Source organism: Phyllostomus discolor, chromosome 12 (genome assembly GCF_004126475.2).
Source record: "Phyllostomus discolor isolate MPI-MPIP mPhyDis1 chromosome 12, mPhyDis1.pri.v3, whole genome shotgun sequence".
NCBI classification, from domain to species: Eukaryota; Metazoa; Chordata; class Mammalia; order Chiroptera; family Phyllostomidae; genus Phyllostomus; species Phyllostomus discolor.
The window spans coordinates 5,262,090-5,334,178 of record NC_040914.2 but is presented as its reverse complement, the minus strand read 5'-3'; the positions used below and the strand labels follow the sequence as shown (position 1 = coordinate 5,334,178).

At 42.5% G+C, this 72,089-nt stretch overlaps 2 protein-coding genes and 1 non-coding gene across 3 annotated transcripts; 1 reads left to right on the top strand and 2 right to left on the bottom strand.

Moving 5' to 3' along the window:
- Positions 1-19,000: 19,000 nt before the first annotated feature.
- On the bottom strand, positions 19,001-19,163 carry LOC114511770. Its single transcript, XR_003685738.1, has one exon. It is a non-coding gene; the product is annotated as a U1 spliceosomal RNA (small nuclear RNA).
- A 2,800-nt stretch (positions 19,164-21,963) lies between these two features.
- On the bottom strand, positions 21,964-22,807 carry LOC114511274 (protein FRG2-like). The gene has a single exon (XM_036012718.1). The coding sequence runs from the start codon at positions 22,775-22,777 to the stop codon at positions 22,331-22,333; it is 447 nt and encodes a 148-aa protein (XP_035868611.1). The 5' UTR covers positions 22,778-22,807; the 3' UTR covers positions 21,964-22,330.
- A 17,276-nt stretch (positions 22,808-40,083) lies between these two features.
- Positions 40,084-42,273, top strand: LOC114511273 (protein FRG2-like). The gene is made up of 3 exons (XM_036012764.1): positions 40,084-40,357; positions 40,980-41,057; positions 41,522-42,273. The coding sequence occupies exons 1-3, from the start codon at positions 40,159-40,161 to the stop codon at positions 42,049-42,051; spliced, it is 807 nt and encodes a 268-aa protein (XP_035868657.1). The 5' UTR covers positions 40,084-40,158; the 3' UTR covers positions 42,052-42,273.
- Positions 42,274-72,089: the final 29,816 nt, after the last annotated feature.

Genomic DNA, 72,089 nt, shown 5'->3' with positions numbered 1-72,089 from the left:
AACAACTCAGAAGGTGGTCACTGTCTAGGAGAACCAAAGGCACAAATCTTGGGGCTGGTACCTGCCTCACAGATATTTCAACTGGATTCTGATGCAGACTCTCAGACTGCACCGAGATACAGGACTAGGAAGTCCTACAGCGATGCCTGAAGAGGTGAATGGGAGGAACTCACAGTGCTGGTACTAGCTGATTCAGGGATGTCAGTTTACACGGTGAAGCCTCTCCAAACTTGGGTGTGGAAGATGGGGCACTGAGAAGAAGGAAGTGCAGGCTTTTCTCACCTGACCATGCCTATTTCTCTGCTCCACCTGCTTTGGCATCTACAGGCAACTGCGCTTGCATGGAACGGTGGGGCCTGTAAGAGGTGTGTCAAGGAGAGTGATGGATGCAGGCATGGTCGATGTGGGAGCCGGTCCTGGACTCCTGGACTCTGGTCCTTGGTCCACCCCGGTCTGTTTCCTTGTTTGTTTGACTGCAGGCCTAACAATCTCTGGTGTCTGCTTTTGGGTTCCTTTTAATCTGCTCATACAGAATTACAGATGCCTGGGCTACTGGTACTGCAAGCCAAGATGTTTCTTTCTAACAAGTTGAAACAGGTTTAGATGAAAATTTGGGGATGAGAGAATAAAGCGGTTCTGAGGCAGGAGATAGTCAGGAAGGAAACTGCAGAGGCCCCGCAGGGCTGAGGTAGAAAACATCTATACATGACAAAGACCCCCTAAGACAGGTTGTTCCTGTTTTCTGGGATAACTCTGAATCATGGAATGCGCCTGCGCACTACCCCTGATTCATTATAATATCATAATGAAATAACATTGTGGGACTCCCTTCTCCAGTAGCCAATCAAGAAAATCATGGGAAACCACACATGCACAGTAGCTTTGAAATCCAACTCCTTGTACCTGCGCAGGAAAAGCCCGCCAAAGACTAGCCAGGGGGCTTCTGCCCTATAAGAATAGAATCCCCCCAGCCCATGTGTTCCTTCTCTGCTCAGAGTTGGCCCACTCCCATGTCCTGTGGAAGGTACTATCACTTAATAAATCTTCCCTCTTTCTTTATGCTATAAACTTTGTGTGTTTGGTTCAATTCTTTTCCTCAATCACTAAGAACCTGGTTGCCTATGCACACCTGTGACAGTTCTTGTGCGTGAGGAAGGTGATGCACTGGCACCTGTGGTTGAGGGTGGTAGTCCTGGGTGACAATGGGTGGGTCCCCAATGTCTGAACCCAGAAAGTTACAGCTCTTCATTTAATAGAAAGGGCTGGAGTTGTCCGCTGTAGGTGATGGAAACTGCAATTTGAAAGGTAAACTGTGTTTGTGCGGAGTCTGAGAATTTATACTAACTTCTTACCAGAGCATTACTTTTGATGGTTGTTCCCCATTTACTTGTGAGTCTCAGAAGTCACCCTGGGCTGGGTGTCAGGCCTTCCTCGGGACATCCCTGTGCTATGAGGGCAGTGTTGAGACATTGCTTTTATAAAACAAAAATTTGTGCTCTATGGATATAAATTAATTTTTCTTCCTTTAAATTTAAGTTTGTGGTTGGTGTATCTCTATACACCATGCCCCTTTCCTTTCTTGAAGAGTGAATAAAAATTTTACTCTCTACACTTTCTTTGCTTTGTATATTCTTTCAAGCCCACATCACTGACCTCCCTAACATTTTGGTGGCTTGTATGAAGACATTTGCTATTTCTCCCTCTCCTCCAGCCTCCTGAGACTTAGGACTAGGGGAGCAGTGGGCAGCGGAAGCTCTACCCAGGCTAACTTCCTAAACCTGTCTCTTTGAGGTTTGGAGAGAGGCTGCTAATTCTTCTCTGTCCCTTTGAGGGGCTGGACTCTGAACAGCCTCCTCCTCACCCAGCTTCACAGCCAGCAACTGGTTAAGTCGCTCTGAATCTCTGCATGAAAACATCCTATTGAAAGTGACAGCTTACTCCCTGTCTCACTATTGTTGGTAAAAACAGGTACTGAGTCTATCACTTCTGCAAAGTTTCAGCTGGGAGGGATGTCTCCAGCCATCTCCCTGCTGGTTCAATCTGCTGTCAAGGCCCAGGAACGCCTGGCTGTGAGGCAGATTCTTTTTTTTTTTTTTAATTGTCATTCAAGTACAGTTTTCTGCCTTTCCCCCCCACTCTAGCCCACCATCCCCAGCTCTCCCCACCTCCCTCCTATTTCCACCCACCCCCCTTATTGTCCATGTGTCCTTTATACTTGTTTCTGCAAACCCTTCACCCTTTCCCCCTGACATTCCCTCCCCTCTCCCCTCTGGTCACTGTCAGCCTGTTCTCAATTTCAGTGTCTTTGGTTATGTTTTGCTTGTTTGTTTGTTTTGTTGATTAAGTTTCTATTAAAGGTGAGATCATATGGTATTTGTCTTTCTTGTGTTCCGTCTGCCCTCAGGCTCATGGAGGCTAAGTCATTTGGGTTGGGGATGCCCTTCTCACATCTCCCTCTCCCCATTGTTTGTTCTCATCCAAGATATCTTTCCCTTTTAAAATGGGCAGTACTCAATCAACCTTGGCCAAGGACTCCCCACTGGGATGTAACTTGAAGGTCCCTGGACTTACCGATCTCAAACCCCAAAGCTTGATTTTCTATTGCAACATGGCCTGGACTGAATATGATCTGGGTGACCAGGAAGTCTGGCCCATGAATGGATCTCTTAACTATAATACTATCCTCTAACTCAATCTTTATTATCGCCCTCTCGATCCCCTCCTTAGATTTTGTCCTTGAGGAGACAAGATTTTAACTTTCAGCTGGGATTCCAGGCCTCTTTCCCCTAACAATGCCTTTTCATTCAAATTTGCCTTGCTCTACCACCTCCATCCCTCCCCCTCCCATCCATCTTGCTACAGAATAATTGCCATATTTGTTTTCCAGCTGAGCAGGACTCTAATCCCTTAAGGCCATGCTCTTTTAATATTACCCAGCAGGGAGTGATGCTATTCCTCACTGCATAACCCAAGTTCTGCATTCAACTCCTGTTTGGAATTAGGTTTGATTCCACTGTGCCCACGTTAAACAAAAATGAGGGTACAAAGAGGGAAAAAACCTTACCCCACCTGCCAGACTGTAAAACACTCTATATTCTCTTCCTGGAGACCTGGGAGCTATTACATCCTAGGAAAAACTGGGCCTGCCTCTCAATGCAGAGAAAAAAAGTGTCATTTTTAACTCAAGCCGCTCTTCAACCCCTTCACTTGATGAAACCAAAATCCTCCTAGGAGAAGCTTGCTTTCCTTTCCCTACCTTTCTGGAGTGAAAACACCTGGTGTTCTTGAAGAACTCTTGTCCAAGCCTTCCTTTAAAATACAAATTTTGGGAAGATAATTCTTATCAAAGGTGGGTAATCTTAGCTATATCTGAGCAGGTATTCCTTTGTAAATTTGTAAATTCTGATAAAAGTTATAAATGTTAGGTACTTAGAAATAACATGAAATACCAAAACGTAGCTTGCTTAGACCTGCTTTTGGTTTTTTATTACGAAGAGGCTGTGGCATGAATGTGGAGCTGTAGGTAAATGTCTTGTGCTTTATTGGAGGTTTCTTGAAAGTGAGAGTGTGTTTGCCAGCAGAGGAGCCCATGTGTCTAACGGCCACGAGATGTGTTCCTAAGTCAATCTACAGAACGCCTGTCGGAACACCTGTGGCTTACTTTCTGGTCATTATGGGAAATTAAGGTTTCTAAATGTTAAGTTCAAATTAAGTTGGAAAGAAGTTGTATGATTTTAATAATAGAAGGCATAAGTTACAAAGAAGCAATTTTGAAGGACAGGGATTGAAAGTGAGTTATTCTAAAAATGATTTTTTTCTAAAGGGACAAGAAAGTTTGTGAAAGTTGCAGAAAGGTGTGTGAAGGTTGTGAAAGTTGTAAGTTTCCACTACAGTCCCCCTTCCTCCACCTAATTTCTCCCTGATTGATGGGGGACTCAAGAGTTGGACAATTTTAGTAAGTGTAGTAGTTAATGCATGTGAAAAACTATTGTTTCAGGAACTGTGGGTAACGCCCACCCTGACCCCAGGAGACCTTAAGCTGTTCCTTCCACCTTTGTGCCTCAGGAGGACTGCAAGCATATCAAAGTGGTATCCGACCCCTTGTGTTCCAGGGTGAGACAGACAGCTAGCTGCCCAGGGCAAGACCGCTGCATGTTTTTTTTTAAATCTAATTCTCCCTGAGTTTCAAACCCTTCACCACACTTTGTTCTCTGTTATAGATGGTGTTGTGACCCTTCAAGGCTGGGCAGGTTCATGGTATTCATGCAGATGGAAAAATATTCACGGAGCCGTTGGGATGCCTGGCATGTCTTTATTCATGGGTGGGAGAGCCACACACACTACAAGCTGTGTGTCTCCCTGCATGGCACCCATTGTGGCACCTGTTCCCTTGTGAGTCTCTCATCATCGCCCCCAGCAGGGGTCCCTACTTGTTTAAGTACTAGAGGGAAACAAAGCCAGAAAACTGTCAGAACTTTACATAACATAACATAATTCTGTGCCTGCGAGCCCACTTCTTGTTATGGGAACAGTTTGTCGGACCCGGTCTCAAGGCTGTGAGAACACTAGTTATCAGGCCTCTCCAAAACTATGGGAACACTGCTCCCCTTAGTTACCCAGACACCTGGGCAAGGAAGCCAGATTGCCTCCACTTACCCAACAAGATGTCTTCTGGCTTAATTAAGGTGCCTTCTGGTTTACAGACCTCTGTCTGGTAGAGTGGGGGTGAAGGCCTCCATTCCAGAAAACAGCCCTTTGGGGCAAGTTTTAGCTAATTAGTTGACCTGTGCTTATAAACATATGACTACAAAGAAAGAAAGTGGTTTTATTGTAATACTATTTGGCTTATGTATTACAGAATCTAAACGAAGGAGAGTGTTGGCCACTGAATGAGTCTTTAAATTATTGTATGATATTTAAGCAGAGTTGTTTTGTTAAAGATCAGGGAAGTGCAACAAAATGCCTACCTAGAAACTTTCATGAGTTTACATAATCAGGATACAGCGTTAAAAGGAAATACAGTAATGGTCCAGAGAAAAGGGAATTTGCCTGTGAAAGAGAGCAGAAGCTCAGAGGAGAGGGGCCAGGAAGACCTTGATATTATGGCTGCTGTGAGCACAGTCAGGGTTCCCATGGCGCCTCCAGCCTTGGAGGATCTTCCTCCTTACTTGGCTGAGGGAACCAGGAAAGTGAACCTGATCTTGTCTCATCATCTGGAGCCCATCAGGGAACCAAATTTTGTGGAGGAAAAACCCCCATGAGGCAGGACAATATACTTTGCAAAAATTTCCAGTGGAAGTAGGGCCAGACAGCTAGCCTGACGGATATTATGGACACATGCTCCATTTTCTACATCAGATCTGTTAAACTACAAAAATTCTGAAAAGACCAAAGTAAATCTGTTTAGAATGAATGAAGGCGTGCACCCAGGCTTTTGAGTCCCTGAAGGCATACCTGGCTTCTATACTAGCCTTGGGGCTTCCAAACCTTGGGGCTAAAGACCTATCAGTTATATGTTCATGAAAGACAGGGTGTTGCCCTAGGATTCCTCAGCCAAATTCTTAGTGACATTTCACACCCCATCACACACTTGTCAAAGAAAGTAGATCACACTGTCCGGGGGTTGCCAGCCTTCTTGACAGCTGTTACAAGAAGCTGAAAAGTTTTTCTTGGGACAGCCTATCACCATTTAAGCACCCCATCAACTGTTGAGCTTGCTGGAGCAAAAGGGAAATTTGTGGCTCACTGCTGGAAGGGCCAGTTACCAAGCCATTCTTCTCAACAATCCTAACGTCTCCCTCAAAACAGTAAGTAAGTTAAACCCTGCCTCTCTTTTCCTGGTGCCTGACTTGGCCGTGCTAATACGTGACTGTGCTGAGATAACTGGTGAAGTGTATTCTAGCAGAATTGATGTACAGGACCATCCTCCAGAAGAAGCAGACCAGACCGTCTATGCAGATGGAAGCAGTTACAGGGACAAAGGAAACAGAGAGGCTGGGCACTCATTTGTGACTCTTGAAGGAGTAGTAGAGGCCAAGGCCTTGCCACCAGGAACCTCTGCTAAGAAAGCCAGACTGATTGCATTGACCAGGGCACTGGAATTGTTGCACAAAAGGAGAGTGAATGTATATATCAACTCAAGGTAAGCTTTCCTAATTTTGCATGTATATGGTTCCCTCTGGAAGGAAAAAGAAGTGTTAGCCTCTGATAAAAAGGAGAACAAGCATGCAGCAGAAACTTTAAAATTATTAGAGGCTGTTCAGGTGCCTTTACAGGTGGCAGCTATGCACTGCCTGGGGCAGCAGAAAGAGGACAGTGAAGCAGCTAGAGGAAATCATCTGGCTGATCGAGCAGCAAAAGAGACTGCTGAAGGAACGTTTATAATGCCTTTGGTACCTGTTCTGGGCTTGTCACAATTTGACCCTGAATCTTCAACTGCAGACTTAGAGAAAGATGAGGGTTGGGCTTTTGATGAAGAAGGTCCTGATAGTGGGTGGAGAAAGAATAAGAAAGGAGTTACACACACTGCTTCCTGAACATTTAGTAGAGCCTGTCATGAAGCATTTACATGAGGCCACACACTATGGAAAGGACTCATTAACCGCTTATGTCAAACTGTGGCTCACAGGTTTGGAATTTCCAAAGCCTTATGAAAAGTAATTGCTACAAGTGTTGTGTGCCAGAAGAACAACCCCAGGACAGATACCAATCAAAAGAAAGAAGGGAAACAATACCAAGAATAGTGCCCACTTAAGGAATGGCAAATGGACCTTACTAAGATGTCAAGGGTCTGAGAGTGGAAATATTTGTAGTCTTTGTTCACACTTTTTTTTCAGGATGGGTCAAAGCCTAGCCTACTAGAACAGAGAAATGCTTGGAGGTGGTAAAAGCATTACTGGAGGCAATAATCCCTCACTTTGGCCTCCCTGGCAGCATCCAGAGTGATAACAGGACTGCTTTCATTTCAGGAATTACACAGAAAGTTAGTAAATTTTTAGGAATCAAGTGAAGACTCCACACAGCATGGAGACCTCAGGACTCTGGGAAGGTAGGGAAGATGAATCACACCTTGAAGAAAAATATAGCCAAACTGTGTCAAGAAACTCATCTCCCCTGGGATCAAGCTTTGCCTATTGCCCTGCTCAGCATAAGGGTGGCTCCTTGACGTGGCATTCAATTGAGTCCCCATGAACTCGTGTACAGGGACCACTTCAGGCTATGACTGGGGTGGGAGAAATGTATATAGATCAAGAAGTGAAGGTAAAGAAATACGTACAACATTTAAGTGAGACCTGAGCTATAATGAATGACCTTGCTTGTATTAGGGACCTGTCCCCTAGAGGCTTGCTGCATTCCTTTGAGCCTGCAGACAAGGTGCTACTCAAGATGTGAATGACTGCATCTCCAGAAAGCCAACTAGGAGAAAAGGGAACTGGACCTTGGAACGTACTCCTCAGCACCCCGCCCATGGTGAAGCTGGCAGGAAATAAATCCTTGGACTCATCACACCAGAATGAAGAAAGCACTGGAGGAACAATGGACCGCTGGACCTCAAGCAGATCTGAAAGTCATCTTTTGGAAACAATGACTTATATTCTTTTCATTTTTTTTGTTTAACCCTATGTTATAGAAAACTTGTTCCTTTCAAATGAGATAAAAATATTTTCCTACACTTAGCACAAATATTCTGAACTCTGAATTTTTTCTTGCAGGAGGAACTTAGTTTGAAGAAACTTTCACTACATGTCTTATAGGTGTTTGAAATCCCCTGGAGAAACTTTGAAATTATAGTTTGATTAAACGTCAATAAAGAAATGACCTACTTGAATATTTATAATTGGAGACCTCTGGTAACTCTATAGGACAGAGAAATGTTTCCCTTAAAAGTCATTAATGTAGCCCCACCTAGAGAGTGTGCAACTTTTGTCAATTGTGCTAAAATCTGTTTTCTGCTTTATCATACTTTGTTGGATCTGCAATTAGGCATAGTCCTAAGCACTCTCACCACACAGTCCAATTCTAAGTTACCTGCTTAACAGCAATGTGACTACTTTCGTATGAAACTTATAGAAATAAGGTAGCTTGAAAACTAACAAGGGGAATGACTGTGACAGACACTGGCCAGCAGTATCCATCACTGCAGATGCTCATTAAAACACTAGAAAAATATACACACGGACTACCGAGTCCTGTGGAGAAATAGGTACGAAACTGCCACTCTCTCTAGTGGAGAGCATCCTGTTTTCCCACCTGAGCAGGCTTTTATTAAGAATACAGATACAGTTTGTGGATTACAGTCTGTCAGGGAAGATAAAACAAGTAGGTAGTTTTCAAAGGTGCTGGTAGAATTCCCGCTGGGATTCTGGGCTGAGATTTTGGGGTTTATCACTTAAAAAGACTACAGGATCTAAAAGGCTAGTTTCGTTTCCTGCTCATGCCTTCATATTCTAATTCAAGAGCATCCTCCAGCAAGCAGATCTCACAAGATCTTGCATATTCTATGTCCTAGGCCTGATTATCCTGGAGGGCCTGCCAACTCTGCTCTGGACTACACCGTCCCTTTTATTTCTGCATACCTGAGTTGGGCAGAGGAGACAAAGGCAGCCAGGAGACTTGGATTTCTCACAACTAAGAACAAGGACTCAGGCTTTGACAAAGCTGGGCTGGGGGGGGCAGGGGTCAATCATCCCTTCATTTTCACAGCCCCCCAGATCCTTCCCTGAGGCCTCCAAGTGATCATGCCTGTCTTAGGCAATTCCCCCCTTGGGAAATCTTACTCGTCATTGGCTAACTGATCAAGCATTGGGGGCTGGCACAGAACAGGCAGCATTCATGCCAGGAAAATAAGTTTTGTCTCCTTAGTGTCTCCTGGTTCAGAGGTCTCTTACTCAGCCATAGCCACAAGGGGTTACAGCTTCCTGAGACCAGGCAGGGCCTATCTCAACAAATGATGGGGGACTCGTGAGTTGGAAAATTTTAGTAAGCTTAGAGTAGTCAATGCATGTGAAAAAGCTATGGTTTCAGGAACTACAGGCACCACCCACCCGACCCCAGGAGACCTTAAGCTGTTCTGCCTTTGTACCTCAGGGGGACTGCAAGCATATTGAGGTGGTATCCCAGCCATTATGTTCCAGGGAGAGACAGACAACCACAGGGGGCACAGCTAACCGCCCATGGCGAGAATGCTGCAGTTTTTTAAAATCTAATTTTCCCTGAATTTCAATCCCCTCACCACACTTTCTTCTCTGTTATGAAAAGGCTGGCTTCAAAGGAAATGTAAGATGGTCTGTTAGGGTACGAATCTACAGTCTTCTCAAATCACCAGCCATCTGAATAAAGCGTCCATAAAGATTCAATCCCTGTCTCTGCTTATTGGGACTGGTAGGTGATCAGGAGCACAAACGCCAGCTTTTCTGGTTTCGTGGTGACATACTTTGATGACTTTGGTGGTACCTGGAGTTGTTTCTGTTACACGTTCTCTTGCCCTCGTTGGTGTAGGGAGACCTACCTGTCAGCTGTGGAATAAATCCTTTTCAGGACGTGTTTTGTCAATGCTGAGATAAAAGGTAAGGCTGTCCTATGGACACAAGTCACCCTACATGACCATCCCCAGGTGACACCTGGGACACAGGGTCCAGTGAGTCAGGAACTGATCACCCCTGACGTCTGAAGGGACTCATTCCTTCCCCTTTGTTTGGTGCTCTGGTCATGGGTAAGTCCACTCTCAGCTCACAGGGTAAACACATCTATGGGCAGGCATGGAAATGAGTCTCCTGTGGAGTGGGGGAAATCCATTTTCATGGCATCCAAACATGCTTTCTTTCCCCTTGTTTGGTTGGCATGGAGTTGAGATCCCTGTCTGAGTGGAGTAAATCCATTCCCAGGACAACTGGCTGATGCTCTCATTGTTGGTAATGTCATCCCAGGCACAGGATAACCATATCCATCTCTTTCTATTTCTTTGCTGATATAGATTATGAATTTTAATCCCCAGTCTGGAGTGTATATCTTCTGTTAGCAGGTTTCTGACCTTTCAGGGACTGAAGCAGCCCCACCCAGGCTCTTCTTTGTTCTAGACTCCTTGGAGCTGATCCTATTGCCACCACTCATTGATAGTCCTTAGAGCTTTCATTAAGAGTCTCAACAGGTCATCGTGCTTGATATTTAGGACCTTCAATCCCTTTTCCAGTCTTCTTGAAAGCTGTCAAAAACAAATAAGAGAAATCTTATACTTTCTCTACAAAAATTAATAATTCAAGTTATGTGTATTATATTTATATGTTGAGCCATCATGTATGTGGTATTTTATGTGATATGTATTAGTCTGTGTGTTACATGTGGTGTGTTTTCTGTCTCCGGATGGCATAACTAGGGTGTAATATTATATTGGTCCAAAAATATTAAGCACTTATATAGAGTAACCAGGATCCTATGTTCTGGACAAAATATTTGATATTAAAACTGCTTTAAGTGTGATTAGAGTTATTACCAACAAAAGTTTTACAAAAACTTTCTTATAATCTTTTGAGTAAGTATATTTGACAACCCCCCGAAAGTTTAAATTTTAAAAACTGAGTAATGACTTTTAGTTATTCCAATGGGGCCCTGGTATATGTCAAGGATTTATTTTACTCCTCATAGAAGTTTTTGAAAAAAAATTTGTTGAAGTAATTAGACCATTTAATATACTCAAAATCACATGGGAAGCTTGGCCAAACAGAATAATCATAACTATTTTATTTGTATACAAATATTTGTATAAAAATAGATTTTCTGGAAATTTCAACCTGCCCCAGGAAAGAACTTGCAAAGATTCAAAATCCAGTTCACACAGGAAGCTCTCTGGGGTAACAGAAATTCTATCAATGACACTGGACAAGCCAAAACTGATGGTTCCCTGTGGGGATATCGAGCAGGACTTTGGGCATTTGTAACCCACACATTGGGAATTTATGAGTTGTTTCCAGTGCTCAGTGCACACTTCCAGTAAGTCCTACACAGTGTGTTAAAACCTTGCATACTGTTAGGTCTTTCCCTAGAACAATTAGTAAATTATACACTCATAAGCAATATTGAAATATTTATATTTTTCTCCATGTCTAATTCCTTAAAAACTTGGCAACTCTTAGTGAGCATTATTTTCAGGGCAACATGCTTATTTGCACAAATATAGTAAGAATGTGTTCTCTTTATAGCATCACCAGTTTCCAAATATGGCTTTATTAGCCAAGATTTTCTCTGGAATGTCATGATTGAAAGAATCATGTCTGGACTGTGGCTGTCACCAGGAAGCCTTAAGAGGATTGAAGGTTGACTTTTGAAGCCAATAAGAGTCCCTTGGAGAAATGACCTGGTGCCTTGCTTGGTCACGTGATTCATGGCAGTCTTTCTAGGTAAGGAATGAAGGATACTTTCCTGAAAAATGGCAAGGAAGAAACCTCAAGACATTTTGGGCAATGTCAAGAGCTTGAGGAACCCACTCAAACTGACAGGTATTTTAGGCAAACCCAAATGGCAGTTGTGTGGCTTGGCTTCTTTGCCCTGAGAGACTGACTAAAGTTCAGTTGGAAGTTCCTTGTAAATTCCAGCAAAGCAAATTTGAAAGAGCCCGCACAAGCAATTACTCTTCTTGTTATGATATGTGACTAGTCAGGACAAATTGAAACTGGATTTCATGCAGACTCTGTAATAAAGTGAGGATGATTTTAGGGAGAGAAATTGTGTTCTAATGAAAATTGCACTGTCCAGTTGTCACCCACAAACTGATTGAGTCCTATTTTTCTTCCAAGCTAATGTTTCATTTTTCTCTTTCATCCTTTGACTTGGAGTTATTGAGAACTACTGATGTAGTGTCAGCCACCTGCAGAAGTGGAATTCACCTACTTCTCTGTCTCTCCCTGTCAGGGATTTTAAGGCCAATATCTGGTCTTGTGTTCTAATTCCCTTCCTAGGACCTATAACAGCCTATTTCTTTATTCCTGTTTTTAGGCTATGTCTCCTCAAATATCTCATATCCTTCATTCAACAGAGTGTCAGGCTCTGAAAGATTCCCACCACTAGTGGCCTCCAGCTGTGGCTCTTGCTTTTTGGGCTGTCCATTTCCACCCTCTTCTCCTCAATGACCCATACCTGGAACCAGTCAGGGACAGCTCTATATTCCTAGCCTGCTTGAAGTAGTTACAGAATAAGAGACCTTTGACCCTACTCCCCAGCACCAGAGCCGGGCCAGGTCATTAAGAATAAATCCATTTTAGCCCTGGCTGGTGTAGCTTAGTGGATTGAGCATGGGCCAGTGAACCAAAGGGTTGCCAGTTTGATACCCAGTCAAGGCACATGCCTGGGTTGCAGCCCAGGTCCTCAGTAGGGGGTGGCAAGAGGCAAGCACCCATTGACCTTTTTCTCCCTTCCTTCTTGCCTTCCCCTCTCTCTAAACAATAAATAAAAGAAATCCTAAAAAAAGAGAATAAATCCATTTCAAAACCAGAGGGTTGAATGAAAGGATAAAGTCAGCATCCTTTGCTATTGGTGCAGCATTTACCTAGCAGACCTATGACCTTGTTAAACATGACTGCCATTTTACTCTTCTGAGTTCCTGTCGCCAGGACTTGAAAGTAAGAACAGAACTAACCTCTCCCTACAGCCACAGGTGGAAGATAGCATTGGAACAAACTGCAGCCTCAATGTTACAATGCCCCAACAGCCCAGGGGCCACACAACAGCAACCACCCACCCTTTCTTAATCTAATTATAACCCAGTGTGAGCTCAAAGCTCCCACCCTTCAATGCTGGTGTATAGCTCCACACCATGACCTCCTCCTTCCTTGGAGGGTGAATAAAAACTATTCACTACACTTTATTCCCTTTGAGAATTCTTTCACTGCCTGTGGCACTGACCACACTAACAGTACTTTAGGGTAAACAGAGTCAGTGTGGCTCCCTCATCCAGATGTCTGGGTAACTAAGATAAGCAGTGTTCCCACAGCCTTGAGACTGGGTCCAATAAACTATATTCCCATAACCTTGAATGGGCCTACATGCACAAAATCATGCTGTGTTATATAAGGTTTTGGCACCCTTCTGGCTTTGTATACATTTAGTATTTAAGGGACATGGGGCTTCTCACTGCATGACACATGGCTTGAGTTGTGTGTTGATCACCCCGCCAGTGAATAAAGGTGTGCATGGCGTTCCCACAGCTCCACACGTTTCCTTCCATCTGCTCAAGTCCCAGGTGAACCTCCCTGGCCTTGAAAGTCTGCAGGACAATTGGAGCTGTCAGTGGGTTAGCAGGACTTGTTGCTGCAGTATGGCATGAATATGAAGGGGCCAGTAGTGCCCCCCCTTGAGGGGGACCTGATGGGTGGTGGGCCACCAGGGTGTGGTATCTGGTGGTGAGTCTCCTGGCATCATGGGCCCCACCCAGGGGATAACCAGTTGTTAGTGGCACACCCCACACAATGGAGAAGGCCCTGTGGGTGATCCCAGAGGCCCTAGAAAAGCCCAGTGTCTGCGTGGCTATGGGGCCATGGGCTGGGTGTTTCTTTCAACTTTGCAAGCTGAGACTTGGACTGCACTTCACAATGCAGCAAAACTATATGAACTCAAGGGAGAGAAGAAGCCCTGGCAGCCAGCATCAGCACCCAAGAGGAAGAGCTCCCAGCCGCTGAGCAGCGACGATCCTCCTGCCCCACCATAGTGGAGGTGTGGGAAGCAGAAAAGGATAGCAATGAGGAACCACGTTCCCAGAAGGCCCACTCAGTGGCATTATAGATAATGAAGTCCCAGCAGCCCCTGGCACTCGGGGGAGATACCGCTGGTCCCTCTCAGATGGTGGAACATACCATCTATAATCCTTACACACAGGCAGAACAGGTCGATCTCATGCATCAGTTTCACCAGCGATCTGGGGAGCCCTTAGCACTGTGGCTTTTGTGCCTGTGAGATTTAGGGGTAGACACCATCAAGTGCACTGATAATGAGATGGAAAGGTTAGCTTCCGTCATGACTCGTCTTTGCGCCATGGGCTGCAGACTAGCGGGTGGTACATAGGGGTGCAGGGCTCTCATTTGCTATTGCAGTGGGTGACAGCAGCTGTTCATACAGTCTGGGTGGAGAACGCAGGAGATGTGCCAGACACTGTGAGCAAGTGGCTGTCCTTTGAGGACTTAGTGCAAATCCTGCAGGAGTTGGGCATGCGGCAGGCTATGTTCAATCCCAATACCCAGGGCCCTGATGACAAATGTTTACAGCAGGGATGCAGGATCTCCACAGCAGCACACCATTCCCACCTCTTTCAGATCGCTCCCAGGAATCTTAGCCCTGTCTGTCCACTGTCATATTAATGATATGACCACAATTGTGGCGAGTCTGCGAGAAGCAGTCTTGCAGCCAGCAAAAAGCAACTCAGCAGTATCTTAAAGTCCCTCTGTTTCTCGGTCAAACAGCACTCCCATGTGGGTGACCAGAACACAGATCTGGTCAGATCTTTTAGGGGCTGGAGTAGATCAAACTAAGATTGATAGGAATCCAAACTCTCACCTGTTAGAGCTCTGGAAGCAGCTGTGAGCTGACCAACACTTCCTGCAGCTCTAGAAGAAGAAGGTGGTGAGGAAGAAGACTGGGAACGTGAAGCGAGAGGCCCATCCAGCCTGGCCAGAAGACCCCCTTGCTATGTCAGCCTCCTGAGGAGAGACAGCAGATATCCTTTGGACATTTGAATGGGGGGCAGGCTGAGGAACCCATCTACAGGGAATGACCAGGGACTGGAGGCCACATGTCAAATTGGCTATCCATTGGTCCCCTACAAATGTCCAGCAGGTTTTGGCTCTAGTGGACACAGGAGCTGAATGTGCCCTCCTACATGGACTCCCTGAGTCCTTTCCAGGGCCCGAGATCTCTATTGAGAGTTCTGGAGGACATTGTGTGCGGGTGACGGCTGTACAGCTCTCTCTGGGTTTGGGCATTTGCCCCCCTATGAGTACACTGTTTATGTTTCTCCATTGCTGAGTATATCCTGGGTATTGATGTGCTCCAAGGACTGTGGTTATGTACAACCAAAGAGGAGTTTCACCTGAGGGTGTGAGTGGTAACAGTCATTCTGCGGAGACATGTTCAGCATCCTCCCATACAGATGCCACCCCCACGACAGGTAACAGTGGTGAAATAATATCAGTTGCCCAGAGGACATGAGGAAATTGTGGTAACTATAGGAGAGCTGGAAATGGTGGGGACAGTTAGGGCTGCTTACAGTCCCTTTAACTCCCCCATGTGGCCAGTGAGGAAGCCAGATGGCACGTGGAGAATGATGGTAGATTACCAGGAGCTCAGTGAGGTTGTTCCTCCAATACATGCAGCAGTCCCTTCTGTGGTAGACCTGATGAACCAGTTAACTAACGAGTTGGGAAATTACCACTTTGTAGCTGACCTAGCAAATGCCTTTTTCCCCATTGCCGTTCCTCTGGAGTGTCAAGATAGGTTTGCCTTCACCTGGGAGGGCTGACAATGGACCTTCACAGTGCTCCCTCAAGGGTACTTGCACAGCCCTACCATCCAGGCTTGCGGCAGAGTACCTGGCTAAGTGGCCACTGCCTGTGGAAGTGCACTTGTTCCATTACAGTGATGACATCTTGCTAACCAATGATTCTCTTACCGAGTTAGAGAAGGCAGGGCCACAAATGCTGTCACACCTGAAGTCATGTGGCTGGGCAGTCAATGAGGCCAAGCTGCAAGGGCCTGGATTGTTTGTCAGATTCTTGGGGGTTATCTGGTTGGGTAAGACAAATGTCATCCCTGATGTGGTTATAGATAAGATTCAGGCATGCCCGACCCCTACCATTGTGAAACAGCCCCAGACACTTTTGGTCCTGTTGGGGTACTGGAGAGCATTTGTGCTCACCTCCCACAGGTTGTTTGCCCCTTGTATGCTTTGGTGCAAAAGGGAACAAGCTGGGATTGGACCCTGACCTCGGAACAAGCATTCCAAGGAGCAAAGCATATTTTTAAATGCACTCAGGCCTTGCATATTCTGGGTCATGCTAGGCTTTGTGAGCTAGATGTGCATGCAACACATGGAAGTTTTGGAAGGGGTCTGTGGCAGTGATCAGAACAGCTACATCAACCCTTGTGTTTCTTGTTCCAACTCTGAAAGGGAGCATAGGCACAGTAACTGAAGGGTTCGTCTGTAACTGAAAAGCAGCTGGCTGCAGTGTATGCTGCCCTGTTAGCCACAGAGGCCATAACAGGAACTGCCCCTGTGACAGTAAGGGCCACATATCCTATTGCAGGGTGGGTCCACGACTGGATGGCCAAACCTCATAGTGGGATAGCTCAGACGCCCACATTAGCTGAGTGGGGGCTTGTCTGCAACAAAGGAGTACTCTGTCCACTAGCTCCTTATGGGTTGAGCTGCAGGAAGTGCTAGGTCTTGTTTGCTATGTAGATGGAAAATCTTCTGTTCTGTCCCTATGGAGGAACTGCAAGGTAACCCCTTCTGTAAAAGGCAGGCACCTATTCCCTTCGATGCCTGGTACACTGATGGGTCCAGCAGCTGTCAGCCTGCAGTGTGGACTGCTATGGCAAGTCAACCAGAAACAGACACAATATGGTGTCACACAGGTGTAGACCCAAGGAGCCAGTGACAGAACTGTGACCTGTGTGGCATGTGGCTGTCAATGAAGCCCCACCCTGACTATTTGCATAGGTAGTTGCGCGGTGTGCTGGGGCCTCACATTATGGACCTCTACATGACATGCAAATAAATGGATGGTTATGCATAGGCCCTTCAGGGGATAGGTCTTGTGGCAAGACCTCTTGGAATTAGACCACCAGAAACAAAGCACTGTATATCATGTGACTGGGCATGCACCCCTTGTCTCCCCTGGGAATGATGAGGCCAATGCTGCAGCCAAGTTGTGATGGCTAGAAATGGTGCCCACCAGCCCATCAGGAAGGGAAATAGTCTAGTGGCTACACCGTTGCCTCTTACATGCAGGACAGAAAACCATGTGGTCTACTATAAAAATTTAGGGGTTACCTGTCACCTTAGCAGAGGTGTAGGAAGCCTGTGAAACCTGTGTTATCTGCTGGTGAGAGCATTCCCAGAGGCCTGTGGGAACTACTGGGCAGGTGGTGCAGGGACAGTACCACTGACACGGTGGTAGGTTGATGTGATGGGGCCCCTACCTAGTTCAGAGGGGTATAGGTATGCAATCATATGTGAGGACATGGCTATTGGACTTTTAGTTGCTTACTCCACACCGCACCCACATCTGAAAGCAGGAATTGCTGTGTTGGAGCTGTTATGTGCTTCCTATGGTCGACCCCTAGTCATTGAAAGTGACCAGGGGATGCATTTTACTGGGCCATTGGTGCAACAATGGGCTTGAGACCTGCAGATTGACTGGAAATTCCACATAGCCTCACTCTCAAGCTGCCACAATGGTTGAACAGTACAATGGCCTCTTAAAGCAGAGCCTGCAAGCTGTGGCTGCCACCTCAATGCTGGGTGGCTGGGTGAAACGCTCATGGACTGTCCTCCGGAATCCAAATGAGAGGAGGCAGATGGGGACCCATCCCTGGTGGAAGCACTGCTCCACCTGAGTGGTACTGCAGTCCAGCTGCAGGTACAGACAGGGGGTGCTTTGCTGAAACTGGGCATGGGAGAACAGGGGGATATTTCCTTGCCTGCACCTGAGGATCTGGAGTGAGAGCAAACAGCCACTTGGACATGGCCTTGGAAAGTAAAAGCCCACCTCCCTTCCACCTCGCATGCATTAGGTGGTTGTTGTTGCCTCTTGGGGCCAAGGGGTAGAGAGAAACCTGCAGATAGTGCCCTCAGGGATTGACACATGGCCCCCAGACACACCCAGGGTCAGCAGAACACAAAATGCTTTGTCACGACACCTATGTGATACCCCTATGGTCCGTTACAAGTTCTCCACTGTTGTTACAAGTAGATGCTGAACCTCCAGTTGAGGTGAAGTAGTACAACTACTTGTACATGCACAACAAAAGCCCACCAAAACTAGCCAGGAAGGAACTGTCCTATAAGAACAGAATCCCTCTAGCCCCTGAGGTCAGTCTCTGCTCAGAGTTGGCCCACTCCCATGTTCTGTGGAGTGTACTATCACTTAATAAATCTGCTCTCTCTCTCTTTATACTATAAACTCTGTGTGTCTGGTTCAATTCTTTGTCTGCGATCACCAAGAACCTGATTGCCTGTGCCCACCTGTGACAAAACTGCTCATTATAGTGCTGAAATCTCTAAGGAATGAATGAGTGAATGAATGAGCAAAAGACTGCACGTTGTTTTCAAAAAACCTAAAACTGACAGGTGTGTTATCACTTTCTTCTATTTTAAAGTATGTTTTATTGATTATGCTATTACAGTTGTCCCATTTTTTTCTCCCCTTTATTCCCCTCCACACTGTACCTCCACTCCCACCAGCATTCTCCACCCCCTTAGTTCATGTCCAAGGGTTGTACAAAATTCCTTGGCTTCTCCATCTCCTATGCTATTCTTAACCTCCCCCTCTCTATTTTTTACCTACCATTTATGCTTCTTATCCCCTATATCTTTTCCCCCATTCTTCCCCTCTCCCCTGATAACCCTCCAGGTGATCTTAATTTCTGTGATTCTATTCTTGTTCTAGTTGTTTGATTAGTTTGTTTTTGTTCCATACAGTTCAATTTTCTTGTACTTCTGCTTGTTTTTTGTCTTTGAATTTTTTGTCCTTTTGGTTGTGCGAAGAGGCAAAGTATTTATTTGTTCATTTATTTATTTATTTTGAGAGAGGGGGGAAGGGAGGAATCAAGAGACAGAGGGAAACATTAATGTGTGGTTGCCTCTTGTGCACCCCCTGCTTGGGACGTGGCCTGAAACCCAGGCATGTGCCCTGACTGGGAACTGAATTGGTGACCTTTTTTTTTTTTAGCAGGCCAGCACTCAATCCACTGAGCCACACCAGCCAGGGAAGACAATTACTCTTGTAACACAAGTTATCAGGAGAGAGCGCAAATGCAGAGCCCCACTACCATAAATTATTCAGTCGAGTTTCCCACATTTGGAGAAATCACAGAGGACAGCACACACAGGGTACAATGGGTGGGCCTAATCCTGGGAAGACCACCTTCTTGATATGGTACTTCCCCTACCAGGTGAGTGTCTCATTTTAGAGAATATTGTATTCTTTCAGCAGTATGGAGAACGCTGGATACAATGGGGACAGGGCTCAAGAAAACAAAGGGAAATTTTTTACAGTTTTTCTCATATATTATATATTTTTCTTACATCTAAATCAGGTATTTCTCTCTCTTTTTTTGTATTTTATTGATTATGCTATTACAATTGTCCCATTTTTTCTCCTCTTTACTCTCCTCCACCCTGCACCCCTCTTTTCCCCACCTTAGTTCCTGTCCATAGGTTGTACATATAAGATCTTTGGATTCTCTATTTCCCATGCTATTCTTAACCTCCTCCTCTCTATTCTGTACCCACCATTTATGCTTCTCATTCCCTGTACCTTTCCCCCATTTTCCCCTGTCCCACTCCCCACTGATAGCCCTCCATGTGATCTCCATTCCTATGATTCTATTCCTGTTCTAGTTGTTTGTTTACTTTGTATTTGTTTTTGTTTTAGGTTCAGCTGTTGCTAGTTGTGAATTTGTTGTCATTTCACTGTTCATAATTTTGATCATCTTCTTTTTTCTTAGATAAGCCCCTTTAACATTTCACATAAGGGCTTGGTGATGATGAACTCCTTTAACTTGACCTTATCTGGGAAGTACCTTATCTGCCCTTCCATTCTAAATGATAGATTTGCTGGATAGAGTCATCTTGGATATGTGGATCTTTGCTTTTCATGATTTTTTAAAAGATTTTATTTATTTATTTTTAGAGAGGGAAGGGAGGGAGAAAGAGAGAGACAGAGAGACAGAGAGAGAGGGAGAGAAACATCAATGTGCAGTTGCTGGGGACTGAGTGCCCTGACTGGGAGCTTTTCATGATTTTGAATACTTCTTTCCAGCTCCTTCTTGCCTGCAAGCTTTCTTTTGAGAAATCAACTGGTAGTCTTATGGGAACTCCTTTGTAAATAACTGTCTCCTTTTCTCTGGCTGCTTTCACGATTCTCTCCTTATCTTTCATTTTGGGTAATATAATGAGGATGTGCCTGAGTGTATGCTTCCTTGGATCCAACTTCTTTGGGATTCCCTGAACTTCCTGGACGTCTATTTCCTTTGCCAGATTGGGGAAGTTCTCCTTCATTATTTTTTTTTCAAATAAGTTTTCCATTTCTTGCTTTTCCTCTTCTTCTGCCATCCCTATGATTCTGATGTTGGAAAGTTTAAAGTTGTCCTGGAGGTTTCTAAGCCTCTTCTCATTTTTTTTTTTGAATTCTTATGTCTTTATTCTGTTCTGGTTGAATGTTTATTTCTTCCTTCTGATCCAAACTGTTGATTTGAGTCTCGGTTTCCTTCCCTTCACTGTTGGTTTCCCGTACATTTCCCTTTATTTCACTTTGCATAGCCTTCACTTCTTCCTCTATTTTGTGACTATAGTCAACCATTTCTGTGAGCATCCCGATTACCAGTGTGTTGAACTCTGCATCTGATAGGTTGTCTATCTTTTCATCACTTAGTTCTATTTTTGAAATTTTGATCTGTTCTTTCAGTTGGGCCACAATATTTTATCTCAGTGCACTTGTTACATATTAAGGGGTGAAGCCTTTGTTATTTGCCAGGGCGGGGATATCCAGGTCACTGTGTTGTGGTGCTGTATGAGGGGTCTGAGAGGGAACAATGCTGCTTGCTCAGCTCCCGGCCAGCTTTGAGTCACTTTTCCCACTTCCCACAAGCAAATTGGGCCCTCCTGGTGCTGATTCCCAGGTGGGTGGGCTTGTATATGTTCTAGGACCCCGGGGGTCTTTCCAACAAATTCTCCCATGAGGCTGGGAGTTTCTCCCGCCACTGCCAATTCCCACAAGCTTTTATAGCCTCTTTTACATTCCCAGAGGTTTTGAAGCTTTATTTCCCTGTGTTGGAACTCTGGGTTCCATGGTCTGTCTCACTCCCCAGTTGTTCCTCTTGGTTTATCTGCACACAAGTGTTGGACCATCCATTCCACCAGCCGCTGCCTTGTAGTGATTCCTTTCCTCCCGGCTTCCCATCTCCGCCCCTCCCACTGGTCTGGATGAATGTCTCTTCTTTAACTCCTTGGTTGTCAGACTTCCATACACTTCAGTTTTCCTGCCATTCTGGTTACGTTTTGTCTTAAATTTGTTTTTGTCCTCCTTTTGGTTGAGTGAAGAGACAAGGTGTAGCTACCTATGCCTCCACCTTGGCCAGAAGTCTAATTCAGGTATTTTTTTGTCCTAGTGTAATTGAATTCCCATTCCCCAGATATAGCATGTTTATTGTAATTTTTGTAGACACGTGTAGATGTTGAAGAAGTCATGGTATGGTCAAATTGATGTGTAATATGTTATCATTGAATTGGCCCCACTCATGGGAACAAAAAAACTACACTCTTTATTTAGGAGAAGCACTGTTAAGTATAGGAAAGTCAGGGGGGAGGTCCTGTAGAGGTGAAAATAACAAAACAAAACACCCTTCTAACCCACACATGCAGTGAAGCAAATTTTATATGAGTAAATGTGTATTACTTAACATATGTAATATGTGAACATAGTAACATTTTATCACTGTGTATGTAATATGGAAATAAGACAAAGGAGAAAACAACATTTTAAAATTTCATTTCATTTTTCTCATATAAGCTACATGCATTTGTTTTATGAGCCAGTGTGAAATGCAAATAAAATGCTATATAAAATAAAATAAAATAAAATAAAATAAAATATCTTAAGTAAACGACCATACTTATTATTCGTGCATTTTAGAATTCGAGGAGGACAGAAAATATATTCTTTGCTGCACTTGAAAATACACAAACATAAGAATTCCACCCATATTTTTGTTCTCATTTTCAAATAATGCCTGGCTCTCTTAAGATACTCAAAATACATGAAATGTCTAACGTAAAACTTACAGTTTGGAAATTTAATCCTCAAGGAAACCCAGAGTTTGCCACCCGAGTCTTGTTTATTAAGATTTTTTAATGACAATTCTAACCACTTAGTAGCAACACATTGCCTTGAAAAGAGGCCCTGCTGGTCATCTGGAAGAATCTGGGAAGGAGTAGAGCTCCGATGTAGCCACAGAGCTGCGTCAGCTGAATGGGGTCCAGTGCCCTTAGCTGAGCCCTAATCCCATTCACTGGCAACCTCAGCTATCTCCTGTCTGAGCAAGAGGCTGACCTTCCCAGGTTTCTCACCTAGGAGGGGCTCTGGGCTTCTCCCTCATCCCCTGCTGGACCCGAGGGACCTGGTAGTGGGGCTGGGACAAGCCAGCCCTCGGCAGGGAAGGCATAGGCCGCTTGGGTGGCCATGGCATAGACGGTCTGTGCCTGGGTGCGCAGATGCTCCCGGAGCTGGGTGAGCAGGATGTACTTCTCCCAGCTCAGCGAGAAAGGAAGCTGCTGGTTCTGCAGCAGAACGATGTTCTGATAAATGGCCTCAGACATGGTGCGAAGGGAAGTCACCAGGCTTTTCCGAAGCAGAGGAGGTGTCTGGACTCCTGAGGACCGTGATCTGGGACTCTTGCTGTGCCCAGTGCGCCTTCTCTGGGCTCTCCTATGATGGGCACTTCCAGTCTCTTTGCTGTCACCACTTTGGTCAGTATCAGAGACCTTTCCGATCTTTCCCGAAGTCACACTGCACATCTCTTCTAGAGAGGCCCCTGCAAAGGAAGCTTGTGGGTGAGAGACCTGCCAGATCAAGTCCCAGGGGATCTTCATTCCCAGGTCTCAGCCAGTGCCCTCAGGGGAGCCCCACAGCTATCCTGCTCCTTTCAAGCCCTTTTATTTCTATGTGACCACACTTATTCTACATCCCCAAATGCTCCCTGAATCCCAGAACCACCAAGGTGGCTCTCCAAAACCACCAAGCAAACGCTCTCCTGCCCACATGCTGGATGTTCCCCACTTTTCCTTCTGTGCACCTCTGGCCCCCAAAGTAACCTCCTACCTGCTGTCTTGCCGAGGCTGTCCCTGGAACTGCTTTTCCTCTTCCCGGAGCTCTCCCAGTCAGAGCAGCTTTCTGCTTCTGCAGATAAAGTGTGAGTTTCAGTGACTGCTCACTTCCCCGCCATTCCTAGAGTTCAGGATCTATCTGCAAGTTTCTAGCTGCCCCAGAGCAGCACCCAGTTCACTGCCCAGAGAGACAGATACCCATATCCTGTCCCTCTTTCCCCTCAAAGTAAAATCTTACCTGAGAGATTGCAGCTATTTCTGTCTTTGCGTTTCCTCTTCTTACAATTCTCTTCCTCATTTGTCTTGGCCTCTGACCCTGGACAAAAAGAAGGAGTTTAGGTGACCGGCCTCCCTCAAGGCACACAGAACCCCCTGTCTGTGGACAATTCTCTCCATCAACTAGTCAGAATTTGTGGGCAACTCTCTTGACTGAGGGTGTGCGGCCAATGGCAAGTGTGACATGAACACCAAGGTTCCAGAGGGTCATTGCCACACTTCCTCAAGCACCCTGAAGGCCAGGTAATGTTTTCTACCACCTGTGTCAAAATAAAAGCCAACTGGAGACAAAAATGCTGGGTTTCACCCTGAATGGTGTGGCTCAGTTGGTGGGAGTGGCCTCCCATAAACTGCAAGGTTGTGGGTTTGATTCCTGGTCAGGGCACATGCCTGGGTTGAGGTCTCAATCGGGGCACATAAGAGAGGCAACCAATCAATGCTTTTCTCTCACATCCATGTTTCTCTCCCCCTTCCTTTCCCTCTCTCTAATCAATAAGCATGTCCTCAGGTGAAAATAAAACAAAAATAAATTTAAAAATCAATCAATTAGTAAAAATGTTATTTCGTCTTTATGATCTCCCTTTGAGGTATGTATTATTACAAACCACACAAACAAATAGGTAAATAATATGGGCTTCCCTGATCTCAAACCTCTCTCCAGCCTCCACACAGCCCATTCTTCCCTCGTCTTTGGATGCCATTCTCTCTTAACTGGGAAGAATCCTTACCTTCTTCTCCTAATAGTTTCTGATCCACATCTGAGTGCCTTTCTTCAAAGAAGTTCTTTTGGGAGGGAAGCTGCTCAGTGGCACTTTGGATGGAGGGGCTCTGGGAGTCTGAGTTTTCTGTTCCCGAATCCATCCTGGAGCCCAAGTGAAAGACCCTCCCTGTGACACATCCAGAACCAGAAGTGAGAGTTGGCCCGATTTGCCTGCCTTTTATGAGCCACGCACAGGGTGTGGCTCACTCCTATTGGCTGAAAGGCATTCACTTCCTGTTACTCATTAGAGATTCAGGTAGGCTAAACATAGATAGGAATGTAGCTGATTGTGTTTGTCAACAAAAGGTCTCTGCCGCAAAAATTGTGCCAACAGGGGTTTCCAATATGGGGTTTCCAATAAACCATAGAGCGTTATTATAAATGCAGTGTTATTCCTGTAGGGTTCCCACTTGCAGTGTTTTGTCATTTTTAGATAGAGTGTGAGGACTTTCATATGCCCTAGCTCCTCCCAGCGACCCTCCCAACTGATTATGTTTCCTTAAAGTTCCAGTTAGTCTTCATCGAAAAGTTGACTCAGCAATCGATTGAAGTACAATATTAAGAATTCGTAAAGGTGGACTCAGATGGCAGGGACACTGTGCAGGGGTCTGGAGGCTCAGTCTGTGGCATTTCCCTCAAATGCATAGTGTGTGAGATGCCTCTGGAAGCAATGGTTGCAATGGTTTTAAAACTCTGGTTTTAAATGTGTGCCCAGTTAGCTGTTAGGAGTGCTTCTTAGGAGTGCTGTTGCTTCTCAAAGTTCAGGTTGAACTGCAGATCCCCGCACAGATAAGGAAAGACTATTGCAGGGTCCTGACATAGACTCAAAAACAGATAGCAAAGCTGGGAAGCTGAGGGATTGAAAGGCTGAGAATTCCTCCCCATCTTGATTCTGGCCCACAATCCACCCAGAATTATTCAAGACCCTGACCAGAATTCTTCTGCTTCTTCCACCATGAAACGAAAAGTGAGGGCTGCTCAAATGTACCTGGATAACAGGCTAATCAGGAGGATAACTTTTATATCCATAAAATGCATCTATTTTCACAAGCCTTCTCTATGATAATTTCATCCTATAGAGGACACAGAAGAGGTATATTTCAAGAAATAAGTGTTTACCAGACCCATTATGCAAGTGATGTATTTCTTTTTCATACCTGCCGTTGTGTTTTTAAAGACTAGATTTTACTGTAGGAAAGGTACAAGCCAATTTTATATATGAATATATCTGACAAATATCAGGTATTGATATACAAGTGAAACCATCAATAACCTCAAAATAATTACTTATAAATATAGTTTCTCAGTAATAATATTTTTAAGCTTTGAAGATGGATATTTTAAACATCCCCACGTTGTACAGAACAAAGCATCCCTCTCTTTACTCCTGAGACCACTTTGCGAAGTGCGCCAGCATTCCGCCGGTCTGGGGTTGTGCCATCCAATCAAATCTTCACCTTGGGGTGGGGGTTGGGTGAGGACTGGAACTGGAAAACTTTAATGCAAATCTTAGAATTATGTATTTCTCTAAAAAATAAGTTGGGAGCCATAAAATTTATTTTTAATAAATTATTCTTCAAGTATATATATATATGGAAGACAACAAAGACTTGCAGGCTATTATAACTCAAAATTAGTTTTGGGTTTTTTTTTTATATTATCTAATACCCAGTACATATTTGCATTCTCTCAAATTAACCAAACACATTTTAAGTTATTTATTGTAGCATTAGAACTGACCAAGTCTGTCTGAAAAGATAATTTAAGACCCACCGAAAAGCAGAAGGATATAATTGCAATCTTCATTACTCAGAAGGAAATTGTGTCCACGACATATAAAGGTTAATTAATACTCTCTCAAAACAAAAAGTACACAATTCAAAATAAATTGAAAAATAATTTTAAAGAAATTTTACATGTTAGTAAAGTTTTGTGGTGAATAACAATGATAGGGGACTCGCGGGTTGGAAGAGTTTAATTTAAATAATCGCTAATAAGCTTAGTAATCAATGCCAGTAAAAGCCCTTGTTCCAGGAGCTGAAGGTATGACCCACCCTGACTCCAGCAGACTGTAAACAGTTCCACCTTTTTGCCTCAGGAGGACTGCAAGCAGTGAAGATGGTATCTGAGCCATCACACTCCAGGGTGAGAGGACCACTGCCCAGGGCGAGAATACTGCAGTTTTTAATCCAATTAACATTTCCCCGAATTCCAAACTCTTGCCTACACTTTGTTCTCCTTATGAAAAGGGCCATTTTAAAATGGAATGTAAGATGGTCTGTTAGGGTATGAACCCGCCATCTTCTCAGATCGCCGGCCACCTGAATAAAGCTCCCATAAAGACTCAATCCCCGTCTCTGCTTATTGGGTTCGGTATGTGACAGGCAGTACAAATGCTGGTCTTTTCCGGTTGCATATTTTGGTGACTCCACTGGGACAGACTTTGGGACTCTTCAGTAAGTGTGGGTATTGGGCAAGGAGTCCCATTGGCTGCCTGGGCTGAGAGGCCTCAGAGTTTGTGTTTGGAGATTCCCAAGCAGCTGCCAAGTGATTTCACTTGGGCACCCTCCCCCTCACTCCCAGTACTTCTCGTCATTTATCATGTTTGATTGAATCATTGCACTTTCTGGTTCAGGTTAAAATCCCAGGTCACAATTTAGGTCATCTGGTTAAGGTACCATCTGGTTTACTGAGCTCTGTCTGGTAGAATGGGGGTGGAAAGCCTCTGTTCTGGAAAACAGCCCACTGGGGCGAGTTCTGGCTAATTGGTTGACCTATGCTTATAAACGTATGACTGGAGCGAATGTGGTTTTATTGTAATACTATTGTTCAGCTTATGTGTTGTCTGATCTAGACTCAGGAGAGCGCTGGCCACTGAATTGGTCTTTAAATTACTGTATCATACTGTAACTAGAGTTGTTTTGTCAAAAATCAGGGAAGTGGGAGAAAATGTGCTACCTAGAAGGGGTTGTGTGTGTGTGTGTGTGTGTGTGTGTGTGTGTGTGTGTGTAGTTTACATGATAAAGATACAGAGTAAAAAAAGAAGTTAATGGTTCAGAGAAGGGAGAATTTGCATGTGAAAAATAGTAGAGGCTCAGAGGAGAGGGACCAGGGAGATCTAGATATTATGACTGCTTCGAGCATGATCAGACTTCCTAGGCCTCTCCAGCTCGGGGGACCTACTCAGCTGAGGGAACTGGGGAAAGTGCGCCTGAACTGGTGCCGCCATCTTGAACCCATCCGGGAACCAAATTCGGTGGAGGAAAAGCCCCTACTGGGGCAGGGCAATATCCTTTGCGGAGACTTCCAGTGGGAGGAGGGCCAGAGGGCCAGCCTGCTGGATATTATTGGGCACATACTCCGTTTCTACATCAGATTTGTGAAACTGGAAAAACTCAAACCCTTCTTATAAGGATGATCCTGCTAAAATGACAGATTTGGTTGCAACAGTTTTGTCACTCATCCTCTCAATTGGGCAGACATGCAAGCCTCATTAAATCCTTTGCTTATGGGGAATGAGTGATGGATAAGGCAAACGAAGAGGCTTGGGGCGTGCACCAAGAAAATCCAGATGGGGCTCTTGACCCTACCATGGTAATACCTTTAACCAAGCCCAACTGGGACCCTATGGGAATGGCCTTCCTCTCTTAGAGCATTGTAAGACATGCCTTCTTGAGGGAATGAGGAGTGGCGTCCCTGAGCAGAAAAGTCTGAATGTGGTGCAGACAGTGCAACAAAAGTCCACAGAGGACCCCTCCCAACACCAGGAAACAGGTAAGAGGATTCCTGGGAATACTGCTGCATTTGGATTCCAAACTTTGGGCTCACTGCTAATCCACTGTGTGAGGCTCTGAGGGGACCAGAATATAGCCCTTTAGAATGGACAAAGGAGTGCACTCAGGCTTTTGAGTCCCTGAAGGCCCACCTGGCTTCTGCACCGGCCTTGGGGCTTCCAAACGTACTGAAGCCCTTTCAATGATACGTGTGTGGGAGACAGGGCGTTGCCCTAGGATTCCTCACCCAAATGCTTAGTGACATTTCACACCCCATCACATACTTGTCAAGGAAACTAGATCACACTGTCCAGGAGTGGCCAGCTTGCTTGACAGCTGTGGTAGCCACCTGTGAGCTCTTACAGGCAGCTGAAAAGTTTTCCTCAGGACAGCCTATCACCATTTAAGCACCCCACCAAGTGTTGAGCCTGCTGGAGCAAAAGGGAAATTTGCGGCTCACTGCTGGAAGAATGGGCAGGTACAGAGCCATTCCTTTCGACAATCCCAACATCTCCCTCAAAACTGTAAGTAAGTCAAACCCTGCCTCTCTTTTCCCGGTGCCTGACTCGGCCATGCTAATACATGACTGTGCTGAGATAACTGGTGAAGTGTATTCTAGCAGAATTGATGTACAGGACCATCCTCCAGAAGAAGCAGACCAGACCGTCTATGCAGATGGAAGCAGTTACAGGGACAAAGGAAACAGAGAGGCTGGGCACTCATTTGTGACTCTTGAAGGAGTAGTAGAGGCCAAGGCCTTGCCACCAGGAACCTCTGCTAAGAAAGCCAGACTGATTGCATTGACCAGGGCACTGGAATTGTTGCACAAAAGGAGAGTGAATGTGTATATCAACTCAAGGTAAGCTTTCCTAATTTTGCATGTATATGGTTCCCTCTGGAAGGAAAAAGAAGTGTTAGCCTCTGATAAAAAGGAGAACAAGCATGCAACAGAAACTTTAAAATTATTAGAGGCTGTTCAGGTGCCTTTACAGGTGGCAGCTATGCACTGCCTGGGGCAGCAGAAAGAGGACAGTGAAGCAGCTAGAGGAAATCATCTGGCTGATCGAGCAGCAAAAGAGGCTGCTGAAGGAATGTTTATAATGCCTTTGGTACCTGTTCTGGGCTTGTCACAATTTGACCCTGAATCTTCAACTGCAGACTTAGAGAAAGATGAGGGTTGGGCTTTTGATGAAGAAGGTCCTGATAGTGGGTGGAGAAAGAATAAGAAAGGAGTTACACACACTGCTTCCTGAACATTTAGTAGAGCCTGTCATGAAGCATTTGCGTGAGGCCACACACTATGGAAAGGACTCATTAACCGCTTATGTCAAACTGTGGCTCACAGGTTTGGAATTTCCAAAGCCTTATGAAAAGTAATTGCTAGAAGTGTTGTGTGCCAGAACAAGCCCAGAACAGATCCCCATCAAAGGAGAAAAAGAAAGCAATACCAAGGACAGTGCCCACTTAAGGACTTAAGGACTTTACTCAGATGCCAAGGGTCTGAGAGTGGAAATATTTGCAGTCTTTGCTGCCACTTTTTTCAGGATGGGTGGAAGCCTATCCCACTAGAACAGAGAAATCCCTGGAGGCAGTGAAAGACTTACTGAAGGCAATAATCCCTCGCTTTGGCCTCCCTGGCAGCATCCAGAGTGATAACGGGACTGCTTTCATTTCAGGAATTACACAGAAGGTTAGTAAATTTTTAGGAATCAAGTGGAGACTCCACACAGCATGAAGACCTCAGGACTCTGGGAAGGCAGAGAAGAGGAATCACACCTTGAGGAAAAATATAGCCAAGCTGTGTCAAGAAACTCATCTCCCCTGGGATCAAGCTTTGCCTATTGCCCTGCTCAGCATAAGGGTGGCTCCTTGACGTGGCATTCAATTGAGTCCCCACGAACTCGTGTACAGGGACCACTTCAGGCTATGACTGGGGTGGGAGAAATGTATATAGATCAAGAAGTGAAGGTAAAGAAATACGTACAACATTTAAGTGAGACCTGAGCTATAATGAATGACCTTGCTTGTATTAGGGACCTGTCCCCTAGAGGCTTGCTGCATTCCTTTGAGCCTGCAGACAAGGTGCTACTCAAGACGTGAATGACTGCATCTCCAGAAAGCCAACTAGGAGAAAAGGGAACTGGACCTTGGGACATACTCCTCACAACCCCGCCCATGGTGAAGCTGGCAGGAAATAAATCCTTGGACTCATCGCACCAGAATAAAGAAAGCACTGGAGGAACAATGGACCACCGAACCTCAAGAAGACCTGAAAGTCAGTCATCTTCGAAAACAACAACTTAACGTTTTTTTCTTTACCTCTTGTTTAGCCCCTTGTTATGGACAACTTATTCCTTTCAAACGAGATGCAAATATTTGGGTATATTTAGCGAAAAAGGTCCTAAACATTTCTGACTTTTGTCTTGCAGGAGGAACTTACACTGAACAAACTTTCACTTCATGTCTTGTAGGTGTCTGTACTCCCTTGGAAAGCCTTAGAAATTACACTGTGCTTGCCCTTGTCAATAAGGAAATGACCTACTTAGACACTTATAATAGGGGACCGATGGTGACTATAAGGGACAGGGAAATGTTTTCCTTCAAGGTCACTAATGTAGCCCCAGCTACAGAGAGTGTAACTTTTGTCAGCTGTACTAAAAACTGCTTTGTGCTCTCAGCAGGTGTGAAGATGAATTGCCCACAAGATGGTTTCTGATCCGTGGAAGGACCCTGCTGTTCCAACCTATCTGATCTTATAGAAATAAAATATTTTAAAACTAATGGTGGGGGAATAATAGGGGGCTCAAGAGCTGGAAAATTTTAATTTAGGTAATTGCTAATAAGCTTAGTAATCAGTGCAGGTAAAAGCTATTGTGGCAGGCCTATGTGATGGGGCCCCTACCTAGTTCAGAGGGGTATAGGTATGCAATCACACGTGAGGACATGGCTGTTGGACTTTTAGTTGTTTACTCCACACCGCACCCACATCAGAAAACAGGAATTGCTGTGTTGGAGCTGTTATGTGCTTCCTATGGTCGACCCCTAGTCATTGAAAGTGACCAGGGGATGCATTTTACTGGGCCATTGGTGCAACAATGGGCTTGAGACCTGCAGATTGACTGGAAATTCCACATAGCCTCTCACTCTCAAGCTGCCACAATGGTTGAACAGTACAATGGCCTCTTAAAGCAGAGCCTGCAAGCTGTGGCTGCCACCTCAATGCTGGGTGGCTGGGTGAAACACTCATGGACTGTCCTCTGGAATCCAAATGAGAGGAGGCAGATGGGGACCCATCCCTGGTGGAAGCACTGCTCCACCTGAGTGGTACTGCAGTCCAGCTGCAGGTACAGACAGGGGGTGCTTTGCTGAAACTGGGCATGGGAGAACAGAGGGATATTTCCTTGCCTGCACCTGAGGATCTGGAGTGAGAGCAAACAGCCACTTGGACATGGCCTTGGAAGGTAAAAGCCCATCCCCCTCGCCTCCCATATGCATTGGGTGGCTGTTGTTGCCCCTGGGGCCAAGGGGTAGAGAGAAACCTGCAAATAGTGCCCTGGGTGATTGAGACATGGCCCCCAGACACACCCAGGGTCAGCAGAACCCAAAAGGCTTTGTCACAGCAACTTTGTGATATCCCTGTGGCTCATTATGAGTTTTCCAATGTTGTTACAAGTAGATGCTGAACCTCCAGTTGAGGTGCACAAGGTATGGTATTTGCAGTCAGGAAAGCTCCCTCTGCTGACCACTGTCTTATCAGCCGGCCAGAAACTTTCTTGTAGATTGCCTGAGTGTCATGATGTGACATTATTGGAACCTATAACTGCTTGGTTTTTTTGTCCTTAGGCTGCAAAGTAACACCTTAGTGGACTAGGCACACACCAGTGCCTCAGTGGCTAATCAGTCAGTGTGCTGGGTCTGCACCGAAATCCCCTGGGCATGTCTGCTGGCCTTCCATGGTGCATCTCTCCTGTTTCTGTCTCAGACTGGACTTGGCTACAGCAGCAGTGGAACAGTGCACATCCCTTGTGGAATGCAACCTGGACTGACATCCACACTGGGGCGAAGCAGCTGTATCACCAGCCTAAGCTGTTGGTCATCTGCTCCATATGGGATGGCTCAGGGTGGATCACAGCTGAGGCTGTGGAGCTGGCTGGACCAGCTCTCCTTTGCATTGAGAACTTCGAAGAACAGGCCCAGAGGGGCTGAACTCTGACAAGTCTGTGTCAGACTTGGACATTAAAGCATGCCTGGAAGGCACAGGCGGATGTGTGGGCTGTGTTTCCCACTGGGGCCCTCTGGGTGTGTGGCTCACATGTGTGGACTTATCTGTCTGGAAATTGGACTGGCCGCTGCACCTGGGGATGGCCCTACTTGTCTGCTCGAGTTCAGAAAACTCTTGTAAGGCTGGCCAACCAATTGGGAAGCATTCAAGGCATAACACCTGGTAAAGTGTACTTCCTGGTGGTATGACCCATTAGCCAATCTTTTCTTCTCAAGCTGCTCCTATAGTCACTGAGACTGAAACAATTGCTTTGGCTTTGCATGGTGCTCGTACTTTGAATGCAACACATGATTCCTTAAGCCTCTTAAATGAGGATGTGTATCAATTTAGGAAAGTAGCTTTGCAAAATTGTATGGCCTTAAATATGCTCACTGTACCTGAAGGTGGGGTGTGTGCCGTAGCAGGGGCTGAACATGGTGTATATGTTCCTGATGTCCGTTACAACGTTAGCCAAGCTCTGCAGGCCTTAGCCTCTGAGACCCATGCCACTGAACGTTTGACAGGTGATCCCTTGCAGGAATGGTGGGCTTCCCTAACCACTGCATGGCAGTGGGTCCTTGCTGTCTTGGGCAGCAGGGCTTGTGTTTTGGTTGTTTATTGCTGTGGTTTCTCCTGCTGCTGTGGTTTATGGGTGCAGAGCTCTGCCCTCCTTGCTAAGGGACCTTTGCAGAAGACACCGTCATGTAGATTGTGTGGTGAAGCCCCAGAAGGGGTGGATGTTAGGGTAAACAGAGTCAGTCTGGAACCTCACCCAGATGTCTGGGTAACTAAGATAGGCAGTGTTCCCATGGCCTTGAGTCTGGGCCCGATAAATTGTATTTCCATAACCTTGAGTGGGCCTGCACGTGCAGAATCACGCTTGTTATACAATATCTTAGCACTCTGTCAGCTTTGTGTACATTTAGTATGTAAGGGACTTGGGGCTCCCTGCTGTACAACTTGTGGCTTGCAGCTTGCATGATCATCCACCCTTGAATAAAGGCATGTCTGGCATTGCCACAGCTCCGTGAATTTTCTTCCGTCCGTCTGAGTCCCAAGTTGACCTGCCAGACCTTGACAAGCTGCCAGACAATTGCTGATCACATTAGGAGCAATTATGTTGTGTCCAATATTTTCCTTCTGTTAGATAACACAAGGGTCTCAAGGTCTGTGTTAAGGTGGTCTGTGATACAGGCTGTGAGAGAATTCACAAAGAGAAAAAAAGTATAGAGAATAACATTTTTATTCACTCTCTGAGAAAGCAGAGAGACACAGTGTGAGGAAAACCACCACCATTGAAGGGTGGGGTCTATTAGCCTGTACAGGATTATAACTGGATTAAAAAAGGGTAGGGGAGTTGGTGTTGTGTGGCCTGAGGGCTACTGGGGCACTGTAAACTGGAACTGCACCTGGTTTCCTGGAGGCAGGGTGGGTCCTACGTTCCACTCCTGGAACAATAGCTTTTACCTGCACTGATTACTAAGCTTATTAGCAATTACCTAAATTAAAATTTTCCAGCTCTTGAGCCCCCTATTATTCCCCCACCATTAGTTTTAAAATATTTTATTTCTATAAGATCAGATAGGTTGGAACAGCAGGGTCCTTCCACGGATCAGAAACCATCTTGTGGGCAATTCATCTTCACACCTGCTGAGAGCACAAAGCAGTTTTTAGTACAGCTGACAAAAGTTACACTCTCTGTAGCTGGGGCTACATTAGTGACCTTGAAGGAAAACATTTCCCTGTCCCTTATAGTCACCATCGGTCCCCAATTATAAGTGTCTAAGTAGGTCATTTCCTTATTGACAAGGGCAAGCACAGTGTAATTTCTAAGGCTTTCCAAGGGAGTACAGACACCTACAAGACATGAAGTGAAAGTTTGTTCAGTGTAAGTTCCTCCTGCAAGACAAAAGTCAGAAATGTTTAGGACCTTTTTCGCTAAATATACCCAAATATTTGCATCTCGTTTGAAAGGAATAAGTTGTCCATAACAAGGGGCTAAACAAGAGGTAAAGAAAAAAACGTTAAGTTGTTGTTTTCGAAGATGACTGACTTTCAGGTCTTCTTGAGGTTCGGTGGTCCATTGTTCCTCCAGTGCTTTCTTTATTCTGGTGCGATGAGTCCAAGGATTTATTTCCTGCCAGCTTCACCATGGGCGGGGTTGTGAGGAGTATGTCCCAAGGTCCAGTTCCCTTTTCTCCTAGTTGGCTTTCTGGAGATGCAGTCATTCACGTCTTGAGTAGCACCTTGTCTGCAGGCTCAAAGGAATGCAGCAAGCCTCTAGGGGACAGGTCCCTAATACAAGCAAGGTCATTCATTATAGCTCAGGTCTCACTTAAATGTTGTACGTATTTCTTTACCTTCACTTCTTGATCTATATACATTTCTCCCACCCCAGTCATAGCCTGAAGTGGTCCCTGTACACGAGTTCGTGGGGACTCAATTGAATGCCACGTCAAGGAGCCACCCTTATGCTGAGCAGGGCAATAGGCAAAGCTTGATCCCAGGGGAGATGAGTTTCTTGACACAGCTTGGCTATATTTTTCCTCAAGGTGTGATTCCTCTTCTCTGCCTTCCCAGAGTCCTGAGGTCTTCATGCTGTGTGGAGTCTCCACTTGATTCCTAAAAATTTACTAACCTTCTGTGTAATTCCTGAAATGAAAGCAGTCCCGTTATCACTCTGGATGCTGCCAGGGAGGCCAAAGCGAGGGATTATTGCCTTCAGTAAGTCTTTCACTGCCTCCAGGGATTTCTCTGTTCTAGTGGGATAGGCTTCCACCCATCCTGAAAAAAGTGGCAGCAAAGACTGCAAATATTTCCACTCTCAGACCCTTGGCATCTGAGTAAAGTCCTTAAGTCCTTAAGTGGGCACTGTCCTTGGTATTGCTTTCTTTTTCTCCTTTGATGGGGATCTGTTCTGGGCTTGTTCTGGCACACAACACTTCTAGCAATTACTTTTCATAAGGCTTTGGAAATTCCAAACCTGTGAGCCACAGTTTGACATAAGCGGTTAATGAGTCCTTTCCATAGTGTGTGGCCTCACGCAAATGCTTCATGACAGGCTCTACTAAATGTTCAGGAAGCAGTGTGTGTAACTCCTTTCTTATTCTTTCTCCACCCACTATCAGGACCTTCTTCATCAAAAGCCCAACCCTCATCTTTCTCTAAGTCTGCAGTTGAAGATTCAGGGTCAAATTGTGACAAGCCCAGAACAGGTACCAAAGGCATTATAAACATTCCTTCAGCAGCCTCTTTTGCTGCTCGATCAGCCAGATGATTTCCTCTAGCTGCTTCACTGTCCTCTTTCTGCTGCCCCAGGCAGTGCATAGCTGCCACCTGTAAAGGCACCTGAACAGCCTCTAATAATTTTAAAGTTTCTGTTGCATGCTTGTTCTCCTTTTTATCAGAGGCTAACACTTCTTTTTCCTTCCAGAGGGAACCATATACATGCAAAATTAGGAAAGCTTACCTTGAGTTGATATACACATTCACTCTCCTTTTGTGCAACAATTCCAGTGCCCTGGTCAATGCAATCAGTCTGGCTTTCTTAGCAGAGGTTCCTGGTGGCAAGGCCTTGGCCTCTACTACTCCTTCAAGAGTCACAAATGAGTGCCCAGCCTCTCTGTTTCCTTTGTCCCTGTAACTGCTTCCATCTGCATAGACGGTCTGGTCTGCTTCTTCTGGAGGATGGTCCTGTACATCAATTCTGCTAGAATACACTTCACCAGTTATCTCAGCACAGTCATGTATTAGCATGGCCGAGTCAGGCACCGGGAAAAGAGAGGCAGGGTTTGACTTACTTACAGTTTTGAGGGAGATGTTGGGATTGTCGAAAGGAATGGCTCTGTACCTGCCCATTCTTCCAGCAGTGAGCCGCAAATTTCCCTTTTGCTCCAGCAGGCTCAACACTTGGTGGGGTGCTTAAATGGTGATAGGCTGTCCTGAGGAAAACTTTTCAGCTGCCTGTAAGAGCTCACAGGTGGCTACCACAGCTGTCAAGCAAGCTGGCCACTCCTGGACAGTGTGATCTAGTTTCCTTGACAAGTATGTGATGGGGTGTGAAATGTCACTAAGCATTTGGGTGAGGAATCCTAGGGCAACGCCCTGTCTCCCACACACGTATCATTGAAAGGGCTTCAGTACGTTTGGAAGCCCCAAGGCCGGTGCAGAAGCCAGGTGGGCCTTCAGGGACTCAAAAGCCTGAGTGCACTCCTTTGTCCATTCTAAAGGGCTATATTCTGGTCCCCTCAGAGCCTCACACAGTGGATTAGCAGTGAGCCCAAAGTTTGGAATCCAAATGCAGCAGTATTCCCAGGAATCCTCTTACCTGTTTCCTGGTGTTGGGAGGGGTCCTCTGTGGACTTTTGTTGCACTGTCTGCACCACATTCAGACTTTTCTGCTCAGGGACGCCACTCCTCATTCCCTCAAGAAGGCATGTCTTACAATGCTCTAAGAGAGGAAGGCCATTCCCATAGGGTCCCAGTTGGGCTTGGTTAAAGGTATTACCATGGTAGGGTCAAGAGCCCCATCTGGATTTTCTTGGTGCACGCCCCAAGCCTCTTCGTTTGCCTTATCCATCACTCATTCCCCATAAGCAAAGGATTTAATGAGGCTTGCATGTCTGCCCAATTGAGAGGATGAGTGACAAAACTGTTGCAACCAAATCTGTCATTTTAGCAGGATCATCCTTATAAGAAGGGTTTGAGTTTTTCCAGTTTCACAAATCTGATGTAGAAACGGAGTATGTGCCCAATAATATCCAGCAGGCTGGCCCTCTGGCCCTCCTCCCACTGGAAGTCTCCGCAAAGGATATTGCCCTGCCCCAGTAGGGGCTTTTCCTCCACCGAATTTGGTTCCCGGATGGGTTCAAGATGGCGGCACCAGTTCAGGCGCACTTTCCCCAGTTCCCTCAGCTGAGTAGGTCCCCCGAGCTGGAGAGGCCTAGGAAGTCTGATCATGCTCGAAGCAGTCATAATATCTAGATCTCCCTGGTCCCTCTCCTCTGAGCCTCTACTATTTTTCACATGCAAATTCTCCCTTCTCTGAACCATTAACTTCTTTTTTTACTCTGTATCTTTATCATGTAAACTACACACACACACACACACACACACACACACACACACACACAACCCCTTCTAGGTAGCACATTTTCTCCCACTTCCCTGATTTTTGACAAAACAACTCTAGTTACAGTATGATACAGTAATTTAAAGACCAATTCAGTGGCCAGCGCTCTCCTGAGTCTAGATCAGACAACACATAAGCTGAACAATAGTATTACAATAAAACCACATTCGCTCCAGTCATACGTTTATAAGCATAGGTCAACCAATTAGCCAGAACTCGCCCCAGTGGGCTGTTTTCCAGAACAGAGGCTTTCCACCCCCATTCTACCAGACAGAGCTCAGTAAACCAGATGGTACCTTAACCAGATGACCTAAATTGTGACCTGGGATTTTAACCTGAACCAGAAAGTGCAATGATTCAATCAAACATGATAAATGACGAGAAGTACTGGGAGTGAGGGGGAGGGTGCCCAAGTGAAATCACTTGGCAGCTGCTTGGGAATCTCCAAACACAAACTCTGAGGCCTCTCAGCCCAGGCAGCCAATGGGACTCCTTGCCCAATACCCACACTTACTGAAGAGTCCCAAAGTCTGTCCCAGTGGAGTCACCAAAATATGCAACCGGAAAAGACCAGCATTTGTACTGCCTGTCACATACCGAACCCAATAAGCAGAGACGGGGATTGAGTCTTTATGGGAGCTTTATTCAGGTGGCCGGCGATCTGAGAAGATGGCGGGTTCATACCCTAACAGACCATCTTACATTCCATTTTAAAATGGCCCTTTTCATAAGGAGAACAAAGTGTAGGCAAGAGTTTGGAATTCGGGGAAATGTTAATTGGATTAAAAACTGCAGTATTCTCGCCCTGGGCAGTGGTCCTCTCACCCTGGAGTGTGATGGCTCAGATACCATCTTCACTGCTTGCAGTCCTCCTGAGGCAAAAAGGTGGAACTGTTTACAGTCTGCTGGAGTCAGGGTGGGTCATACCTTCAGCTCCTGGAACAAGGGCTTTTACTGGCATTGATTACTAAGCTTATTAGCGATTATTTAAATTAAACTCTTCCAACCCGCGAGTCCCCTATCATTGTTATTCACCACAAAACTTTACTAACATGTAAAATTTCTTTAAAATTATTTTTCAATTTATTTTGAATTGTGTACTTTTTGTTTTGAGAGAGTATTAATTAACCTTTATATGTCGTGGACACAATTTCCTTCTGAGTAATGAAGATTGCAATTATATCCTTCTGCTTTTCGGTGGGTCTTAAATTATCTTTTCAGACAGACTTGGTCAGTTCTAATGCTACAATAAATAACTTAAAATGTGTTTGGTTAATTTGAGAGAATGCAAATATGTACTGGGTATTAGATAATATAAAAAAAAAAAACCCAAAACTAATTTTGAGTTATAATAGCCTGCAAGTCTTTGTTGTCTTCCATATATATATATACTTGAAGAATAATTTATTAAAAATAAATTTTATGGCTCCCAACTTATTTTTTAGAGAAATACATAATTCTAAGATTTGCATTAAAGTTTTCCAGTTCCAGTCCTCACCCAACCCCCACCCCAAGGTGAAGATTTGATTGGATGGCACAACCCCAGACCGGCGGAATGCTGGCGCACTTCGCAAAGTGGTCTCAGGAGTAAAGAGAGGGATGCTTTGTTCTGTACAACGTGGGGATGTTTAAAATATCCATCTTCAAAGCTTAAAAATATTATTACTGAGAAACTATATTTATAAGTAATTATTTTGAGGTTATTGATGGTTTCACTTGTATATCAATACCTGATATTTGTCAGATATATTCATATATAAAATTGGCTTGTACCTTTCCTACAGTAAAATCTAGTCTTTAAAAACACAACGGCAGGTATGAAAAAGAAATACATCACTTGCATAATGGGTCTGGTAAACACTTATTTCTTGAAATATACCTCTTCTGTGTCCTCTATAGGATGAAATTATCATAGAGAAGGCTTGTGAAAATAGATGCATTTTATGGATATAAAAGTTATCCTCCTGATTAGCCTGTTATCCAGGTACATTTGAGCAGCCCTCACTTTTCGTTTCATGGTGGAAGAAGCAGAAGAATTCTGGTCAGGGTCTTGAATAATTCTGGGTGGATTGTGGGCCAGAATCAAGATGGGGAGGAATTCTCAGCCTTTCAATCCCTCAGCTTCCCAGCTTTGCTATCTGTTTTTGAGTCTATGTCAGGACCCTGCAATAGTCTTTCCTTATCTGTGCGGGGATCTGCAGTTCAACCTGAACTTTGAGAAGCAACAGCACTCCTAAGAAGCACTCCTAACAGCTAACTGGGCACACATTTAAAACCAGAGTTTTAAAACCATTGCAACCATTGCTTCCAGAGGCATCTCACACACTATGCATTTGAGGGAAATGCCACAGACTGAGCCTCCAGACCCCTGCACAGTGTCCCTGCCATCTGAGTCCACCTTTACGAATTCTTAATATTGTACTTCAATCGATTGCTGAGTCAACTTTTCGATGAAGACTAACTGGAACTTTAAGGAAACATAATCAGTTGGGAGGGTCGCTGGGAGGAGCTAGGGCATATGAAAGTCCTCACACTCTATCTAAAAATGACAAAACACTGCAAGTGGGAACCCTACAGGAATAACACTGCATTTATAATAACGCTCTATGGTTTATTGGAAACCCCATATTGGAAACCCCTGTTGGCACAATTTTTGCGGCAGAGACCTTTTGTTGACAAACACAATCAGCTACATTCCTATCTATGTTTAGCCTACCTGAATCTCTAATGAGTAACAGGAAGTGAATGCCTTTCAGCCAATAGGAGTGAGCCACACCCTGTGCGTGGCTCATAAAAGGCAGGCAAATCGGGCCAACTCTCACTTCTGGTTCTGGATGTGTCACAGGGAGGGTCTTTCACTTGGGCTCCAGGATGGATTCGGGAACAGAAAACTCAGACTCCCAGAGCCCCTCCATCCAAAGTGCCACTGAGCAGCTTCCCTCCCAAAAGAACTTCTTTGAAGAAAGGCACTCAGATGTGGATCAGAAACTATTAGGAGAAGAAGGTAAGGATTCTTCCCAGTTAAGAGAGAATGGCATCCAAAGACGAGGGAAGAATGGGCTGTGTGGAGGCTGGAGAGAGGTTTGAGATCAGGGAAGCCCATATTATTTACCTATTTGTTTGTGTGGTTTGTAATAATACATACCTCAAAGGGAGATCATAAAGACGAAATAACATTTTTACTAATTGATTGATTTTTAAATTTATTTTTGTTTTATTTTCACCTGAGGACATGCTTATTGATTAGAGAGAGGGAAAGGAAGGGGGAGAGAAACATGGATGTGAGAGAAAAGCATTGATTGGTTGCCTCTCTTATGTGCCCCGATTGAGACCTCAACCCAGGCATGTGCCCTGACCAGGAATCAAACCCACAACCTTGCAGTTTATGGGAGGCCACTCCCACCAACTGAGCCACACCATTCAGGGTGAAACCCAGCATTTTTGTCTCCAGTTGGCTTTTATTTTGACACAGGTGGTAGAAAACATTACCTGGCCTTCAGGGTGCTTGAGGAAGTGTGGCAATGACCCTCTGGAACCTTGGTGTTCATGTCACACTTGCCATTGGCCGCACACCCTCAGTCAAGAGAGTTGCCCACAAATTCTGACTAGTTGATGGAGAGAATTGTCCACAGACAGGGGGTTCTGTGTGCCTTGAGGGAGGCCGGTCACCTAAACTCCTTCTTTTTGTCCAGGGTCAGAGGCCAAGACAAATGAGGAAGAGAATTGTAAGAAGAGGAAACGCAAAGACAGAAATAGCTGCAATCTCTCAGGTAAGATTTTACTTTGAGGGGAAAGAGGGACAGGATATGGGTATCTGTCTCTCTGGGCAGTGAACTGGGTGCTGCTCTGGGGCAGCTAGAAACTTGCAGATAGATCCTGAACTCTAGGAATGGCGGGGAAGTGAGCAGTCACTGAAACTCACACTTTATCTGCAGAAGCAGAAAGCTGCTCTGACTGGGAGAGCTCCGGGAAGAGGAAAAGCAGTTCCAGGGACAGCCTCGGCAAGACAGCAGGTAGGAGGTTACTTTGGGGGCCAGAGGTGCACAGAAGGAAAAGTGGGGAACATCCAGCATGTGGGCAGGAGAGCGTTTGCTTGGTGGTTTTGGAGAGCCACCTTGGTGGTTCTGGGATTCAGGGAGCATTTGGGGATGTAGAATAAGTGTGGTCACATAGAAATAAAAGGGCTTGAAAGGAGCAGGATAGCTGTGGGGCTCCCCTGAGGGCACTGGCTGAGACCTGGGAATGAAGATCCCCTGGGACTTGATCTGGCAGGTCTCTCACCCACAAGCTTCCTTTGCAGGGGCCTCTCTAGAAGAGATGTGCAGTGTGACTTCGGGAAAGATCGGAAAGGTCTCTGATACTGACCAAAGTGGTGACAGCAAAGAGACTGGAAGTGCCCATCATAGGAGAGCCCAGAGAAGGCGCACTGGGCACAGCAAGAGTCCCAGATCACGGTCCTCAGGAGTCCAGACACCTCCTCTGCTTCGGAAAAGCCTGGTGACTTCCCTTCGCACCATGTCTGAGGCCATTTATCAGAACATCGTTCTGCTGCAGAACCAGCAGCTTCCTTTCTCGCTGAGCTGGGAGAAGTACATCCTGCTCACCCAGCTCCGGGAGCATCTGCGCACCCAGGCACAGACCGTCTATGCCATGGCCACCCAAGCGGCCTATGCCTTCCCTGCCGAGGGCTGGCTTGTCCCAGCCCCACTACCAGGTCCCTCGGGTCCAGCAGGGGATGAGGGAGAAGCCCAGAGCCCCTCCTAGGTGAGAAACCTGGGAAGGTCAGCCTCTTGCTCAGACAGGAGATAGCTGAGGTTGCCAGTGAATGGGATTAGGGCTCAGCTAAGGGCACTGGACCCCATTCAGCTGACGCAGCTCTGTGGCTACATCGGAGCTCTACTCCTTCCCAGATTCTTCCAGATGACCAGCAGGGCCTCTTTTCAAGGCAATGTGTTGCTACTAAGTGGTTAGAATTGTCATTAAAAAATCTTAATAAACAAGACTCGGGTGGCAAACTCTGGGTTTCCTTGAGGATTAAATTTCCAAACTGTAAGTTTTACGTTAGACATTTCATGTATTTTGAGTATCTTAAGAGAGCCAGGCATTATTTGAAAATGAGAACAAAAATATGGGTGGAATTCTTATGTTTGTGTATTTTCAAGTGCAGCAAAGAATATATTTTTCTGTCCTCCTCGAATTCTAAAATGCACGAATAATAAGTATGGTCGTTTACTTAAGATATTTTATTTTATTTTATTTTATTTTATTTTATATAGCATTTTATTTGCATTTCACACTGGCTCATAAAACAAATGCATGTAGCTTATATGAGAAAAATGAAATGAAATTTTAAAATGTTGTTTTCTCCTTTGTCTTATTTCCATATTACATACACAGTGATAAAATGTTACTATGTTCACATATTACATATGTTAAGTAATTACACATTTACTCATATAAAATTTGCTTCACTGCATGTGTGGGTTAGAAGGGTGTTTTGTTTTGTTATTTTCACCTCTACAGGACCTCCCCCCTGACTTTCCTATACTTAACAGTGCTTCTCCTAAATAAAGAGTGTAGTTTTTTGTTCCCATGAGTGGGGCCAATTCAATGATAACATATTACACATCAATTTGACCATACCATGACTTCTTCAACATCTACACGTGTCTACAAAAATTACAATAAACATGCTATATCTGGGGAATGGGAATTCAATTACACTAGGACAAAAAAATACCTGAATTAGACTTCTGGCCAAGGTGGAGGCATAGGTAGCTACACCTTGTCTCTTCACTCAACCAAAAGGAGGACAAAAACAAATTTAAGACAAAACGTAACCAGAATGGCAGGAAAACTGAAGTGTATGGAAGTCTGACAACCAAGGAGTTAAAGAAGAGACATTCATCCAGACCAGTGGGAGGGGCGGAGATGGGAAGCCGGGAGGAAAGGAATCACTACAAGGCAGCGGCTGGTGGAATGGATGGTCCAACACTTGTGTGCAGATAAACCAAGAGGAACAACTGGGGAGTGAGACAGACCATGGAACCCAGAGTTCCAACACAGGGAAATAAAGCTTCAAAACCTCTGGGAATGTAAAAGAGGCTATAAAAGCTTGTGGGAATTGGCAGTGGCGGGAGAAACTCCCAGCCTCATGGGAGAATTTGTTGGAAAGACCCCCGGGGTCCTAGAACATATACAAGCCCACCCACCTGGGAATCAGCACCAGGAGGGCCCAATTTGCTTGTGGGAAGTGGGAAAAGTGACTCAAAGCTGGCCGGGAGCTGAGCAAGCAGCATTGTTCCCTCTCAGACCCCTCATACAGCACCACAACACAGTGACCTGGATATCCCCGCCCTGGCAAATAACAAAGGCTTCACCCCTTAATATGTAACAAGTGCACTGAGATAAAATATTGTGGCCCAACTGAAAGAACAGATCAAAATTTCAAAAATAGAACTAAGTGATGAAAAGATAGACAACCTATCAGATGCAGAGTTCAACACACTGGTAATCGGGATGCTCACAGAAATGGTTGACTATAGTCACAAAATAGAGGAAGAAGTGAAGGCTATGCAAAGTGAAATAAAGGGAAATGTACGGGAAACCAACAGTGAAGGGAAGGAAACCGAGACTCAAATCAACAGTTTGGATCAGAAGGAAGAAATAAACATTCAACCAGAACAGAATAAAGACATAAGAATTCAAAAAAAAAAATGAGAAGAGGCTTAGAAACCTCCAGGACAACTTTAAACTTTCCAACATCAGAATCATAGGGATGGCAGAAGAAGAGGAAAAGCAAGAAATGGAAAACTTATTTGAAAGAAAAATAATGAAGGAGAACTTCCCCAATCTGGCAAAGGAAATAGACGTCCAGGAAGTTCAGGGAATCCCAAAGAAGTTGGATCCAAGGAAGCATACACTCAGGCACATCCTCATTATATTACCCAAAATGAAAGATAAGGAGAGAATCGTGAAAGCAGCCAGAGAAAAGGAGACAGTTATTTACAAAGGAGTTCCCATAAGACTACCAGTTGATTTCTCAAAAGAAAGCTTGCAGGCAAGAAGGAGCTGGAAAGAAGTATTCAAAATCATGAAAAGCTCCCAGTCAGGGCACTCAGTCCCCAGCAACTGCACATTGATGTTTCTCTCCCTCTCTCTCTGTCTCTCTGTCTCTCTCTTTCTCCCTCCCTTCCCTCTCTAAAAATAAATAAATAAAATCTTTTAAAAAATCATGAAAAGCAAAGATCCACATATCCAAGATGACTCTATCCAGCAAATCTATCTTTTAGAGTGGAAGGGCAGATAAGATACTTCCCAGATAAGGTCAAGTTAAAGGAGTTCATCATCACCAAACCCTTATTATATGAAATGTTAAAGAGGCTTATTTAAGAAAAAGAAGAAGATCAAAAATATGATCACTAAGGTGACACAAAACTTACAACTATCAACAACTGAAGCTAAAAATATAAAAATGAACTCAACAGACAGCTAGAACAGGAACAGTTTTACAGAAACAGAGATCACATGGAGGGCTATCAGCGGGGAGGTGGAGGGGTAAGAATGGGGGAAAATGTACGGGGAGTAAGAAGCATAATTGGTAGGTACAAAATATACAGGGGGAGATTAAGAATAGTATGGGAAATGGAGAAGCCAAAGATCTTATATGTACAACCCATCGACATGAACTAAGGTCAGGGAATTGTTGGTGGATGTGGGGGTACAGGGTGGAGGGGAATAAAGGGGAGAAAAAATGAGACAAGTGCAATAGTATAATCAAGCAAATACATTTAAAAAACATTATAGGAGTACAGAAATAAACTTAAGGTACCAACACAAACAAGTTAAGCCATGAAACATAGTCTGTTTAAAGGTTTAAAAGGACAGTTCTGATAGAATAATACCTACTCAGTGCCCATAAATATAGCAACACAGTGTTCTCCCCTGGGAAAATAATTATTGTCTCAAACCTGCTAAAATATATTGAAAATGAAGTGACTATTAACACCAGTCTACACTATAACAATATGCTTCATTTAAATAATAAAAAGCAAAGAAAAAACACAACACAATCATTCTGTGGGATGATTGAAGCTTCTGTGGGATTAAAAACTAGATATAATTTACAATTAGATATTATATGTAAAGTACATACAGAAGAGAAAAACACTTATTTGGGATTTGATTTAATTGGTTTTAAAGTTTAAATATATTAATCAATATGAAAAACAAAACCAACATCGAAATCATCCTTTGGAAAGCATCAGAGATAAGAAAGGAACTGAAGGCATAAGTTTAGGTTTTATGCATTTCTTGGAGGAAAAAATTTATGTTACCACTAGTATTCATATAAAACCTGTAGTTTTATAGAAAATATTTGTATGAGCCTCTATACCGAATGAATATTTAAGTTCTTAGGAAAAAGACATCTGGAGAACATATGAAATTATTTCTCATTTTAAATTTGTTAAAATTTTTGGCTAGAAAAGGTGAAAAGTACACCTGATTGTTTTACTTTTAAAATATCTTTTATTCCCCTATTAAAAACAAAAACAAAACAAACAAATGATAAAAGGACTGTTCCCATAGTTTTCAACTAAAACCCTTGTAGAAAGGACCCTTCCCTGTTCTTATGTCTTCCCCAATAGCCATCAAGGTTCCCGACATCTCCAGCTGGATACTCCTGAGTCACACTGTAGAAAGAGCCAACTCCTTCAGGACTTCCAAAACAGCAGGACAGTACCACCTACTCCTGTGAGCCACCAAAGGACCTCAAACTCCACTTCAAAAACCTGTTTCAGATAAGTAACACAACTAGGCCTTAATATACTTGTCTTTCTCATATTTCTGACACTCTTTCTCTGGCCTGTCAATATGCTTAGCCTCCTACCCCAGGAAGAAATTTTCCTTATCCCTGTTGAATTTAACCCATATCAAAAAAAGTCCCAGGTCCTCCACTCCACTAATTTCTTGTCAAATTTGTCACCTCTAGGACACAGTAATTCCAGGTCAAGGTAATGACTCTTTGGGAATCCAGCCCATCCCCACTTAAAATACAACAACAACAACAAAACAGCCAACAACCTTCAATCTCTTATTATGGGCCCCTAGAAGGACATCACTAATGGACTCCTCCTCTGGCCCGCAGCCAGGAAGTTTAGGGACCCAAACCACGACAGCACCCCCTTTCAGCAAGAAGCCAGGGCTGTCATTGCCCAAAGTCCACAAAGATTTGGGTTCCTATTACTTGATGGGGGAAATGTTAGGTAGCAGCTAGGGGTGAACATTAAGAGGGGAAATAAATCAGGGCCCTCACCATTACAATCTAACAACTTAATACAGATGGCTAGAAACAAAAGGGAGGCATGTCTCACCAATTAATTTAGCAGTCTTGGGCTGGTATGATAAGATTGCCAGGTGTTCAGAACATCATAAGCAAAAATAGCACAAGAGAAGGGGAGCCTTAGAGACTGTGCTGGGAAAGTGGGTGGGGTCTCTCTAACATTCTCACTAAGATTACCAGCTGTTCTGAACATCACAAGCAGGAATAGCACCGGGATAGACAGGAATCCTTGAGAATTTGTGATGGGAAAGGGAGCGTTTGTGGCAATTTCAGTAACTAAGCCTTTACTAACTGAGAAAGCTTTTGTAGCTGTACATTATTCCCAAAGGAAAAAAGGAGAGAGAACCTAGAAGCTGACGAAGGTATATAACTCCTTGAACACAAATGGTGCACTTCAAGTAGCTAAGTATCTACTTGTAGCCTCAGCTAAAGTGTATAGAACAAACTCACTAACTTACTAACAACTTTCTTTCCTCTATATGTGGGGCTTTTAGACTAGCTGGGTACCTGCCTGCAGCATTGTGCTCGTATGTGTTTTATAAATAAAATTGCTATCTCATTTCCACTATACGTGTTGTTTCTCGATTGAATTTGTCTCTTGCAAGTGAGACAAGAACAGAGGTGGGGAAGGGGGCCTCCTGACTGAGATCTCTCCCCTCCATTACAGTTGAACATGGCAGGCAGAGAAGCAGTACAGTCTAAACGAGAGTATTGAATGCTGAAACCACAGTGGAAAAAGGGTCTTTTCTCTGAAGTGTGGGGTGCATATCAGGTAACAAAACAAGTTGCTTTGCAGAGTTCACAGGGTCTTTAATACCTCCCTCAGCCCAAATTAAGGACTGGGACTGGGGCCCAGGATGGTGCTTGGTTCTGTCACATTGTTGATGGAAAGGTCATGACCATCCAGATAGTTTTGTTGTTCTATTTGATCTTCAGGCAAAATGAGCAGCAGGAAAAAATCTATTGCAGAAATTTCCCAAGAGAAACTACAGAAGATCTGGCAAAAATCCCCAGAATCAGATTTTTCTGTGAGGGTGAGTCTTGCTCCTGATCCTTCATCTGTCTCCCTTTTGTATCCCTGTTTTGCTTCACTTCTGTGCTTCTTATGTGTGGAGTTGGGTTCAAACTCAGACTGGTCCACCAGAGTCCTGATTTACTTGTGACTTTTTCATATTACAGTTTGATTTTTTTTTCTTTTTTTGTGCAAGTAGGCCAGCAAATGCAAGTGGGGGCATTTCTGTGAACATGTGAAGTGTTTTACCTGATGCTTTCTATGATATGTGTCAATACATGGCATGTTCTCAATTTTTGTAAATACCCTCAAATTGCCCTTCAAAAAATAGTTGTTACTTATGTTCTCCACATTTCAGGGAGAAATATTTTTGCCCTTTGTGTTAACAGAATATACAGAAAGTTTGAATTGTCATAACAGATAGGCAATAATACCTGATTGGAATTGTAATGCTGCTCTGACCACCACTGAGGTGGGTATCTCTGAAAGTTTACAATGATTATTTACTGCCGCGGTCCAGCCACAGATAGGTCCAGGGTTTCCTGAAAGGTGGGTAAGGTGTCGGCCATGGGAGACAGACGACAACACGCCTCAGAGGACAGTGATGCTCTGTTCCATTTATTGCAAGTACAAGCAGGTTTTTATACTTTCATTTTTAGCAGTGATTGACATTTGCGATTAGGTAAAGCAGAAAAAAATTAATACAAAGGTAACCAGGAAAAATACCAAAATTCCCATAGATTCAGCTATATTAAACAAAGATTATTTTAACCAGGAGAGCCATAAATCAGACAATTAGAAAGAGCTGTACGTACAGAGTTTGAATGTCTTATTGTTTATTAAAATTCTCAGAATTTGTCATGGGGCAAAAGGATACGCTAAATTGAATAGAGGTTATAGGAAATTTATTATAAGGCCTTTGTGATGTCTAACTTACCTATTTACCTTTTCTGTCTAAAATATTTCTCTATGTACCATGGACTTTGACTCCCTGGTAACTGTTTCTACGTGCTTAATTTATAATAGTTAACCAGCTTTTCTTATTTCTTTGCCTGTCTAATTCTATTTGATATATATATTCCTATTCAAGGTAAAGGCAGGGCTGTTACTCCAACAACTTTTAGACACTCAGGGGCTATTTCATTAGAGGGGATTTTATTCTTTGGTCAAGAAATTATTTTATACAGCTTCATAGGAATTATGTGAATCAATAAACCTGAGATATAGACATCTAACAATCCCACCACCTTTTAATCTCCAAAACAAACATATAAGGAGAGATAAACAGGAAATTCAGCTACAATAAACTCTTTTTATTTCTTAGTTAATAAACACCAGGGAGGTCTGCTTTGAGCTAGCCTTTCCATGAAATTTAGACTATTATAAGGCACTTGGACTCCATCCTTATTGACCATTCTAATGTCACCCTCATTATATGCTCCTGTATAAGGCAATGGGAGATCTGGAACCCTATGGAGACCATTAGCTCCTTTTGGGGGATACCATAATTTGCCAATAATCTAACATGCTACCCAGGGGTATCCCTGGGCTGTGGGTAAGGGTCTATATAGTTTTTTCTTGTTTTCTAGAAAGACTCTTTATATCTATGGGTAAGGAACAGGCGTGGGAAAGTCCACCAATAATTCAACCTATTGTAACTGATTTATGAATTCTTTTATGGGAACAATTGGGGATAGTTTCTTACTCAGGTTTATAAACTCCTTGTTTAAAATAATTTGGGCATAATTCAATAGTCTAGGGAGAACTAGTTGTCCCTTCAGAATTTCCCTCAAAATCAATCATTGACTCTTTTCGAGCCTCTTTCTTCTCATGGCCTGTTCTTATGGGAATCAGGGTACAAAGTAAGACCATGATTAATATTAGCAAGGAAATTATTAAAAGCAATCCCCAGAAAAATTACCGCCCCCCTTTGTATGCCACGCTCTCTTCCAGGAAGATGGATTCCTTGAATGCCCTCTTTCCATGTTCAGACCTTGTCAAAAAACATGGTTGGAAGAGGGAGTGGCAATTTACTTGTGTTTTTCTGTGAAATCTAATATTGTGTGTGTGTTTTCTGTTTAAATTGTTTCTTTCTTAATACAGATATAGGGAAAAATCTCAGTATATATTTAATTTTTTCTTAGTATATTAGCCAACCATTTCCCCTTTATCCCAAGTTGCTTATTATTTCCACATTTTCTGTGATAGGGTTTTATTTGTCAGTCTTTCATTGAATGATTTGATAATTATGACTCTTGAGGTATCTAATATGAAGTTCCTTCTACCACTCCATTCCACCAGGTTAATGCCTGTCCAAACAACCATGACGAGATATGTCCTGGGCCATGACCTCCAAGGTCAAATACTGGACAAGATACCTGATATGAGGCCATCCTGCCCTACACAACACAGTCTCTTTAGAAAGCACATGAACTGTTTGTGAACCAGACCAAATATGTGAGGTGATTATATTGGCATACCCACTGAGTTTTAAAGACCTTCAGCCAGCATCACCTTTTAGAGTCAAGTCCACAGCCAGCAGGCTGACGTTTTCTCTCAGTGTTTTGTAGTCTTCCAAAAAGACTCTAGTTCTGGGTCATGTCTGCAAGCCCCACACACTAGTTAAACAAACTCACATGGACAGAAAGCTCCACAACAAGCCTGCAACACAAAAATGTAGTCAGAATTGTATATGTGGCATCTAGACACAAGGCTAAAGATATTCCATGTCTCCATGCAGGCTTTTAAGAACCTTACAAAGAAAATTAAACTCAGCCTCATCTAGACATTCTGCCCATGCAGCTGAGTTTTCAGACATGGTCTGGGAGCTGTCTGGGTTTTTCAGCTTCCTCTAGTAACCATGACTTAGATCCAAATAAACAGCCCAACTGACTGGTAAGATGCCAACCCTGGTGGCCACCTTCAGGCTTTAGCCACCCCTCTTCATCTGAGTACTTTCCAGACCTGCACTCTCTCCAGCCCACCCCATACAAAAATTTTTCATCCCAGCTGGAGAAAACTGTCTTCAAAAGATTGGATGGGGGATGGCAGAGCTCAGAAGCTCAATCACCCCCACTCCCCACTTTTTAGAGAAGACTACACCTGCTGGTCAGAGCCCTCAGGCTTCAGAAAACCTCAGAGGACACGTGTTCCATTGGTGGTCTATGAGACCTTTCTGGTCTCTCTATTCTCTGATAAGAGTGACTGTGCATGCACCCTACAGTGGAGAGAAGACAAGACTTCAAGCCTCCCATGACTGAAAAGTGGCAGAGACTGAGGAGGGGAAAAGGGCAGGAGCAGCTGTGTCCTGTGGACCAGAGCTTTCCCATTTGGAGCCTATTTGAATGCTAGACTCTAAATAATATTGTGGACTAAGGGACAGACATTGCCTTTACACTTTGTAAAACTTAGTTATATTTATAATGAAACTTATTAAATTGTCTTTTGTATATAAGATGCAATTATATCTAAGAAACATATTAAACTTGAGAAAATCATGCTGTACTATGTCAATAGAAACTGATGAAATTCATCAGTGTGGGTGAGGAAATGAGGAAAGTCTGGATCATTGGGCAAGAGGCCTGGTTGGATTTTGGAAAAGGTCTGCACCTTTGAAACAGTGTCCTCTTCTGAATGTAAAAATGTTGAATCTTAGGGAGAGGTTCAGGGGAAACACTTTGTGTTGGAAAATGAAGAATATTTTGTGACCTTTGTACATTTTGTTACTAAAAACTATTGCAATGTTTTGTTTAGTTTTACTCAAAATTAATAAATTCTCTGAAATATAGCATATATTAAAGATGTTTCCATTTTTCCTTGTAACCTCAAGTCAATTTCTCTATTTCTCTTCATCAATAATACTTTTTGTTCAGAAAGTGAAAAGGCCCCTATCTCTGACTGGGAAGTGGCTGGGCTGGGTATGTTCCCTTACCCAACAAGAAGCTCTCCTATTTCAACCAGGCACACCGCCGGTGTCATCAGAGCCTACATGGAATGCCATTAGCTTGTCTCTCTCAGTGGCTTTCGGCCAATTGACCAGTTGTCCACATGTTGAGTAGGCCTCTTTGTCAGCTTATTTTTAAAATTACTTTTTAGTTAATTACTTGTTTATTTTTTATTCTTACCCTTATGATTTTCTCCTTTGGCAACTAGGAACTTGTTCTGTATATCCAGGTGCCTGGTTCTCTTTTGTTTGGTCATTTATTTTGTGTATTTATAGCTCACATATAAGTGGATTGTATAGTGTTTGTCATTCTCTGTGTGACATATTTAACTTGGCATAATACCCTTTAGGACCAACCAAATTATTGCAAATGACAAGTGCAATTGTCATTCTTGTCAAGTGACAAGATTTTATTACTTTTTAAAAAAATATTTTATTAATTTATTTTTTTAGAGAGAGGAGAAGGGAAGGAGAAAGGGAGAGAAACATCAGTGTGTGGTTGCCTCTCAGGCGTCCCCCACTGGGGACCTGGCCTGCAACCCAGGTATATGCTCTGACTGGAAATCAAACCAGTGATCCTTTTGTTCACTGCCCGCATTCAGTCTACTGAGCTACACCAGCCAGGCTTTTATTGATGAAAAATATTCCTCTCTGTGTCTGTGTGTGAGCGAGATATCCCGTCTTCTTTACTGATTAATCTAATGATGGACATCTGGGTGGTATCTCATCTTGGCAATTATTAGTATTGCTGCAATGAATGTAGGAGTACATATATCTTTCACATTTAGTGATTTGTTTTCATTGGATAAATACCTATAAAATTACTGGATCATGGTTAATTTATAATTTTTAAAGGAATATTTAGGCTGTTTTCCATTAGTGGCTACACTAATTTATAATTCTACCAACAATGTATGAAGGTTTCCTATTCTCTACATCCTCACCAAGACTTATCCTATGGTGTTAAAATTTTGAAAAACAAAAGGATTAGCTTTAATAAATGATAAGAAACATATTCCAAAATAAAAGAGAGAAAAATGTTTTCAAATCTCATTTTTTACTTTAATATACCACAAAGCAGATCACAGACAAGATATTTGTGCAGACATATACTCACTTGCTTTTATGAATGTATGAGGTCTGTCCAGAAGGTATCCAGCCATGTAATATGAAAAAGAGACATTTATTGAAGAACATACAAGAAACATTGTACATAGGACAATGATACCTCAGTCCCTTTCAAAGCAGGCACCTTGGAATCTCATACAGTTCTCCTAATTGCCATCAGCTGACCTGTCATATTTTCCTGAATCTCATTGATGGTCTGAAATCATTTCCCTTTCAAAGGTGATTTTAGTTTTGGAAAAGCTGGAATTTGCAGGGCACCCAGTCTGGGCTGTAGGGGGGCTGAGTCACCTGGGTGATTTGATGTTTTGCCAAAAAACTCTGCATAAGATGCGATGCATGAGCAGGTGCTTGTCCCGATGAAACTGCCAATCACCAGTTGTCCACAGCTGTGGCCTTCTAAATCATTTGAATAATTTTCATGGATGAATGTTCAAACTCAAAATTTGATGCAGATTTGTTGCTGTCCTCACTCAATCATTTTGGATGCAATGGCCACACAGTACACATGCTCACTCAACAGTGTCTGCCACTCCCACTGATTAGTAAAGTGAGGGCATTGTTGTTCACACATGCACATTCCAGTCCACTTTTCTTGGCTGCAAGGTTACACTGATGGCATGCAAACCATTCTCATTATATTAACAATGGCTGGACTTTTTTCTGGACAGACCTTGTATATACAGACAAATAAATACACCATATGTGTATCAACACTTATGTGTATAAAATAAGTAAATTGTGTTTGTTTTTCATCAATTTAAATAATAGAAAAATGTAAATTAAGAAATTATCTGATGTGTATACTGCCACAGTAGTTGTCTAATTGGTTGTAATTGTTTATTTGATTTTTACTACTCTAATCCTTATGTTTTCACTATAGTTCTTAAACAGACAAAAAGATAGAGTAAAAATTGTTTGATTTTTGTCAGAACTAGTTTTTTATGATTAATATGAAATGAACATGTTTCAGACTGAATCACCCACTTTGTGTTCTTAATGGCACTTGTTCCATTTTCTTCTTTTTCTAACTCCTGTATCAATTTTTGTAAGTAGCTATATTTATTTTAACAGGTTGGTCACAGAAACATTTTAATAAAAACAAACGTCCACTGTATGATGAATGGATAAATAAACTATGGAATAGTGCTCATCAGTAAAAGATATGAAGTATTGATAAATGTTATAAAATAATCTTTGAAATCATTAACTGAAAGGAGACATAAGACTACATATTGTATAACTTAATTTACACAAAATGCTCAGGATAAATACATTCATCAACACAAAATGTAGCTTAATGCTTGCATGTGGATGGTGGTTAGCATTGGAAATAACTCATGTAAGAGTATAAGTTTTTGGGGGAGGGTCATGAATAATGAATTTATTTTGTTTGGAACACATTGTGAATATACTAAATCCCACTGCTTTGTATTCTTAGATGTGTAAATTTTGTTGCGTGTAAATTTTTTGCATGTAAATTATCTCATAAAATCAAACATAATCTAAAATCTCAATGTTGAATTCAGAAAACAGTTAAAAAAATAGTTTTGATCTACTGACCATGGCCTACAAGGTGTTGAAGATAGTAGTTTCAGTTTCCATTGTAGTAATAAAAGAAAGACACAATGATAATACCAATGGTAATAGCAAGAAGGCAGAATTAGGAGAGATACCTTTTTAGGTCATGCTTAAATTTCTTCACATATTTTTATGGTTTCCATCCTATATAATTTGTCATGACCACAAAGTTTCACATTTTTGATAAAGCTGATTACACTCAATATATCTGTAAATTTTTTTAGTAGTAAAAATTCCATTATGTTGCTTGAGGCTTAAACTTTGGATAAGCCCGATGGGTCCTAAGATGGCAGCTTTGTTGGACGGAGCATAATCCCCTTCCTCTATGCAGGAGAAAGAAACTCATGGATCGGTGGAGGAACAAAGCAAGGGGCCTAAGTTATCACAACATTTATGAAAACAAGACATCAAAAATTATAGCAGATATTGAAAAGCCAGATGGTAAGGAGATTGCTTCAGGACAATAGGGACCCCGGAATCAGTGTGGGGACCAGGGGGGTTGCAGCCCCCGGGCCTGGTGCTCCCGGGTCTGCCTCATGGCACACGGGAGAGCAGAGTCACCGCTCCCTCCCCGGACAACAGGGATTGAGCAACACCAGAGGAGTCCTTGTTGCTTGAAGGCACAGAGAGGGGAGTTGGACTGGGAGACAGTCATGCAGGGGCTGCCGGCACTCACGCGTAGCCCTGGGAGGGGTGAGTGCCCCCAGCCTGTGTGCGACCGGGGTGGCCTGGATGTGCGCCCTCGCCCCCAGCCCAGTGGGAGTGTGGTTCTGTGGAAGACCCAGACCTCAAAGCCCTGAACAAGGAAAGGGCACAGGTGTTTCCGGGTTTCTGGAGCTTGTGGTGGTGAACTCGGGGGAGCACGCACCCCTTCGGGATTTCCAACTAGCGCTGTGAACCTGGAAGGGACTCGGTGCTTCGGGAGTTCCTGGAGCCTGCAGCAGGGAAATTGGTGGAAGTACGCGCCCCTTGGCGATCCCCGGAGCTTGCACTGTGAATCCAGAAAAGACTAGGGTGCTTCCTGAGAACAGAGAGCCCGCCGAGGTGAAATTTGCGGGAAGGGCATGTCTCCTTGCAATCCTCGGAGCTTGCACCTTGAACTTGGAAAAGATGCAGGAGCTCTGCGGGGCCCCGGGAGCTCGGGAGACTATGGCAGTGAGCTCCGGAGAGCATGCTTGGGAGTGCCCGTACCCACATCCAGGGTCCTGCAGGGGGACTTCGGATCAGCTCTGGGGAGAGCGCGCTGCTGGCCCTGGGGACAGTACCGGAGAGACTGACTGAGTTCTGAATGTGAAGAATGAAAAGCATTCCAAATGCCCCTCAGCCTGCTGAAGCCAGCAAGACCAGCAAAACTGGTTTGGCCAGTTAGAAACCAACAAGAGGTTTTTTTGTTTTGTTTTGTGGCTACTGCTGTTGTTTGTTTGATTTTATCTTGTTTTTTAAGTAATTTTTATTTTTTATTCTTATTATTTTTATATCTCTCAATTCCTTATGTTTCTCTTCCTTTCATCCTAGTATTATTCCTTCCACTCCAAATTTATCTCTCCTGCATTCCATCTTCTGCTTTTTATCCCTTTATTTTTTTGAGCCTGCAAGTTACTGCAAATTTGTATTATCTTTTTCTCACTTTTCTGACATTTTTTATTTTAATAGTATTTTGGTATTCTTTTTCTTTCTGTATAATATTCTTTGCTTGGCTGGTTATACTGTTGTTTGATAAGTTTCCCCCTGTTATCTCAGTCACAGTGTGTTGACAATTTACTGTCCTTCATTTGTGTTCCATTAGTACACCTCTCAAGGTTCTATACTCCTTATTCTTGTTATCTAGATCTCATAGATTCTGGCACATGATTGCTGCTTTAATATTACTGTAAATAAGACCTAGTTCATACAATTGTGAAAGCTACTCGACACCCCTCCTGATCTCAGCCCACTTTGTAATTTCCTGAACTATACCATTGTGGGGATTGTCTCTATTCTTTTACACATGACTCCTATTTACTAATCTTTATTCCCACCCTACCCCAGAATCTGACCTTCCACAGCCTCACAGCTTTCTAGATCCAACTAACAATTCTTTCATCCCCAATAAGAGTCTTATCTTCTTTCCATCCTTCCTAAAACATGGCTAGTGGGGTGGAAGATCACGGTTAACACTATATGTAGCCAAAGGATATCCCATCTCTTCTCTACTGGCTGCTACTGTAAATATCATAGAATACTGTCTTGCTGTCTTAAGCCATTTTGCCTTACTCCTCCAACTGATCACAAAAAAGAGTAGGGGGAAGCTCTGAACACCAGGATACATGAAGGAGACTGCACCACTGAGTCTCCCAGATATTCTACCACAGAAGTTCACACCATAATCACAGGGAACCACAACAGATCAATTTAAGAAACAGAGGCTAATAAGAAGAGTCTCACAAACAATGAGAAGACAAAGAAACAATCCCCAAATGAAGGGAAAGGAGGAAGCCTCAGAAAGAATGCTAAATGAAATAGAGGCAACTCAACTATCAGATATTGAGTTCAAAACAATGATTATCAGGAAGCTCAATGAGCTCACAATGAGCTACCAGAAACCACAGGGAGCTACAATGATCTCACTTCAAACTACATCAACATGTAAAAGGAAATAGAAACTATCAACAAGGGCCAACAGGAAATGAAGAATACAATTTCTGAACTGAAGAACACAGTAGAAGGAATGAAAAGCAGGATTGATGAAGCAGAAGACCGGATTAGCGAATTGGAAGACAAAGTAGGAAAAAACACCCAGAAAGAGCAAGAAAGGAAAAAGAGACTCAGAAAGAATGAAGAGGGATTAAGAGAAGTGCAAGACAATATGAAACATAATAATATCCATATAATAGGGATACCAGAAGGAGAAGAAGAAGAGCAAAGGATAAAAAACCCATGTGAAAAAGTAATGATGGAAAACTTCCCTAATTTGATGAGAGAAAAAGTCACACAAATCCAGGAAACACAGAGAGTCCCAATCAAGAGAAACCCAAAGAGGCCCACCTCAAGACACATCATAATTAAAATGGCAAAATTTCAAGGCAAAGAGAGAATATTAAAGGCAGCAAGGGAAAAACAGGAAGTAACATACAAGGGAGCCCCAATAAGACTTGCAGCTGACTTCTCAATGGAAACACTCCAAGCCAGAAGAGAATGGCAAGAAATATTCCAAGTAATGAGAACTAGAGGTCTGCAACCAAGGCTACTTTACCCAGCAAGGCTCTCAATCAACATAGAAGGTCAAATAGGAAGCTTCCTAGACAAAAGAAGTCTGAAAGAATACACCTCCACCAAACCAGATCTGCAAGAGATGCTAAAGGGACTGCTTTAAGGAAAGGAAGGAAAAGAGAGAGAGAGAGAGAGAGAGGAACACACGTACATAAATAGCAATGAATAAGTACCTATCAATAATAACCTTAAATGTAAATGGACTAAATGCTCCAATCAAAAGACATAGAATAGCTGAATGGATAAGAAAACATGATCCACACATATGCTACCTACAAGAGACCCACCTCAGGGTAAAAGACCTACACAGGCTGAAAGTGAAGGGCTGGAAACAAATTTTCCAAGCAAATAGACAGGGAAAAAAAAGCCAGGGTAGCAATACTCATACCAGACAAAAGAGAATTCAAAACAAGGGCCATAAATAGAGACCCAGAAGGTCATTTCATAATACTCAAGGGAAGAATCCACCAAGAAGACATAAATATTGTACATATATATACATCCAACATAGGAGCACCCAAATACATAAAGAAAATCTCAGAGGACTTCAAGAAAGATATTGGCAACAACACAATTATAGTGGGGGATTTTAACACCCTACTGTCAAAAATGGACAGATCTTCCAAACAAAATATCAACAAAGATATTGTGGCATTGAACAATACCATAGATGAAATGAACTTAACTGATATATACCGAGCCCTCCATCTCAAAGAAGCTGAATACACATTCTTTTCAAATGTACATGGAACATTTTCAAAGATGGACCACATGATAGGACACAAAATAAGTCTCAACAATTTCAAGAAAATTGAAATCATACCAAACTTTTTCTCAGATCACAAGGGACTGAAGCTAGAAACCAACCCCAAGGAAAAAAACCCAAAACACTCAAAATCATGGAGATTAAATAGCATGCTATTAAACAAGGAGTGGGTCAAGAATGAAATTAGGGAAGAAATCAAAAGGTTTCTGGAAACAAATGAAAATGAATGCACAACAACCCAAAACTTATGGGACACAGCAAAGGCAGTCCTGAGAGGGAAGTTCATAGCTATACAGGCCTACCTAAAAAAGATAGAAATTTTTCAAACAAACAACCTAACTCTATGACTACAAGAACACAAGGAACAATGAGAAAGACAGACCAGAGCAAGCAGAAGGAAGGAAATAACCAAGATCAGAGCAGAATTAAATGACATAGAGACTAATAGCACAATTCTAAGGATCAATGAATCCAAGAGCTGGTTCTTTGAAAAGATAAACAAAATCAACAAGCCTTTAAGCAGACTCATCAAGAAAAAAAGAGAGAAGACCCAAATAAACACAATCAGAAATGAAAGAGGAGAGATTACAACAGATACCACAGAAATACAAAGGATTGTAAGAAATTATTACAAAGAACTGTATGCCAAAAAATTTGAAAACCTAGGTGTAATGGACAAATTTCTAGAAAAAATATGATCTTCCAAAACTCAATGAAAAAGAAGCAGAAAGTCTGAACAGACCAATAACAGCAAATATAATTGAAGCAGTAATCAAAAAACTCCCAACACACAAAAGCCCGGGACCAGATGGTTTCACAGGAGAATTCTACAAAGCATTTAAGGAAGAGCTAACCCCTATCCTTCACAACTATTCCAAAGAATCCAAAAAGATGCAAGACCCCCAAACTCTTTTTATGAGGCCAGCATCATCCTAATTCCAAAGCCAGATAAAGACACAAGAAAGAAAAAAAACTTCAGACCAATATCGCTGATGAACATTGATGCTAAAATCCTCAACAAAATACTGGGAAACTGCATCCAACAAAACATTAAAAAGATCATACACCATGACCAAGTGGGATTCATTCCAGGGATGCAAGGATGGTTCAATATTCGCAAATCAGTAAATGTAATACATCACATAAAAAAAAGCAAAGACAAAAACCACATGATCATATCAATTGATGCAGAAAAAGCATTTGATAAGGTACAGCACCCATTCATGATAAAAACACTTGGCAAAGTGGGAATAGAGGGAGCATTCCTCAACATAATAAAGGCCATATATGAGAGACCTACAGCCAACATCATATTCAATGGCCAAAAATTAAAATCTTTTTTACTAAGACCTGGAACAAGACAAGGCTGTCCACTTTCACCACTTCTATTCAATATAGTACTGGAAGTTTTAGCCACAGTAATCAGACAAGAAAAAGAAATAAAAGGCATTCAAATCAGAAAGGAGGAAACAAAACTGTCACTGTTTCCAGATGACATAATAGTGTACACAGAAAATCCTACAGACTCCACCAAAAAACTGCTTGACCTAATAAATGAATTTGGAAAAACAGCGGGATACAAAGTCAATATCCAGCAATCAAAGGCATTTCTGTACACCAACAATGAAACAGCATAAGCAAAAATCAAGAAAAAAATCCCATTTGACATAGGAAAAAGAAAAATAAAATACCTAGGAATAAATCGAATAAAAGAGGCAAAAGACCTGTATTCAGAAAACTACATAACACTGAGGAAAGAAATCAAGGAAGACACAAACAAATGGAAACATATACCGTGTTCATGGATTGGAAGAATTAATATCATCAAAATGTCCATACTACTCAAAGCAATTTATACATTCAATGCAAATCCCTATTAAAGTACCAATGGCTTATTTCACAGAAATAGAACAAACACTTCAAAAATTTATATGGAACCATAAATGACCCCAAATAGCTGCTGCAATTTTGAGAAAGAAGAGTAAAGTAGGAGGGATCACAATACCTGATACTAAACTATACTACAAGGCTACTGTAATCAAAACAGCCTGGTACTGGCATAGAAACTGGCACATGGACCAATGGAACAGAACAGAGAGCCCAGAAATAAACCCAAGTCTCTATGGTCAATGAATATTTGACAAAGGAGGCAGCAACACAAAATGGAGTAAAAATAGCCTCTTCAACAAATGGTGTTGGGAGAACTGGACAGCTATGTGCCAAAAAATGAAACTCGAACACCAACTTACACCTTACACAAAAATAAATTCAAGGTGGATAAAAGACTTAAATATAAACTGTGATACCATTAAAGTCCTAGAGGAGAACGTAGGTAGGAAAATCTCAGATATTTCATGCAGAATCTTTTTTACTGACATGTCCCCTAGAGCAAGGGACATAAAGGAAAGAATAAACAAATGGGACCTCATCAAACTTAAAAGCTTCTGCACAGCTAAAGAAAACAGTATCAAAATAAAAAGAGAACCAACTGTATGGGAAAACATATTTGCCAATGATACCTCGGACAAGGGTTTAATCTCCAAAATATATAAAGAACTTACATGACTCCACTCTAAGAAGACAAGCAACCCAATTGAAAAATGGGCAAAGGACTTGAACAGACACTTCTCCAAGGAGGACATACAGAGGATCCAAAGACACATGAAATGATGTTCAATATTGCTAGCCATCAGAGAGATGCAAATTTAAACCACAATGAGATACCACTTCACACCAGTCAGAATGGCCATCATAAACAAAGCAACAAACAACAAGTGTTGGAGAGGTTGTGGAGATAAGGGGACCCTAGTGCACTGTTGGTGGGATTGCAGACTGGTACAACCACTAAGGAAAGCAGTATGGAACTTCCTCAGAAAACTAAAAATGGATCTGCCTTTTGACCCAGCAATTCCACTTCTGGGACTATATCCTAAGGACACTAAAACACCAATCCAAAAGAACCTATGCATCCCAATGTTCATAGCAGCACAATTTACAATAGCTAGATGCTGGAAGCAACCTAGATGCCCATTAGTAAATGAATGGATCAAAAAACTATGGTACATTTACACAATGGAATTCTATGCAGCAGAAAGAAAGAAGGAGCTCCTACTCTGCAACAGCTTGGATGGAGCTGGAAAGCATTATGCTAAGTGAAATAAGCCAGGTGGTGAAAGACAAATACCATATGATCTCACGTTTAACAGGAACCCAATCAATAAAACAAAGAAACAAGCAAAATATAACCAAAGACACTGAAATAGAGGACAGGCTGACAGTGACCAGAGGGGAGAGAAGAGGGAATTTCAGGAGAGAATGGGAAAGTTTTACAGGAACAAATTTAAAGGACACATGGACAAAAACTAGGGGGAGGGTGGTAATGGGAGGGAAATGGGGAGGGTTGAGTGGGTGGGCTGGAATGGGAGTAAAAGGGAGAAAACTGTACTTGAACAATGATTAAAATAAAAAAATACTTTGGATAAGCCTTGCTATACAACTGGTTGATTTCTCTCAAAGATGTATATTCTGATATCAAGTGATGTGTGAGCCCTGGTTATGAGCTTTGCCACTGTAGGGTTAGTGGAGGCAGTCTGGCTTCCTCACCCAGGTGTCTGGGCAGCTAAGGGAAACAGCGTTTCCACAGCCTGGGAGGGACTTAATGTTCTCATAGCCTTGAGACTGGGTCCGATAAACTGTTCCGTGAACATGAAGTGGGCTCGCATGCACAGAATTATGTCATCTTATGTAATGTTCTGGCAGTTTTCTAGCTTTGTTCCCCTCTAGTACTTAAACAGGTAGGGACTCCCTGCTGGGGGTGATGATGATGAGAGACATGCAAGGAGACAGGTGCCACTATGGGTGCCATGCTGGGGAGCAAGGGCCATGGCACGAGACATGCAGATAGACATGCAGCTTGCAGTGTGAGTGGCTCACCCACCCATGAATGAAGGCGTGCCAAACATACCAATGTCTCTGTGAATATTTTTCCATATGCACAAATACCATCGACCTGCCTGGCCTTGAAGGGTTGCAATACAGCCACATTCATGAGTTTTATATGGTTTCTCTGCATAATGGAGTCTCTGATATTGAGTAAGACTTGAACACTTGTATAAGTTTTATCTCAGTCATATTGTAAGTCTTTTGCACTTGAATTCTTTGTTGATCTACAAAGCTTGAGCTCTGAATAAAAGCATTGCCACATATGTTAGGTTTCTAATGTTTTATTTACTATGTATTTTCTGATTCTCAGACTCACAAATATTCTATAATAAAAGCCTTGTCACATACACTACAATTGGGAAATTTCTCTTCAGTATGGATTTTCTTACCTTTAGTAATATTGGAACTTTGTCTAAATGCTTTACTACACTCACTATATTTTAAATTTTTTTTCTACTGTATGGATTCTCCTATGACTCCGAAATTGTAAATCTCTGAAAAAAGGCTTATGTAATTTATTACATTTATAAGGTTTTTCACTGGTATGAATTTCCTGATGGTTCATAAGCATTCACATACAGTAAAAGCCTTACCAAACAACATAACGCTTGTGTGGTTTCTGTCCAGTATATATTTTCTGATGCCTAGTAAGGTTTGCAAATTAGATAAAAGTCTAGCCACATTCATCACATTTGTAAGGTTTTTCTCCAGCACAGTTTCTTAATGAAAAACTTGAATCCACTACACACTGCCACACCATTACATTTATGTGGTATCTTTCCATTGTGGACTTTCTGATGTGTAGTAAGGTGTGAGCACCAATAAAAGGCTTTGCCACACATTATGTTTGCAAGATCTCTGTCTAGAATGAATTGTCTCATGATTCTGAGTATTGAGTATTTGCTAAAAGCCATCCCACAGTCATTACATCTGTAAGATTTTCCCCTGGCATGTCTTCCCTTATACTGTGCAGGTAACAAAAAATATTTTTAAACTTTCCTATATTTACCAAAAATGGCTTTGATGTCAGGAGGAATATTCTGAAGGGGTGAAACCAAGGAACTGTTAATGATAGGCTTCTCAGCGTGACTGCGAGGAGTCATTAATTCTCTCCTCACTTTAGGACATCTGCAGTTCAACAAGGTGTTCCTGCACTCTGCATCCATATCTATTTTTTAGATTCTTTATATACTTGTTTCCTGCATCTGTTAGGCTATTTTTTGGTTTTAACCAATTCCTTGTAAATGGCCTCATTATTTTGAAAAAAAAGGCCTATTATTTTGAAAAAATAATTGAAGATTTATTATGTTGATCTTTTGTAAAACTGAAATTATCGCTATGGTTCAAAGTCACTCCTGGTTAATTTTTTGCATCATATTGCCACACACTCTCAAACTAATGCATATTTATCCCAGCCTTCTTAAGATCAAAATCCTTGGTGCCATGTCTTTAATTTGTTTTCAAAATCAATGGGTTGTATAATTCTTCTTCATTAATGTCCACTCTAGGTAAATAGTTTTTATTTTTTATTTTATTTTTTCACTTGTCATGATATTTTATTATTTCCTCTTTTTAAATTGTTGTTCAAGTAGAGTTGACTCCATTTTCATGCCACAACTCCCTGCCCCACCCAAGCCATCCCCACCTCCCACCTTTGACCCTATCCCCCTTTGGCTTTCTCTGTGGGTCCTTTGTACATGTTCCTTGACAACCCTCTCTCCTTTTCCCTCCTTATCCCCTCTGGTTATTGTCAGTTTGTTCTTTTTTTTCTTCCTAAAATTTATTTTTTTAAATTTTAATTGTTGTTCAAGTACAATTTTCTGCCTTTTACTCCCATCCCAGCCCACCCCCAGCCCTCCCATTTCCACCCCGCCCATGTTTTTGTCCATGTGTCCTTTATACTTGTTCCTATAAACCCTTCCCCTTTCCCCCTGAAATTCCCTTTCCTCTCCCCTCTGGTCACTGTCAGCCTTTTTCTCTGTTTCAGTGTCTTTGGCTATATTTTGCTTGTTTGTTTTGTTGATTAGGTTCCTGTTAAAGGTGAGATCATATGGTATTTGTCTTTCACTGCCTGGCTTATTTCGCTTAGCATAATGCTTTCCAGTTTGTTCTTTATTTCAATGTCTCTGATCATATTTTGCTTTATTGTTTCTTTTGCAGATTAGGTTCCACTTATAGGAAAGATCATATGGTATTTCTCTTTTACCACCTGGCGGATTTCACTTAGCACAATACTATCCAGTTCCATCCATGCTGTTGCAAAGAGGAGGAACTATTTCTTTATTTATGTGATGTAGTATTCCATTGTACAAATGTACCAGTTTTTTGACCCACTGGTTTACTGATGGGCACTTAGGTTGCTTCCCATAATTACTGTAAATAGTGCTGCAATGACATTGGGGTGCATAGGTTCTTTTGGATTGTTATTTCAGGATTCATAGGGAATAATCCCAGCAGTGGAAATGCTGAGTCAAAAGGCAGTTCCAGTTTTAGTTTTCTAAGGAAATTCCATACTGTTTTCCACAGTGGCTGCACCAGTCTGCATTCCCACCAGCAGTATATGAGGGTTCCTTTTTTCTCCACAACCTCACCAGCACTTGTTCTTTGTTGATTAATTTATGATAGCCATACTGACTATACTGACTGGTGTGAAGTGGTATCTCACTGTGGTCCTAATCTGCATCTCTCTGATGGCTAGTGATGCTGATCATCCTTTTATATGTCCCTGGGCCCTCTGTATGTCCTCCTTCGAGAAGTGTCTGCTCAGGTCCTTTGCCCATTTTATAACTGGATTGTTTGTCTTCCTGGTGTGGAGTCATGTGAGTCCTTTACATATTTTAGAGATCAAACCCTTGTCCAAGGTATTATTGGCAAATATATTTTCCCATATGGTTGGATCCCTTTCTATTTTGCTGATGTTTTCTTTAGGGGTGCAAAAGTCTTTAATTTTGATGAAGTCCCATTTGCTTATTTTTTCCTTTATGTCCCTTACTTTAGGGGACATAGCAGTGAAAATATTACTGCGTGGAGATTTTCCTGCCTATGTTCTCCTCTAGGACTTTTATGGTGTTGTGACTTATAGTTAAGTCTTTTATCCACCTTGATTTTATTTTTGTGTATGGTATAAGCTAGTGATCAAATTTCAGTTTTTTGCATGTAGCTGTCCAGATTTCCCAATACCATTTGTTGAAGAGGCTATTTTTACTCCATTTTATGCTTCTGCTCCCTTTGTCGAATATTAATTGACCATAGAGACTTGGGTTTATTTCTGGACTCTCTATTGTGTTCCCTTGATCTATGTGTCTGTTCTTATGTCAGTACTAGGCTGTTCTGATTACAGTAGCCTTGTAGTGTACTTTGATGCCAGGCATTTTGATCCTTCCTATTTTGTTCTTTGTACTCAAAATTTCTACAGCTCTTCAGGGTCATGTATGGTTCCATATAAAGTTTTTAAATGTTTGTTCTATATCTGTGAAATATGTCATTGGTGCTTTAATATGGATTGTGATGAATCTATAAATTGCTTTGAGTAGTATGGACATTTTGATTATGTTAATTCATCCAATCCATGAAAATGGTACCTGCTTCCATTTATTTGTGTCTTCTTTAAGTTTTTTGTTCAGAGTTGTTTACTTTTCTGAGTACAGGTCTTTTACCTCCTTGGTTAGGTTTATTCCTAGAGACTTGACTTTTCTTTTGCTATAGCAAATGGGATTTTTTTTCCTGGTTTCTGTTTCTGATATTTCATTGTTGGAGTAAAAAAATGCCTTTGATTTCTGAATATCAACTTTGTATCCCACTGCTTTGCCAAATTCACATACTAGGTTGAATAGATTATTGGTGGAGTCTATAGGGCTTTCTATGTACACTATCGTGTCATCTACAAACAATACTAGTTTGACTTCCTCCTTTCCAGTTTGGATGCCTTTTGTTCTCTTTCTTGTCTGATTGTTGTGGATAGGACTTCCAATACTATATTGAATAGAAGTGATGAAAACAGACATCCTTGTATTGTTCCTGATCTTAGTGGGAAAGCTTTTAGTTTTTGCCCATTGAGTATGATGTTGGCTGTAGGTTTCTTGTATATGGCCTTTATTATGTTGAAGAATGCTCCCTGTAGTCCCACTTTGCTGAGTGTTTTTATCATAAATGTGTGCTGTACTTTATCAAATTCTTTTCCACATGTATTGATATGATCATGTGATTTTTACTTTCCTTTTGTTTATGTGATGTATGATATTTAATGATTTATGAATATTTTACCATCCTTGCATCCCTAGGATGAATCCCACTTGATCATTGTGTATGGTCTTTTTAATGTATTGCTGGATGCAGTTTCCCAATATTTTGTTGAGGATTTTAGTGTCTACATTCATCAGTGATATTGGCCTGTAGTTTTCTTCCTTTGTTGTGCTTTATCTGATTTTGGGATTGGGATGAAGTGGTCATGTGGACCTCATGTGAAGAGATAGACAAACTTTCCTTTCTTGGATGTTTTGGAATAATCTGAGAAGGAAAGGCGTTAGCTCTTCTTTAAAATCCTTCATAAAACCATCTGGCCCAGGGCTTCTGGGTTCTTTGAGATTTTGGTTACTGCTTCAATTTTGGTCTGCTTAGGCTTTCTGTTTCTTCTTCATTCAGTTTTGGAAGATTATATTTTTTCTAGAAATTTATCCATTTCACCTAGGTTTTCAAATTTTTTGGCATATAGTTCTTCATAGTAATGTCTTACAACCCTTTGTATTTCTGTGGTATCAGTTGTAATCTCTCCTCTTTTATTTCTGATTGTGTTTATTTGGGTCCTCTCTCTTTTTTTCCTGATGAGTCTGCTTAAAGTCTTGTGGTTTTGTTTATATTTTCAAAGAACCAGCTCCTGGATTTATTGATCCTTTGAATTTTTCTTTTAGTCTCTATGTCATTTAATTCTGTTCCTATCTTGGTTATTTCCTTCTTTCTACCTGCTCTGGGCTTTGATTGTTGTTGTTCCTCCAGTTCTTGTAGATGTAGGGTGAGGTTGTTTATTTGAAATGTTTCTATTTTTCTTAGGTAGGCCTGTATCACTATGAACTTTCCCCTTCAGGACTGCCTTCGCTGTGTCCCGTAAGTTTTAGACTGTTGTGTGTTCATTTTCATTTGTTTCCAGAAACTTTTTGATTTCTTTCTTGATCTCACTATTTATTGTTTAACAGTATGCTATTTAGTCTCTATGAATTTGAGTGTTTTAGGGTTTTTTCCTTGAGGTTGGTTTCTAGTTTCAGGCCCTTGTGGTCTGAGAAAATGCTTGATATGATTTCAATTTTCTTGAATTTGTTGAGGCTCGTTGTGTGTCCTATAATGTGGTCCATATTTGAAAATATTTTATGTGCATTCGAAAAGAATGTGTATTTTGCTTTTTTTGTGATGAAAGTTCATATGTATATATATGTATATCAGTTAAGTCCATTTAATTTAAGGTGCCCTACAGTTGCACAATATCCTTGTTGATACTTTGTTTGGGAGATTTATCCATTGTTGACAGTGGGTATTAAAATCCCCTACTATAATTGTGTTGCTGTCAATATCTTTCTTGAAGTTCTCCAAGATTTTTCTTATATATTTGGGTGCTCCTATGTTGGGTGCATATATGTTTACAATATTTATGTCTTCTTGATGGATTTTTCTCTTGAATATTATGAAGTGTCCTTCTGTGTCTCTTTTTATAGTCTTTGTTTTGAAGTCTATTTGGCCTGATACCCTGGCCTTTGTTCCTGTCTGTTTGCTTGGAATATTTTTTTCCAACCCTTCAGTTTCAGTTTGTGTAAGTCTTTTGTTCTGAGGTGGGTCTCTTGTAGGCAGCATATATGCAGATAATGTTTTCTTACCCATTCAGCTATCCTATGTCTTTTGATTGGAACATTTAATCTATTTACATTTAAGATCATTATTGATAGGTACTTATTCATTACCATTTTACTTACTTTGTACCTGTGTTCCTCTTTCTATCTCTCATGGTTTTTCTTCCCTTTCTTAAAGCAGTCCTTTCAGCATATCTTGCAATGCTGGTTTGGTGGGGGTATGTCCTGTTAGCCTTCTTTTGTGTGAGAAACTCCTTATTTGGCCTTCCATTTTAATTGAGAGCCTTTCTGGATAGAGTTGTCTTGGTTGCAGGTCTTTGGTTTTCATTACTTGGAATATTTCTTGCCATTTCCTTCTGGCTTGGAATGTTTCCATTGAGAAGTCAGCTGCAAGTCCTATTGGGGCTCCCTTGTATGTTACTTCCTGTTTTTCCTTTCCTGTTTCTAAGATTCTCTCTTTGTCTTGGAATTTTGCCACTTTAATTATGATGTGTCTTGAAGTGGGTCCCTTTGGGTTCCTCTTTATTGGGACTCTCTGTGTTTCTTGGATTTATGTGACTTTTTCTCTCATCAAATTAGGGAAGTTTTCTATCATCACTTTTTCAAACAGTTTTTCTATCCCTTGCCCTTCAAAGAAGAATCCTTCTGCTATCCCTATTATATGGATATTATTAAGTTTCATGTTGTCCTGCATTTCCCTTAACCTGTCTTCATTCTTTCTGAGCCTCTTTTCCTTTTCTTGCTCTTTCTGGGTGTTTCTTTCTACCTTGTCCTTCAGCTCTCTGATCTGGTCCTTTGCTTCATCTAGCCTGATTTTGATTCTTTCTTCTGTGGTCTTCAATTCAGAAATTGTATTTTTCACTTCCTCTTGGCCCTTGTTTATAGTTTCTATTTCCTTTTTCATGTTAATATAGTTTGCAGTGAGTTCATTGTAGTTTCCTAGTAGTTTTTGGTAATTCTCTGTGAGCTTACTGAGCTTCCCAATAACCATTGCTTTGAACTGAATATCTGATATTTGATTTGCCTCTAATCCATTTAGCATTCTTTCTGAGGCTTCCTCCTTTCCTTTCATTTGGGGATTATTTCTTTGTCTTCCCATTGTTTGTGAGACTCTTCTTGTTAGCCTTTGCTTCTTAAATTGATCCGTTCTGACTCCCTGGGTTTCTGATGTGAATATATGTTAGAATACCTGTGAGATTCAGTGCTGCAGTCTCCTTGGTCTCCTGAACTCACTGGTCTTGGGCTGTCATTTATGGGAAGATAGTGAAATGGGCTAAGGTCAGGGAGTGGGGCTGTGTAGTATTTACAATTATATGGAACAATAATTATTTATAATAGTACTGGAAGAACAACTGTATGACAAGAAGTATGTTCTGAATAACAAGAATAGGAAGTACATGACCAAGAATAGTGTGATATTGGAATATGAGTGAAGTGAAAGAAGGAAAATTAAAATATACTATGAAAGAGAGAACAAGGAAACCAGTCAAACAAAGCAATTAAACAAACTAATATAATAAAGAAAACTATACAGAAAAAGTGAAATAAAAAACACTAAAAAAATAAAGGAAGTAAAAATAATGAAAAAATAATAATACAAATAAATCATAACATGCAAGTTCTCTGAAATAGCAGAGTGAAATTTGCTATTTGTCTCAGTTTCTCACTTGTTGAGGTTAGCTTTATAATGCCTCTTTGGATCTGTCTCTGGATCTTTCACAGCTCCAGGTCTTATTGTCTCACTTGGGGAAAAAAAAAAAAGAAGAAAAAAGAAGAAAAAAAAAAATAAAGCCTCCTGCTGACTTTAAACCAGCCAAGCGAGTTCTGCTGGTCTTCCTGGATGCCACAGTCTGAGAGCAGTTGGGTTTTGCCTATGGTTTTGCGAGGATGAGGGCCAGGTTTGGGATGTACTCTTCAAAGTTGCCCAGCCTCCAGCCCAGGTCCTCAGTTTGCTCTGGGGCCCCCACTGCCCATCTGTGCCAGGATGGCACCTTCAATCCACCAGTTGTGCCATCCTTGACATGCACTAATTTGGGACAACTCACACATCACCTTCCCGGTCTTTGCTGTCATAGGTACTAGGCACTCTCAAAGTCTCTTCAGGGTAGTTCTGCTTCCCCACTGAGTTAAGTCTTTCTGGGGACTGCTAGCTCCCTGAGCCCTGCTGCTTTCCTCTGTGGAGGACCCTCCTCCTTCCTCTTAGCAAGCCAGCCGGCCATGTGGGAGTGAGGGTGCTGCCTTGGCTGTGGTGGCGGTGGGGGCACAGCCTCCACTACTGAGGCAGTGGGGGCAGGGGCACAACAGCAGTTGTCACCGGGGAAGCAGGGGTGCTGGGGCTGCAGAGGCAGGGGCGTGGCCATGGCAGCTGCAGAGATTCAGCCAGGGTGGCGACAGATACCTGCTTTAGGAGAGTTCCCTAAACAGCGACTGAGAACCTTTTTTTGAACAAACTCAAGTGCCCGGCTTCTCACACAGCCCTACTTTCCAACCAGACCAGAGATTATCCAGGTCAGGGTCTGTCATGACCCAACTCTTCTCCCTTCTCCACGTGTCACCTGGCTCCCCAATTTCTCTGATAATGACCCAGCCAGCGTCCACAGTCTCAGTGGGTAAACACCACCCCTGCGCATCTCCCACTTCATCTTTATTCCTCCCAGCAACTTCAAGCATCCAAGTGCATCCTGGTGCTGCTCTATCCTCCCTGTTTGGCAGGGGAGGGAGCTGTTGATTTGGCTTTCATCCAAGGGTCCTGTGGCAGGCTCCAGCAGGTGCCTGGCCAGGGGCTGCAGCAGTCCTGGTCCCCTCACTGGTCCCAGGGGCCTTACCATCCCAAAGCAACCTTCTTACTGTCTGCTTTTCAATGTCCTCTACAGTTTTGTCCTCCAACCTTCATATATGCTGGGATTCTGTTGGCTGTTCACTTTGCTCCTTAGAAGATTGGCTAGGTGTTCCACCTGTGTGCAGGGGCAAGTAGGCTCCACTTCCATCTGCCTCACCACCATCTTCCAACTAAAAAATGTTATGTTTTTTTTTTTATTGGAGCATTTAAGTCATTTACATTTAAATTGATTATTGGTAGTTATGCATTTATTTCCATTTTATTATTTTACCTACTCTTTTTGTACTTTTTCTCTTAAAGTAGGTCCTTTAACATTTTTTTGTAATGCTGATTTGGAGATGACAACTCCATTATTTTTTTTCTTATCTGGGAAGCTAAGGAGCTTCTCCTTCAGTTTCAAATGGTAGCCTTGCTAAGTAAACTAGTATTAGCTTCTCATTATCTTGAATATTTCATGCCAATCCTTTCTGGTCTAAAAAGAAGTTCTGTTGAAAACTCTACTGACAATTTTATGGAAGCTTTTTGTAGGTAGATAACTGTCTTTTTCTTCAGCTTTTAAAACTCACTTTGCCTTTAACCTTTGCCACTTTAATTATAATCCATCTTGATTTGGGTCATCCTGAGTTCATTTTGTTTAGGACTCATTTCCTAGATGTTGTGTGTCTGTGTCTTTTTCCTTCACTAGTAAAAAAGTTGTCGGTCATTATTTTTTCAAATACTTTTTGATCCCTTGCACTCTCTTCTTATTCTGGTATCCCTAAAATGTGAACGTTGTTACGCTTCATGTTGACTTAAATGTCCCTTAAACTATCCTCCTTTTTAATTTTTTTCTTTTTGCTGCTATGATTATGTATTCTTTCATTATCTTTAAAACCCCGCATTCAATACTTTGCTTCATCCTACCTACTGATTATTCCTCACAGAGTATTCTTTATTTTAGATATTATATTTCTTATTTCTAACTGTTTTTTGATGGTTTCTATGTTTTCTTACATGGTTGAGCTTCTTAATAATTGTTACTTTGTACTCTATATTTGATAAATTGCTTGCCTCTGTTTTATTTAGCATTTTATCCCTTGCCCCTTTATCTGGAGCCTGTTTTGTTGTCTACCCATTTGGGTGGCCACCTTGTGTTTGTGTCTAAGTAATATATTGATCTGGTATAACT

What these genes read in the sequence shown, in the direction of transcription:
- LOC114511274 (XM_036012718.1), bottom strand. Translation starts at nt 22,777, where the DNA reads ATGTGCAGTGTGACTTCGGGAAAGATCGGAAAGGTCTCTGATACTGAC.
- LOC114511273 (XM_036012764.1), top strand. Translation starts at nt 40,159, where the DNA reads ATGGATTCGGGAACAGAAAACTCAGACTCCCAGAGCCCCTCCATCCAA. An exon ending in GAAGAATGGGCTGTGTGGAG is followed by an intron (nt 40,358 to 40,979) that starts GCTGGAGAGAGG and finishes CTTTTTGTCCAG; the next exon opens with GGTCAGAGGCCAAGACAAAT. An exon ending in AAATAGCTGCAATCTCTCAG is followed by an intron (nt 41,058 to 41,521) that starts GTAAGATTTTAC and finishes GCACTGGCTGAG; the next exon opens with ACCTGGGAATGAAGATCCCC.